The sequence below is a fragment of the Triticum urartu genome, chromosome 1 (genome assembly GCF_003073215.2).
Source record: "Triticum urartu cultivar G1812 chromosome 1, Tu2.1, whole genome shotgun sequence".
In the NCBI taxonomy this organism is placed as follows: domain Eukaryota; kingdom Viridiplantae; phylum Streptophyta; class Magnoliopsida; order Poales; family Poaceae; genus Triticum; species Triticum urartu.
The window spans coordinates 213,448,045-213,520,133 of NC_053022.1; positions in this window are offsets into that span (position 1 = coordinate 213,448,045).

Here is a 72,089-nt window from a genome sequence, read left to right on the forward strand (position 1 = left end):
CCAGGAGGCGAATCCGCGAGCAGTGCCGACAAGGTGCTGGCCCACGACGTGAGTGCTCGCTGCACCGGCGCCGTGCATGGTGCGCACTATGACACTAGGGTCCTCATTACCCGAGAAGCTAGATGCGCGCTGCGCTACGCCACACGCGGAGCAGCGCCAAAGAGAAGCAGCAAGCTGGAAGTAGAAGGAGGCTGCCAGTGGGCCCTGGACCCACGTGTCAGCAGGTGAAACCACTGTTCATTGGGGTGCATCCAATATTTTTAGGGAGTCTGATCTCGAGTGCCCGTAGCCGTGGAGGTAACCCTGTTTTGCCCATATATCCCTTCCCGGGTGTACCAATTATCGGTGCCTCCATCCCGTTTGAATTTGACCAAAGGAGTTGAAAATTAACCCAAGGTTTTCTCCCTAAATGGTTATTCTTTCATGTGTGCTGTAACCCTAGGAATCTCGAGGATGAGATTCTTTTTAAGGGGGGAAGAGTTGTAACAGCCCCAAAATTGGGTTATCAATTTTTGTGCTGTTATTCCTTCCTGGCACTCATCTTCAAAATCTTTCTCCTAAGTTTGTTGGATGACTTTGAGATTTCTTGTCATTTCAACCTTTCAAAACCTTGCTCATGTCTTTTTCAGTGGGCAAGACCTCATTTGCATCATCTCAAACCCTCTCAAACCCTAATTCCAAATTTTTGGAATTTGGATATGCCCTTTGTGCTTACAAAGGAGCCATCATTTTCCTTGATCTGTTGATCATTCCAATTGTTCCCAGAGACCATTCTACCTTTCTGAACCTTGGATATGCAAAAGTATTGCTAAGTCCCATGCAATATTTTTGGAATTGTGATTTATTCCTTTTGTTGCTTTTCTGAGGAATAAAATCCAGAGGCATAGCTAGCCATCTCCTAAATTCATGAGAATTGGTGGAGTTGATACTTATGCCTAATCCAAGCTCTGGCAAATATATTGGCCATAATTAAATAAGGAAAATTGTCTTTTCCTATTTAATGCCAATATTGTATTTCTGCCATTTCCCAAAGGAACTATTATCTTTATAGCAGGGAAAATTCCCACATAAATTGTGGAGCTTGTCCTTGCTATATAATCACTAGTTCCATCCTCATCTCATGTTCCTCAGTTCAAAAAGTTGGCACATGATCCAATGCAAGTTTCTGCCTTCTTTGAAATTTTGCAAAGGAAGTGCTTTATTCCTAATTGCAATGGAGCTGCAATTTGGCAGGGTGATTAACCTTGATAAATAACCCATGGATGCCAAATATGAGCCCAATCCACTCATCCTAGCTCCATGTGCTATTTTTCAAAGTTTCTGACCAGATTGCAACTTTGTGAAGGAAGTACCTTCATAGAGTTTCCAAATGGGACGAAACTTTTCCATCCTCTCAAGTATCTAAAATAATTAGCCTCCACCCAAATTCAGTTCATTTCATTGAACTATGTGATCACATGAGCAATTCTTGGTCAATTTTTCAGTTTGTGAAGCAAGTGTTATCTTACTCCATTATGGCTGAAAATATTCCCAGGCTTTCTCCTATCTATATAGCCTATCTCCACAAGATTTTGGCTCATTTCATCTAGCCATTTACCCTAAGGATTTTTCTGAAGTTTTTGGACAGAAATGAAAGGTGTGAAGGAAGTACCATTTTGGTAAGTCCATTTGGTATGAACTTTTTACAGCATCATGGTATGTCCAAATCATCAGGCTGTGACAAGTTTTAGCTTAATCCCTCACTCCTAGTGAGTGCTCCTTCATGATTTAATTTCTGGGTCAGATATGGCAGTTGTACATCAACTATGCTAAATACTTGACCAAATGACCTCAAAATTACCAGGACCGTAGTCCTTGTTACCCTAAGCCTACGAGACATCCAATTTACCTTTTACCCTCTCTGGTTTAATCTCTGGAGTGTGGCCCAGTTTGCAACAACAAATTTGTGGAGCTTGGTTTACTCAGCTCAGTTTGTCTCTGCCTGTTTCTTTACCGTAGTAACACTCTATCTACGAAGTACTACGCGGTAGACATGGGATTACCTCAGTAAAAACTCCAGAGCATGCTTTGTCCATGGTGACCGCGGGCAATGCCAGCCAAAACGGTGGTCAAGCCACTGTTTGAGTCGCCATCGCTGCTCCGACCGCCTCTGACCTCGCCATTAATGCCCAACAGTTCCCCCTCGCCGTCCTCTTCCCTCTGGACCTCTGCCCCCCTTCGCTTTCTTCTCCGGCGAGCTGTGCCAACGACGGGAATAGTGCGCTCCTATGCATCATCTCCTTCCTCCCCGGTGTCCTCTTCCTCCGTTCACCTCCGAGCGTTGCTCGTCTCTGCGAGGCTCTGGCGCTCGTCCGCTTCCCTCCTCGTCGCCTTCCGGTGCCTCCCCGTGACTGCTGAGCTCGGCAGAGCCGTGGCCGGACTCGCTCGGCGGCCACCGGCTCAGGTGCCTTCGCCCGGCTATAAATAGCCCGTCCGCGACCCTCCCCGAGCAAGCCAGCTCTCTCAAACCCCTTCCCCCTCTCTCCAGAGCACTCCAGTGCCCGAGCCCGACCAAATCCCTCGCCGGAACCCGGCAATTTAGCTGGAGTTCTTCCATGGCCTACACGCCAAACCCCTCTCTCCGGCCGTCCCCTGCCTTGTCCGAGCCCATAGATGGACGTGCCACTATTCCGCGGTCCTCCCTGACTCGCCGCCCGTCCTTTTCCTCCATCGGAGCCACCTAACCACCGACCTCGTCGCCCTCTGTCTCTGGCCGCCGTGCACCTCCACGACCCCGGCGCTATAGGCTGCCCCGAGCCCCTCCAAGGCTACCTACGGGTGCGACATGGAGTGGCGGAGCCGCCGTGCGCGTCGCCTAGCCCTCTCGTGCCGCTCGCCACCGGCTCCGACGGGAGCCGCAGCGCTCCTCTGCCTCGGTGTCGCGATGGAGAAGAAGGACCAGGCGGGGGAGAGAGAAGACGTGATGGGCCCCTCCTGTCATGGTCTCAGTGCTGATGAGGCGGGCCCCGCGCCTTTGTCCCCGACCCCGCCGCAGCTGTGTTGACTGGTCCTGCCAGCGTGGATAAGTGGCGGCGCCCCTGCCGCGAATCCGTTTCCCTGCGTGGAAAGCATATTCGAGGTTAGAACGTTTCCCATTTCAGAAAGCGTATTTTTCCTCTTCTTCGGCCGGAAATACGTTCCCTTCTCTGGAAGATGTATTTTCAGAAAAGACACGTTCTGTTTAAGCTACCAGGGACCTGTTTGTAGAAGTATTTTTACAGACTAGTCCCTGAGCTTTAAACGTCCGTATCTTTTTACCCGTAACTCCGAATGAGGTGATTCCAACGCTCACGTTCTCTGTTCATCGAGCTCTTTTTGTTGGTGTCATTTTCATAATGTTTGCACATTATGAAAATGACCATTTTACCCTTGCCTGTAAACATCCCCCTCCGAGAGAGAACTATTTTCGGCAAATCTTTAGGCGATCGTTCCACACTTCTTCCCGGAGTATTTGTCGACCCCAGGCAAGCCAACCTCTTATCATGAGCCCCAAACTTGCATGTTGACTTTACTTGCACCTTGTGTGTGTGTAGTTGCAATTGTTTCTTATCGTTTTCATTTGTAGTTATTCCGTTATGCTTTTCATGCATGCTTGTGTTTTCATGATATATTTGCCATGCTAATTATAATGTTGTTATTGCCATGTCACTACTCTACTTTATTTGCATGTCATTGTTATAAAATGTTATGAGGATTGTGAAGGAAATATGCCCTAGAGGCAATAATAAAGTTATTATTTATTTCCTTATATCATGATAAATGTTTATTATTCATGCTAGAATTGTATTAACCGGAAACATAATACATGTGTGAATACATAGACAAACAGTATGTCACTAGTATGCCTCTACTTGACTAGCTCGTTGAATCAAAGATGGTTAAGTTTCCTAGCCATAGACATGAGTTGTCATTTGATTAACGGGATCACATCATTAGAGAATAATGTGATTGACTTGACCCATTCCTTTAGCATAGCACTTGATCGTTTAGTTTGTTGCTATTGCTTTCTTCATGACTTATACATGTTCCTATGACTATGAGATTTTGCAACTCCCGTTTACCGGAGGAATACTTTGTGTGCTACCAAACGTCACAACGTAACTGGGTGATTATAAAGGTGCTCTACAGGTGTCTCCGAAGGTACTTGTTGGGTTGGCGTATTTCGAGATTAGGATTTGTCACTCCAATTGTCGGAGAGGTATCTCTGGGCCCACTCGGTAATGCACAACACTATAAGCCTTGCAAGCATTGCAACTAATGAGTTAATTACGCGATGATGTGTTACGGAATGAGTAAAGAGACTTGTCGGTAACGAGATTGAACTAGGTATTGAGATACCGACAATCGAATCTCGGGCAAGTAACATACCGATGACAAAGGGAACAACGTATGTTCTTATGCGGTTTGACCGATAAAGATCTTCGTAGAATATGTAGGAGCCAATATGAGCATCCAGGTTCCGCTATTGGTTATTGATCGGAGACGTGTCTTGGTCATGTCTACATAGTTCTCGAACCCGTAGGGTCCGCACGCTTAAAGTTCGATGACGGTTATATTATGAGTTTATGTGTTTTGATGTACCGAAGGAGTTCGGAGTCCCGGATGAGATCGGGGACATGACGATGAGTCTCGAAATGGTCGAGACATAAAGATCGATATATTGGACGACTATATTCGGACATCGGAAAGGTTCCGAGTGATTCGGGTATTTTCGGGAGTACCGGGGAGTTACGGGAATTCATATTGGGCCTTAATGGGCCATACGGGAAAGGACAGAAAGGCCTCAAAGGGTGTCCGCACCCCTCCCCATGGGCTGGTCCGAATTGGACTAGGGAGGGGGGCACCCCCTTCCTTCCTTCTCCTTTTCCCTTCCCTTTCCTTCCCTCCTACTCCTACTACTTGGAAGGGCTCCTAGTTCTACAAGGAAAGGGGGAATCCTACTCCGGTTGGGAGTAGGACTCCCCTAGGGCGCGCCATAGAGAGGGCCGGCCCTCCCCCTCCTCCACTCCTTTATATACAGGGGCAGGGGGCACCCTAAAGACACAACAATTGATCCCTTGGATCTCTTAGCCGTGTGCGGTGCCCCCCTCCACCATAATCCACCTCGGTCATATCGTAGCGGTGCTTAGGTGAAGCCCTACGTCGGTAGAACATCATCATCGTCACCACGCCGTCGTGCTGACGGAACTCTCCCTCAAAGCTCGGCTGGATCGGAGTTCGAGGGACGTCATCGAGTTGAATGTGTGCAGAAGTCGGAGGTGCCGTGCGTTCGGTACTTGATCGGTCGGATCGTGAAGACGTACGACTATATCAACCGCGTTGTGCTAACCCTTCCGCTTTCGGTCTACGAGGGTACGTGGACAACACTCTCCCCTCTCGTTGCTATGCATCACCATGATCTTGCGTGTGCGTAGGAAATTTTTGAAATTACTACGTTCCCCAACAGTGGCATCCGAGCAAGGTTTTATGCGTTGATGTTATATGCACGAGTAGAACACAAGTGAGTTGTGGGCGATATAAGTCATACTGCTTACCAGCATGTCATACTTTGGTTCGGCGGTATTGTTGGATGAAGCGGCCCGGACCGACATTACGCGTACGCTTACGCGAGACTGGTTCTACCGACGTGCTTTGCACACAGGTGGCTGGCGGGTGTCAGTTTCTCCAACTTTAATTGAACCGAGTGTGGCTACGCCCGGTCCTTGCGAAGGTTAAAACAGCACCAACTTGACAAACTATCGTTGTGGTTTTGATGCATAGGTAAGAACGGTTCTTGCTAAGCCCGTAGCAGCCACGTAAAACTTGCAACAACAAAGTAGAGGACGTCTAACTTGTTTTTGCAGGGCATGTTGTGATGTGATATGGTCAAGACATGATGCTAAATTTTATTGTATGAGATGATCATGTTTTGTAACCGAGTTATCGGCAACTGGCAGGAGCCATATGGTTGTCGCTTTATTGTATGCAATGCAATCGCGATGTAATGCTTTACTTTATTACTAAACGGTAGTGATAGTCGTGGAAGCATAAGATTGGCGAGACGACAACGATGCTACGATGGAGATCAAGGTGTCGCGCCGGTAACGATGGTGATCATGAAGGTGCTTCAGAGATGGAGATCACAAGCACAAGATGATGATGGCCATATCATATCACTTATATTGATTGCATGTGATGTTTATCTTTTATGCATCTTATCTTGCTTTGATTGACGGTAGCATTATAAGATGATCTCTCACTAAATTTCAAGATAAAAGTGTTCTCCCTGAGTATGCACCGTTGCCAAAGTTCGTCGTGCCCAGACACCACGTGATGATCGGGTGTGATAAGCTCTACGTCCATCTACAACGGATGCAAGCCAGTTTTGCACACGCAGAATACTCGGGTTAAACTTGACGAGCCTAGCATATGCAGATATGGCCTCGGAACACTGAGACCGAAAGGTCGAGCGTGAATCATATAGTAGATATGATCAACATAGTGATGTTCACCATTGAAAACTACTCCATTTCACATGATGATCGGTTATGGTTTAGTTGATATGGATCACGTGATCACTTAGAAGATTAGAGGGATGTATGTCTAAGTGGGAGTTCTTAAGTAATATGATTAATTGAACTTTAATTTATCATGAACTTAGTCCTGGTAGTATTAGCATATCTATGTTGTAGATCAATATCTCGCGTTTAGCTCCCCTGTTTTATTTTTGATATGTTCCTAGAGAAAACTAAGTTGAAAGATGTTAGTAGCAATGATGCGGATTGGATCCGTGATCGGAGGTTTATCCTCATTGCTGCACAGAAGAATTATGTCCTTGATGCACCGCTAGGTGACAAACCTATTGCAGGAGCAGATGCAGATGTTATGAACGTTTGGCTAGCTCAATATGATGACTACCTGATAGTTTAGTGCACCATGCTTAAACGGCTTAGAATCGGGACTTCAAAGACGTTTTGAACGTCATGGACCATATGAGATGTTCCAGGAGTTGAAGTTAATATTTCAAGCAAATACCCGAGTTGAGAGATATGAAATCTCCAACAAGTTCTATAGCTAAAAGATGGAGGAGAATAGCTCAAGTAGTGAGCATGTGCTCAGATTGTCTGGGTACTACAATCGCTTGAATCAAGTGGGAGTTAATCTTCCAAATAAAATAGTGATTGACAGAATTCTCTAGTCACCATCACCAAGTTAGTAGAACTTCGTGATGAACTATAATATGCAAGGGATAACGGAAACAATTCCCAAGCTCTTCGTGATGCTAAAATCGACGGAGGTAGAAATCAAGAAAGAGCATCAAGTGTTGATGGTTAACAAGATCACTAGTTTCAAGAAAAGGGCAAAGGGATAGAAGGGGAACTTCAAGAAGAACAGCAAGCAAGTTGCTGCTCAAATGAAGAAGCCCAAGTCTGGACCTAAGCCTGAGACTAAGTGCTTCTACTGTAAAGGGACTGGTCACTAGAAGCGGAAACACCCCAAGTATTTGGCGGATAAGAAGGATGGCAAAGTGAACAAGCTATATTTGATATACATGTTATTGATGTGTACCTTATTAGTGTTTATAGTAGCCCCTGGGTATTTGATACTTGTTCTGTTGCTAAAAATTAGCAACTCGAGACAGGAGTTACAGAATGAACAGAGGCGAGTTAAGGGTAACGATGTGTGTTGGAATTGGTTCCAAGATTGATATGATCATCATTGCACACTCCCTATACTTTCGGGATTAGTATTGAACCTAAATAAGTGTTATTTGGTGTTTGCGTTGAGCATAAATATGATTTGATCATGTTTATTGCAATACGGTTATTCATTTAAGTTAGAGAACAATTGTTGTTATGTTTACATGAATAGAACCTTCTATGTTCATACACACCAACAAAAATGGTTTGTTGGATCTCGATCGTAGTGATACATATATTCATAATATTAAAGCCAAAAAGATGCAAAGTTAATTATGATAGTGCAACTTATTTGTGGCACTGTCGTTTAGGTCATATTAGTGTAAAGCGCATGAAGAAAATCCATGCTGATGGGCTTTTGGAATCACTTGATTATGAATCAGTTGATGCTTGAGAACCATGCCTCATGGGCAAGATGACTAAGACTCCGTTCTCTGGAACAATGGAGCGAGCAACAGATTTGTTGGAAATCATACATACTGATGTATGTGGTCCGATGAATATTGAGGCTCACGGCAAGTATCATTATTTTCTGATCTTCACAGATGATTTGAGCAGATATGAGTATATCTACTTGATGAAACAAAAGTCTGAAATATTTGAAAAGTTCATATAATTTCAGAGTGAAGTGGAAAATCATCGTAACAAGAAAATAAAGTTTCTACGATCTGATCGTGTAGGAGAATATTTGAGTTACGAGTTTGGTCTTCAATTAAAACAATGTGGAATAGTTTCACAAACTCATGCCACCTGGAACACCACAGCGTAATGGTGTGTCCGAACGTCATAACCATACTTTATTGGATATAGTGCAATCTATGATGTCTCTTACCGATTTACCACTATTGTTTTGGGGTTATGCATTAGAGACAGCTGCATTCACATTAAAAAAGGGCACCATCTAAATCCGTTGAGACGACACCGTATGAACTATGGTTTGGCAAGAAACCTAAGTTGTCATTTCTTAAAGTTTGAGGTTGCAATGCTTATGTGAAAAAGTTTCAACCTGATAAGCTCAAACCCAAATCGGAGAAGTGCGTCTTCATAGGATACCCAAAAGAAAATGTTGGGTACACCTTCTGTCACAGATCCGAAGGCAAGATATTCGTTGCTGAGAATGGATCCTTTCTAGAGAAGGAGTTTCTCTCGAAAGAAGTGAGTAGAAGGAAAGTAGAACTTGATGAGGTAACTGTACCTGCTCCCTTATTGGAAAGTAGTTCATCACAGAAATATGTTCCTGTGACTACTACACCAATTAGTGAGGAAGCTAATGATGATGATCATGTAACTTCAGATCAAGTTGCTACCGAACCTCGTAGGTAAACCAGAGTGAGATCCGCACCAGAGTGGTATGGTAATCCTATTCTGGAGGTCATGTTACTTGACCATGACGAGCCTACGAACTATGAGGAAGTGATGATGAGCCCAGATTCAACGAAATGGCTTGAGGCCATGAAATCTGAGATGAGATCCATGTATGAGAACAAAGTATGGACTTTAATTGACTTGCCCATTGATCGGAGAGCCATTGAGATTAAATGGATCTTCAAGAGGAAGACGGACGCTAATAGTAGTGTTACTATCTACAAAGCTAGAATTGTCGCAAAAAGGTTTTCGACAAGTTCAAGGTGTTGACTACGATGGGAGTTTCTCACTCGTATCTATGCTTAAGTCTGTCCGAATCATGTTAGCAATTGCCGCATTTTATGAAATTTGGCAAATGGATAAACAAAACTACATTCCTTAATGGATTTATTAAAGAAGAGTTGTATATGATGCAACCAGAAGGTTTTGTCAATCCTAAAGGTACTAACAAAATATGCAAGCTCCAACGATCCATCTATGGACTGGTGCAAGCATCTTGGAGTTAGAATATACGCTTTGATAAGTTGATCAAAGCATATAGTTTTATACAGACTTGCGGTGAAGCATTTATTTACAAGAAAGTGAGTGGGAGCACTACATCATTTCTGATAAGTATATGTGAATGGCATATTGTTGATCATAGATGATGTAGAATTATTCTGCAAAGCATAAAGGAATGTTCGAAAGGAGTTTTTCAAAGAAAGACCTCGGTGAAGCTGCTTACATATTGAGCATCAAGATCTATAGAGATAGATCAAGATGCTTGATAAGTTTTTCAATGAGTACATACCTTGACAAGATTTTGAAGTAGTTCAAAATGGAACAGTCAAAGAAGGAGTTCTTGCCTGTGTTACAAGGTGTGAAGTTGAGTAAGACTCAAAACCCGAGCACGGCAGAAGATAGAGAGAGAATGAAAGTCATTCCCTATGCCTTAGCCATAGGTTCTATAAAGTATGCCATGCTGTGTACCAGACCTATTGTATACCCTGCCCTGAGTTTGGCAAGGGAGTACAATAGTGATCTAGGAGTAGATCACTGGACGTTGGTCAAAATTATCCTTAGTGGAATAAGGATATGTTTCTCGATTATGGAGGTGACAAAAGGTTTGTCATAAAGGGTTACGTCGATGCAAGTTTTGACACTGATCCAGATGACTCAAATTCTCAATCTGGATACATATTTAAAGTGGGAGCAATTAGCTAGAGTAGCTCCGTGGAGAGCATTGTTGACATAGAAATTTGCAAAATACATACGGATCTGAATGTAGCAGACCCGTTGACTAAACTTCCCTCACAAGCAAAACATGATCACACCTTAGTACTCTTTGGGTATTAATCACATAGCGATGTGAACTAGATTATTGACTCTAGTAAACCATTTGGGTGTTGGTCACATGACGATGTGAACTATGGGTGTTAATCACATGGTGATGTGAACTATTGATGTTAAATCACATGGCGATGTGAACTAGATTATTGACTCTAGTGCAAGTGGGAGACTGAAGGAAATATGCCCTAGAGGCAATAATAAAGTTATTATTTATTTCCTTATATCATGATAAATGTTTATTATTCATGCTAGAATTGTATTAACTTGAAACATAATACATGTGTGAATACATAGACAAACAGTATGTCACTAGTATGCCTCTACTTGACTAGCTCGTTGAATCAAAGATGGTTAAGTTTCCTAGCCATAGACATGAGTTGTCATTTGATTAACAGGATCACATCATTAGAGAATGATGTGATTACTTTGACCCATTCCGTTAGCATAGCACTTGATCGTTTAGTTTGTTGCTATTGCTTTCTTCATGACTTATACATGTTCCTATGACTATGAGATTATGCAACTCCCGTTTACCGGAGGAACACTTTGTGTGCTACCAAACGTCGCAACGTAACTGGGTGATTATAAAGGTGCTCTACAGGTGTCTCCGAAGGTACTTGTTGGGTTGGCGTATTTCGAGATTAGGGTTTGTCACTCCAATTGTCGGAGAGGTATCTCTGGGCCCACTCGGTAATGCACATCACTATAAGCCTTGCAAGCATTGCAACAAATGAGTTAGTTGCGGGATGATGTGTTACGGAACGAGTAAAGAGACTTGCCAGTAACGAGATTGAACTAGGTATTGAGATACCGACAATCGAATCTCGGGCAAGTAACATACCGATGACAAAGGGAACAACGTATGTTCTTATGCGGTTTGACCGATAAAGATCTTCGTAGAATATGTAGGAGCCAATATGAGCATCCAGGTTCCGCTATTGGTTATTGACCAGAGACGTGTCTCGGTCATGTCTACATAGTTCTCGAACCCGTAGGGTCCGCATGCTTAAAGTTTGATGATGGTTATATTATGAGTTTATGTGTTTTTATGTACTGAAGGAGTTCAGAGTCCCGGATGAGATCGGGGACATGACGAGGAGTCTCGAAATGGTCGAGACGTAAAGATCGATATATTGAACGACTATAGTCGGACATCGGAAAGGTTCCGAGTGATTCGGGTATTTTCGGGAGTACCGGGGAGTTACGAGAATTCGTATTGGGCCTTAATGGGCCATACGGGAAAGGAGAGAAAGGCCTCAAAGGGTGGCCGCACCCCTCCCCATGGGCTGGTCCGAATTGGACAAGGGATGGGGGGGGCGCCCCCTTCCTTCCTTCTCCTTTTCCCTTCCCTTTCCTTCCCTCCTACTACTACTTGGAAGGGCTCCTAGTTCTACTAGGAAAGGGGGAATCCTACTCCCGGTGGGAGTAGGACTCCCCTAGGGCGCGCCATAGAGAGGGCCGGCCCTCCCCCTCCTCCACTCCTTTATATACAGGGGCAGGGGGCACCCCAAAGACACAACAATTGATCCCTTGGATCTCTTAGCCGTGTGCGGTGCCCCCCTCCACCATAATCTACCTCGGTCATATCGTAGCGGTGCTTAGGCGAAGCCCTGCGTCGGTAGAACATCATCATCGTCATCACGCCGTCGTGCTGATGGAACTCTCCCTCAAAGCTCGGCTGGATCAGAGTTCAAGGGACGTCATCGAGTTGAACGTGTGCAGAACTCGGAGGTGCCGTGCGTTCGGTACTTGATCGGTCGGATCGTGAAGACGTACGACTACATCAACCGCGTTGTGCTAACGCTTCCGCTTTCGGTCTACGAGGGTACGTGGACAACACTCTCCCCTCTCGTTGCTATGCATCACCATGATCTTGCGTGTGCGTAGGAAATTTTTGAAATTACTACGTTCCCCAACAGATTGTAATGCACCGTTGACATGCTATTACTTGGTATTGTCATGTTCTTTATGCTATAGTTGTGCACTTGAGAAGTTCAATATTTTGTTCATGCATTTGTATGCTTCATGCTCATTGTTGCATTCATGTTCATGATGGAGGAGAAGGAATTACAATGACTTAATAATAACAAACCTCCTCCGTCATCGATGGGATCAAGTCATAGTGCCACCAAATCGAACTTTCTCAGTGCAACCACATTTTCCTTATGGGAAGGCCTTAATGCGATCTATTGTCATGCCTCTCGCTGGTGCCTCCATCTAGGGAAGGTTATGGGCATGCTTACCCTGATCAGGTAGGCAGGCATAACCTTGTGTGCCCGTTGTAGAGATTTTTGGTACCTGTCCCCGTGAGGGACGTTTTGGCCACGACGGTGGTCGTTGTGTCTTTGGTAGACACGGGGCCACCCAGGACTAGCCCAGTTGGAAGTGGGTCGGAGTGGCCGGTAGAGTGTCATGGCAGTAGGTCGGTTTCGTCGGAATGCCGTTGGTCCACCCGAATGGGATGACGAGGCCATGGGTTCCGTGGTGTGGGTATAGTGTGCTACCTTTGCAGAGCGTATATAAAGTCTATCGATAGCAACACAGTTCGTAGTAGGTCCCACTATCAGGTCTTGGTCGAAATGGAGGATAAACCTGAAATAATTAAGTTGGTAAATAAAGATGTGAAAACAAGAATATGGTGACTTGGACTATGAGGTGGTCGTGAGAAGTCATGACAATGTTTTGATATGATCACGAGACGAGGTCTCGATGAGTGTTGGAGACCAAGTGTTGGTCATGGTTGTGATCGCCGAAAAGATCACCGTTGGAGACCAAGTGTTGGTCATAGTTGTGATCGCCGAAAAGATCACCGTTTGAGACCCAGTGTTGGTCATGGTTGTGATCGCCGGAAAGATCATTGTTGGACTGGTTGTGATCGCCGGAAAGATCACGTTTGGTTGCGAGGCAACCTGTTTGTAATAGAGTCCGAGGGACTCAGGGCACAAATTTAGTTGCATTGCATGAGTAATATGTTGCCTTTAAAAACCAAGGCAGAACCAGAGATGGTTGCATAAAGTTAAAATGCTATGTCTGCATTGGATATATTCGGTAGTCTATTTTCAGCATAGTTTCTTGATGCCATGCCATGCTTTGATTGATATGTTAAATTATGCCATGATTGGATGATATGTATGTTTTGCTATTACCCTATTAGAAGCATGTTTTGTTATAACATGATTACTGCCATGTTAGTAGATGCTATGATATTGTTCATGCTTAGTTGATCTTTATCATGCCATGTTTAGTAATTGATATGAGGTAGGCCGTTGCATGCGCTCGGTTCTCGCCTTGTCTTCTGCTTGTTTGGATGCTATGTAATTGGTTGTCTTGCAAGTACATTCAATGTACTGACCTGGCGTGTCATGCCAGTTTTGTAGTTCATACCCGAGTTGTTCGCTTGACCCATCGTGCTAGGCCGTAACCTTACCAGTCCTGTGAGTTGTGGAGCCCAGCCAGAAATGTTATGCTACCAAACCAAGACTTCCGCCGCCATTTTAAATAAGCTTCCACTGCCATTTAAATAGCCGTAGGGCTATGCCAGATGATTGTATTCATCAATGATGTAAGCTTATGCACATGTATTTGATGAATATTATTGTACCTGGAATGCTGTATTATGGACATGTCGTGCGTCAGGTGTTATCCTGGGCTGATGTGCAAAGGCCCCCTGCTCCATGCGGATCGGGGTGCCACAATTCTCTATCATATAAGTTTCCAATCTATTTTATTTTGCAATCTTTACTTTCAATCTATATCATAAAAATACCAAAAATACTTATCTTATTATTATTATCTCTATCAGATCTCACTCTTGCAAGTGGTCATGAAGGGATTGACAACCCCTTTGTCGCGTTGGTTGCGAGGTTCTTATTTGTTTGTGCAGGTACAAGGTGACTTGCACGTGGTCTCCTACTGTATTGATACCTTGGTTCTCAAAAACTGAGGGAAATACTTATGATGCTGTGATGCATCACCCTTTCCTCTTCAAGGGAAAACCAACGCAGTGCTCAAGAGGTAGCAAGAAGGATTTCTGGCGCCGTTGCCGGGGAGATCTATGCCAAGTCAAGACATACGAAGTACCCATCACAACTATTATCCTTCACATTACATTATTTGCCATTTGCCTCTCGTTTTCCTCTCCCCCACTTCACCCTTGCCGTTTTATTCGCCCTCTTTTTTCGTTCCCCTTCTACTTTTCAATTTGCCTCTTTTGCCTGTTTCTTGTTTGCTTGTGTGTTGGATTGCTTGCTTGTCACGATGGCTCAAGATAATACTAAATTGTGTGACTTTGCCAATACCAACAATAATGATTTTATTAGCACTCCAATTGCTCCTCTTACCGATGCTGAATCTTGTGAAATTAATACTGGTTTGCTGAATCTTGTCATGAAAGATCCATTTTCTGGCCTTCCTAGTGAAGATGCCGCTACCCATCTAAACAACTTTGTTGATTTGTGTGATATGCAAAAGAAGAAAGATGTGGATAATGATATTGTTAAACGTAAACTATTTCCGTTTTCGCTTAGAGATCATGCTAAATCTTGGTTTTTGTCTTTGCCTAAAAATAGTATTGATTCATGGAATACGTGCAAAGATGCTTTTATCTCTAAGTATTTTGCTCCCGCTAATATCAACTCTCTTAGAAATGATATTATGAATCTTAAGCAACTTGATCATGAGCATCTTCCACAATCTTGGGAGAGGATGAAATTAATGATACGTAATTGCCCTACACATGGTTTGCATTTATGGATGATTATACAAAAATTTTATGCCAGATTGAATTTTGCTTCTAGAAATCTTTTAGATTCGGCCATGGGAGGCACTTTTATGGAAATCACTTTAGGACAAGCTACCAAACTCCTAGATAATATTATGGTTAATAATTCTCAATGGCACATGGAAAGATCTACTAGTAAAAAAGTGCACGCAATTGAAGAGATTAATGTTTTGAGTGGAAAGATGGATGAACTTATGAAATTTTTTGCTAATAAGAGTGCTCCTACTAATCCTAATGATATGCCTTTGTCTACTTTGATTGAGAATAATAATGAATCTATCGATGTGAATTTTGTTGGTAGGAACAATTTTGGTAACAACGCGTATAGAGGTAATTTTAATTCTAGGCCGTTTCCTAGTAATTCCTCTAATAATTATGGTAATTCCTACAACAATTATTATGGAAATTATAATAATATGCCCTCTGATTTTGAATCTAGTATTAAAGAATTTATTAGTTCGCAAAAGAGTTTCAATGCTTTGATTGAAGAAAAATTGCTTAAGATTGATGAGTTGGCTAGGAACGTGGATAGAATTTCTCTTGATGTTGATTCTTTGAAACTTAGATCTATTCCACCTAAGCATGATATCAATTAGTCTCTCAAAGCCATGAGAATTTCCATTTATGAGTGCAAAGAAAGAACCGCTAGGATGCGTGCTAAAAAAGATTGCTTTGTGAAAACGCGTTCTTCTAGTTTCCATGATAATAATGATGAAGATCTAAAAGTTATTGATGTGTCCCCTATTAAATCCTTGTTTTGCAATATGAATCTTGATAATGATGGGACTGGAGATGAGTCAACTTTAGTTAGAAGGTGTCCCAATGATTCGGAGTTTTTAGATCTTGATGCTAAAATTGTTAAAAGTGGGATTGAAGAGGTCAAAACTTTAGATAGCAACGAACCCACTATCTTGGATTTCAAGGAATTTAATTATGATAATTGCTCTTTGATAGATTGTATTTCCTTGTTTCAATCCGTGCTAAATTATCCTCATGCTAATAGTCAAAATAAAGATTTTACTAAACATATCGTTGATGCTTTGATGCAATCTTATGAAGAAAAACTTGAGTTGGAAGTTTCTATCCCCAGAAAACTTTATGATGAGTGGGAACCTAGAACTAAAATTAAAATTAAAGATCATGAATGCTATGCTTTGTGTGATTTTGGTGCTAGTGTTTCCACGATCCCAGGAATTATGTGCCCGTAGATTTCATTGTTCTTGATATAGATTGCAATCCTTCATGTCCTATTATTCTTGGTAGACCTTTCCTTAGAACGATTGGTGCAATTATTGATATGAAGGAAGGGAATATTAGATTCCAATTTCCGTGAAGGAAAGGCATGAAAAACTTCCCTAGAAAGAAAAATTAAATTACCATATGAATCTATTATGAGAGCCACTTATGGATTGCCTACCAAAGATGGCAATACCTAGATCTATTTTTTCTTTTATGCCTAGCTAGGGGCGTTAAACGATAGCGGTTGTTGGGAGGCAACCCAATTTTATTTTTATTCCTTGCTTTTTTTCTCCTGTTTAGTAATAAATAATTTATCTAGTCTATGTTTTGTTGTGTTTTGTTGTGTTTAATTAGTGTTTGTGCCAAGTAGAACCGTTGGGAAGACTTGGGGAAAGTCTTTTTGATCTTGCTGTAAAAAACAGAAACTTTAGCGCTCATGAGAATTGCTGCCATTTTTTACTGGAGAGTGCTATTTAGTTAATTATTTTTTCAGATGATTAATAGATAAATTCCTCACGTCCAGAAATTTATTTTAGAATTTTTGGGGTTCCAGAAGTTTGCGTTAGTTACATATTACTACAGACTGTTCTGTTTTTGACAGATTCTGTTTTTCGTGTGTTGTCTGCTTATTTAAATGAATCTATGGCTAGTAATAGATTTTATAAACCATAGAGAAGTTGGAATACATTAGGTTTAACACCAATGTAAATAAAGAATGAGGTCATTACAGTATCTTGAAGTGGTGTTTTGTTTTCTTTTGCTAACTTAGCTCACAAGATTTTCTGTTAAGTTTTGTGTTATGAAGTTTTCAAGTTTTGGGTAAAGATTTGATGGATTATGGAACAAGGAGTGGCAAGAGCCTAAGCTTGGGGATTTACAAGGAACCCCAAGGTAAATCCAAGGACACCAAAAAGCCTAAGCTTGGGGATGCCCCGGAAGGCATCCCCTCTTTTGTCTTCGTTCATCGGTAACTTTACTTGGAGCTATATTTTTATTCGCCACATGATATGTGTTTTGCTTGGAGCGTATTGTATGATTTGAGTCTTTGATTTTTAGTTTACCACAATTATCCTTGCTGTACACACCTTTTGAGAGAGACACACATAAATCGGAATTTATTAGAATACTCTATGTGCTTCACTTATATCTTTTGAGCTATATTTTTTTTGCTCTAGTGCTTCACTTATATCTTTTAGAGCACGGTGGTGGTTTTATTTTATAGAAATAATTGATCTCTCATGCTTCACTTATATTATTTTGAGAGTGCTTTAGAACAACATGGCAATTTGCTTTTAGGCATAATAAAAACTTTCATATAAGTGCATTGAATACTAAGAGAAGTTTGATACTTGATGATTGTTTTGAGATATAAAGATGGTGATATTAGAGTCATGCTATTTGAGTAGTTGTGAATTTGAGAAATACTTGTGTTGAAGTTTGTGATTCCCATAGCATGCACGTATGGTGAACCATTATGTGATGAAGTCGGAGCATGATTTATTTATTGATTGCCTTCCTTATGAGTGGCGGTCAGGGACGAGCGATGGTCTTTTTCTACCAATCTATCCCCCTAGGAGCATGCGCGTAGTACTTTGTTTCAATAACTAATAGATTTTTGCAATAAGTATGTGAGTTCTTTATGACTAATGTTGAGTCCATGGATTATACGCACCCTCACCCTTCCACCATTGCTAGCCTCTCTAGTACCGCGAACTTTTGCCGGTACCATAAACCCACCTTATACCTTCCTCAAAACAGCCACCATACCTACCTATTATGGCATTTCCATAGCCATTCCGAGATATATTGCCATGCAACTTTCCACCATTCCATTTGCTATGACACACTTCATCATTGTCATATTGCCATGCATGATCATGTAGTTGACATCGTATTTGTGGCAAAGCCACCGTTCATAATTCTTTCGTACATGTCACTCTTGATTCATTGCATATCTCGGTACACCATCGGAGGCATTCACATAGAGTCATATTTTGTTCTAAGTATTGAGTTGTAACTGTTGAGTTGTAAGTAAAAATAAGTGTGATGATCATCATTATTAGAGCATTGTCCCAGTGAGGAAAGGATGATGGAGACTATGATTCCCCCACAAGTCGGGATGAGACTCCGGACGAAAAAAAAGAGAAAAGAGGCCAAAAAAAGAAATAAGGCCCAAATAAAAAAAGAGAGAAAAAGAGAGAAGGGACAATGTTACTATCCTTTTTCCACACTTGTGCTTCAAAGTAGCACCATGATCTTCAGGATAGAGAGTCTCCTATGTTGTCACTTTCATAAAGTAGTGGGAATTTTACATTATAGAACTTGGCTTGTATATTCCAATGATGGGCTTCCTCTAATTGCCCTAGGTCTTCGTGAGCAAGCAAGTTGGATGCACACCCACTTAGTTTCTTTTGTTGAGCTTTCATACACTTATAGCTCTAGTGCATCCGTTGCATGGCAATCCCTACTCACTCACATTGATATCTATTGATGGGCATCTCCATAGCCCATTGATACGCCTAGTTGATGTGAGACTATCTTCTCTTTTTGTCTTCTCCATGACCACCATTCTATTCCACCGTAGTGCTATATCCATGACTCACGCTCATGTATTGCGTGAAAATTGAAAAAGTTTGAGAACATCAAAAGTATGAAACAATTGCTTGGCTTGTCATCGGAGTTGTGCATGATTTAATATTTTGTGTGATGAATATAGAGCCTAGCCAGACTATATGATTTTGTAGGGATAACTTTCTTTGGCCATGTTATTTTGAGAAGACATGATTGCTTAGTTAGTATGCTTGAAGTATTATTATTTCTATGTCAATATTAAACTTTTATCTTGAATCTTTCGGATCTGAACATTCATGCCACAATAAATAAAAAATACATTAAGAATTATGTTAGGAAGCATTCCACATCAAAAATTCTGTTTTTATCATTTACCTACTCGAGGACGAGCATGAATTAAGCTTGGGGATGCTTGATACGTCTCCAACGTATCTATAATTTTTGATTGTTCCTTGCTATTATATTATTTGTTTTGGATGTTAACGGGCTTTATTTTACACTTTTATATTATTTTTGGGACTAACCTATTAACCGGAGGCCTAGCCCAAATTGTTGTTTTTTTTGCCTATTTTAGTGTTTCACAAAAAAGGAATATCAAATGGAGTCCAAACGGAATGAAACCTTCGGGAGCGTTATTTTTGGAACAAACGTGATCCGGGAGACTTGGAGTGGACGTCAAGAAACAATCGAGGAGGCCACGAGGCAGGGGGTGCTCCCACCCCCCTAGGCGCGCCCTCCACCCTCGTGGGCCCCTCATTGCTCCACCAACCTACTTATTCCTCATATATATTTCCATATACCCCGCAAACATCCAGGAGCACCACGAAACCCTATTTCCACCACCGCAACCTTCTGTACCCAAGAGATCCCACTCGGGGCCTTTTCCGGAGCTCTGCCGGAGGGGGCATTGATCACGGAGGGCCTCTACATCAACTCCATGGCCCCTCTGATGATGTGTGAGTAGTTTACTTCAGACCTTCGGGTCCATAGCTAGTAGCTAGATGGCTTCTTCTCTCTCTTTGGATTTCAATACAAAGTTCTTCTCAATTCTCTTGGAGATCTATTCGATGTAATCTTCTTTTGCGGTGTGTTTGTAGAGATCCAATGAATTGTGGGTTTATGATCAAGTTTATCTATGAAAAATATTTGAATCTTCTCTGAGTTCTTTTATGTATGATTGGTTTATCTTTGCAAGTCTCTTCGAATTATCAGTTTAGTTTGGCCTACTAGATTGATCTTTCTTGCAATGGGAGAAGTGCTTAGCTTTGGGTTCAATCTTGTGGTCCTCGATCCTAGTGACAAAAAGGGAAATGACACATATTGTATTTTTTCCATTGAGGATAAAAAGATGGGGTTTACATCATATTGCATGAGTTTATCCCTCTACATCATGTCATCTTGCTTAAGGCGTTACTCTGTTCTTATGAACTTAATACTCTAGATGCATGCTGTATAGCGGTCGATGTGTGGAGTAATAGTAGTAGATGCAGGCAGGAGTCGGTCTACTTGTCACAGATGTGATGCCTATATACATGATCATACCTAGATATTCTCATAATTATTCTCTTTTCTATCAATTGCTCGACAGTAATTTGTTCACCCACCGTAATACTTATGCTATCTTGAGAGAAGCCACTAGTGAAACCTATGGCCCCCGGGTCTATTCTCTATCATATAAGTTTCCAATCTATTTTATTTTGCAATTTTTACTTTCAATCTATATCATAAAAATACCAAAAATATTTATCTTATTATTATTATCTCTATCAGATCTCACTCTTGCAAGTGGCCGTGAAGGGATTGACAACCCCTTTATCGCGTTGGTTGCGAGGTTCTTATTTGTTTGTGTAGGTACGAGGTGACTTGCGCGTGATCTCCTACTGGATTGATACCTTGGTTCTCAAAAACTAAGGGAAATACTTACGTTGCTTTACTGCATCACCCTTTCCACTTCAAGGGAAAAACAACGCAGTGCTCAAGAGGTAGCAGGGTGCATGCTTAGGTCCCATGCAAGAAATGGGAATGAATTTGAAACACCGGGGCACCGTTGATTGTCGGCAAAACATTGAGATGCCTGGTTTTTAAATTCTACTAAATCCAAAACTTGTCTGAAATTCATGAAACTTGGCATGCTATCATGGAGCGGCATCAACATGTCGTGGTACAAATTTTGTCCCATTTGGGGCAGGTTTGGGTATATGCTTCTCACAAACCGGAGCTTCTCACAACAAGCATGATGGTTTTCGGTAGGGAACGTCCCACCTTTGTGGACGAAACGATATCCGTTGCCTCTTATTGCTTTCAATTTTTTTTCTCGTGTCAATATAGAACAACGGGAGTGTTGTGTGAATTTTTGTGATTTTTCGGGGTTCGTTTGGACATTTTTATGCATTAACTGAGTTTGCAATGCATTTATGTGCATAATTCAAATTTGAACTACATGCACATGCTCCAGTGCATATAAATTGGTTGACAAATCAAATATGTGTCCTTGGGTGCATGCTTAGGTCCCATGCAAGAAATAGGAATGAATTTCAAACACCAGGGCACCGTTGATTGCCGGCAAAACATTGAGATGCATGGTTTTTAAATTCTAGTAAATCCAAAACTCGTCTGAAATTCATGAAACCCGACATGCTATCATGGAGTGGCATCAACATGCCGTGGTACAAATTTTGTCCCATTTGGGTCAGGTTTGGGTATGTGCTTCTCACAAACCGGAGCTTCTCACAACAAGCATGATGGTTTTCGGTAGGGAACGTCCCACCTTAGTGGACGAAACGATATCCATTGCCTCTTATTGCTTTCAAATTTTTTTCTCGTGTCAACATAGAACAACAGGAGTGTTGTGTGATTTTTTGTGATTTTTCGGGGTTCGTTTGGACATTTTTATGCATTAACTGAGTTTTCAATGTATTTTGTGCATAATTCAAATTTCAAGTACATGCACATGCTCCGGTGCATATAAATTGGTTGAAAAATCAAATATGTGTCCTTGGGTGGATGCTTAGGTCGCATGCAAGAAATGGGAATGAATTTCAAACACCAGGGCAACGTTGATTGCCGGCAAAACATTGAGATGCCTGGTTTTTAAATTCTAGTAAATCCAAAATTCTGTTAACCATTCACGTGACGCCAAGTGTCGTTTTAATGGCTGTAGGAGGTGTCGTGCGGACGGCTGCTTGACCTTGACTGAACGGGAGGCGTGCGAGCGCCGTCTGGTGCGCAGGCTGACCGAGAGGCGTGCAAGCTGTCCTTGAGTGCGCAGGCTCACCGGGAAGCGTGCGAGTTGTACGCTGCGCAGGCTCACGGGGAAGCGAGCCCTTTGACTTCCATGGCTGCCCGCCTTGCTCGCATCCTCTCCATTAATGGCGCCCAATCCGCAGTTTAATTCGCTTTTTAAATATAAAACACTCATCGCAAAGGTTTTAGTTAGAACACCCGTAGGCAAACCGACAACTTCCCCAGGAAGCCAAGAGAAAATGTGCCGAGCAGGATTTCTGCAGCTCTTGATTGCAAACGTTTTAGATAGAACACCAGTATGCAAAGTGAGAGCAGCGTAGGATTTGTGCATCCCATCAACGCAAACGGTTGTTTTGGATGACCCGTGTGGAACCACGTACAAACAATTTGGTAAGGTTTGTATTTGAACATAGTTTCCAATTATATAATTTTTAAAACATGCATTAACATTTTGTTGGTTAAATTTGAGGGCAAAGTATGGCACGGAATATAAAGAGACTATAGACTAGACGGAGGTGGTACCACATGCCGCTCTCTAGCAGCGACGTAGCTGTCGGCCGGCTTGTAGGCGACCATTTGCTGCGTGTTCAACTGCTCCATGCGTGTGGTTGCTTGCGGTTCAGGCGGCCGCGGCGCGCTCTACTTGCGTCCCGCCGCGCGCGCTCCGCTCTCGCATCCCTCCGGGTGCTCTTCCCTCGTCCCTCCACGCGCACTGCCAGTGTTTTGGGCCAGCGCATGATCATGCACGTTCGTGTGAAGCGGTTGCGCTAGGCGCGGCGCGATGATGCAGTTACCCACTGCAAAAACTTCCATGCGGATGCGCCGAGAATCCACGCCGCCCGGCCCCCTTTTATTCCTGTGGCCATTTATCTTCATCTCTCATCTCACACGTCACAATAAGCACACCCACGAGGACACATACAAAGAGGACATCCAGCGGCTCCAATGGCGCTCCCCGTGGCTCCAATGGCGCTCCCAGCGGCCGACGACGACAACGGCGGGCAGTTCACCACGCATCACGTAGTGGACACCCACGTGAGGGGGAAGGCCCTCTCGGTGGTGTACACGAACGATCCAGTCTCATTCGAGAGCTCCATCCAAACTATGGAGCAGTTCCTTGCCGAGGACAAGTACCGAGTGGTCGGCTTCGACCTCGAGTACACCATCGGTCGTGCCAGGCACGATCAGAAGGTTGCCGTCGCCCAGTTGTGCATGCGACATGACTTCCTCTTCTACCACTTCCACCTTGCCACAAGGCCTTGCGAGCGTTTGTCCAGGTTTATCAAGAGCTCCAACTACAGTTTCGCTACGGTGGACACCACCAACGATCTAAAAGTGCTCAAGGTTTTGGACTTGAAATGCCCGAATCTTGTCAACATCCAGCACCACTACAAGGTCTAGGGCACCGAAAAAAGCAAACTGAACTCCCTGGTTGACCTTGCCTCGGCCATCATTGACCCCTACTATGCGAAGATGAAGCAAGAGAGCAATAAGGACAAGAACGTGTGGCACAGTGTGTGGCATAAGAGACTGGATGAACAACATGTCAAGTACGCGGTCATGGACGCGTACACAAGCTACGAGATGTACAGACGGATCGTTGACATGAGGAACTATCTTCTTCCTGACCCAGACGAGGGATTGAGCCACATAGCAGTGGCGGGAGCATCACAAGAAGTAGATGACTAGACGATCGTTTCTCCTACTTTAGAATGCGTGCAATTGTTTATTGAGGTGTGTGCGAATGATCTGTATAGTCACTTGTGTAATTGGATGTTTATTTCAGTTATATATATATACACACATGTTATTCTACTATAGATAGAGCAATTCACACGGCTTATTAGCAGCAATCGTCTGTGTTATTATTGGTCTTCGCACACATTTGAGATTACGGACCTGTTTGCCGCGTATCACACACATCTTGTTCAGTTGAACCGTTTCCATTGTGTTGCCTAATCACACATAGTTCATCCTAGTGAACTGTATGTTGTATATCGCACACGCCTTCATCTGGCTGCCCGTTTCTTTTGTGCCTCCTCATCACAAACAGTTCATTGAGCTGAACCGTATGCCGTGCATCACACACGCAACTAAATTCTGAACCGTGTTTGATGCATCTATCATCGCAAATGTTTTGCACCTTTTTTGACGGTTTTTACACCACCGTTTGCGATTATGGCATCACACACAGTTTCGTTAAAGGGTCTTTGATTCGACTGTCGCATTTGGACCATCCTACAGTAGTGTAATGCTATGTTTGTCAATCTCTAATAAAATTTTCTACTTATACTTTTCCTTATGTGGTGTCATCACCTACCATAAGATTAGTATATGATCTTTTTCATTTATTTCCTTTCCTTTCATTTATTTATCTCCTTTCTCTTTTTCTTTTATTTGCAACATGAAAGTAAAGAAAGCAAAACCTCAAACTAAACTTTATTATATATCTTGCACACGATTACAAGGATAGATCACTAAGCAAACTCTCAAAAAGAAAGGATCGAACTAAACTTTTATTCATCTAAAGCAAAAGATCGAACTAAAATAAGTAAAGGCAAAAGATAGTGGGATGATACGATACCGGGGCACCTCCCCCAAGCTTGGCAGAAGCCAAGGGGAGTGCCCTTACCCGATACTCAATTCTCTTTTGGTGGTGAAGATGATGGTGGTGGTGATGAAGTGATCCTATCCTTAAGGATCAAGAGATTCTCCAATCGACGGATGACGCTCCGGAGGTGGATGATATGCTCTTTATGCAGAATATTTTCACGAGTGAGATACTTATTATGTATGCGAACTATTTCAATGATGTGAAAGGCTCCAATCTCAGCAGGAGTAAGGTGAGAAAGGTAAGGTTTAAGGTTATCTTCATCTTCCTCCTCGACCGACAGTGCTTGTTCGAAGACCGGAGGCTGATCTACGGTAACCTCCTTGCTCTCATCTCACCCGACGGCTTCTGCGGGCTCTTCTCTCTTCAGCACGATCTTCATCAACCAAGCATCATCTTCCACGTTGTTGGCGGAAGAAGAAGACATGATGCATGACTCAATAGCTCTGATAGAAAACAGCAAGAAAAGAGAACAGAAGATTTCTCCATGATACGGTGGTCAACAGGCTCGGGGAGTATATATAGATTTTTTTATCTTTGGGAACAAGCAAACGGAAGAAAAACGGAGTCCGGAAGGTGTCCCGGGTGGGCACAACCCACCTGCGCCCTGGTGTCTTGTGCCCACCAGGATACGCTTCCTGGAAGTTTCCTATTTTCCTATTTTTCTAAATATTCCAAACCTGACAAAAAATATTTTTGCGGATTTTTCGGAGTCCGTTTACTTACCGTATCACGTACCTCCTTATTTTCACGATTCTGGAGTGTTCCGGAAGGACTCTTTTATGTGTTCTTTCGGTGTCAAAGTTTGGATAATATTACTTTCAACATTAATGGGCGTACCTGAGATATAATGTTTTATTCGTTGCCCATTGACAACCTTCGAGTTAGTACCTTCGGCATTATTTATTTTGATGGCTCCAGACCGATAAACCTCCTCGATAACGTAGGGGCCTTCCCATTTTTAGAGGAGTTTTCCTGCAAAGAATCTGAAACGAGAGTTGTACAAAAGAACATATTCTCCGACTTTAAACTCACACTTTTGGATTGTTTTGTCATGCCATCTTTTAACTTTTTCTTTGAATAATATTCCATTTTCATAAGCTTGGGTTCTCCATTCATCTAATGAGCTAATATCGAATAACCTCTTCTCACCAGCATGTTTAAAATCATGGTTGAGCTCTTTGATGGCCTAATATGCTTTATGTTCTAACTCAAGAGGCAAATGACAAGCTTTTCCATAAACCATTTTATAAGGAGACATACCCATAGGATTTTTATATGTTGTTCTATAAGCCCAAAGTGCGTCATCTAATTTCTTAGACCAATTCTTCCTGGACATATTGACAGTCTTTTGCAAAATTAATTTTATTTCTCTATTGATAAGTTCAACTTGACCACTAGACTGAGGATGATAAGGTGATGCAATTCTATGGTTAACATCATACTTGGCAAGCATTTTGTGGAAAGCACCATGAATAAAGTGTGAACCACCATCAGTCATTAAATATCTAGGGACTCCAAACCTTGGGAAAATAACTTCCTTAAGCATTTTAATAGAGGTGTTGTGATCAACACTATTGGTTGGATTAGGTTCTACCCATTTAGTAACATAATCAACAACAACCAAAATATGTGTATACCCATTATAGGAAGGAAAATGTCCCATGTAATCAAATCCACAAACATCAAATGGTTCAACAACAAGTGAATAGTTCATAGGAATTTCTTGACGCATGCCGATATTACCTATTCTTTGACATTCATCACAAGATAAGACGAACTTACGGGCATCCTTGAAGAGAGTACGCCAATAAAATCCAAATTTCAATACCTTGTGAGCAGTTCTATCTCCAGCATGATGCCCTCCATAAGCTTCGGAGTGACATTTCCGTAGGATTTGTCCCTGTTCATGCTCAGGTACACAACGACTAATAATACCATCTACTCCTTCTTTATAAAGATGTGGGTTGTCCCAAAAGTAGTGTCTTAAATCATAGAAGAATTTTTTCTTTTGTTGGTATGTAAAGCTAGGTGGTAAATATTTAGCAACAATGTAATTAGCATAATCATCATACCAAGGAGTATTATGAGCAACATTTATTGCATCTAACTTCTCATCAGGAAAACTATCATCAATAGGTAGTGGGTCATCAAGCAAATTTTCAAGCCTAGATAAATTATCAGCTATAGGGTTCTCAGCTCGTTTTCTATCAATGATATGTAAATCAAATTCTTGTAACAAGAGAACCCATCGAATAAGTCTAGGTTTAGCATCTTTCTTTTCCATAAGATATTTAATAGCAGCATGATCGGTGTGAACAATTACTTTGGAATCAACAATATAAGGTATAAATTTATCACAAGCAAACACCACTGCTAAGAATTCTTTTTCAGTAGTAGCATAGTTCCATTGAGCATAGTCTAGAATTTTACTAGAATAATGAATAACATTCAGTTTCTTATCAACTCTTTGTCCTAGAACATCACCAATAGCATAATCACTAGCATCACACATAATTTCAAAAGGCAAGTTCCAATCAGGTGGTTGAACAATAGGTGCAGAAATTAAGGCTTTCTTGAGTGTTTCAAAGGCTTCTAAACAATCATCATCAAAAACAAAAGGAATATCCTTTTGCAAAAGACTCATAAGAGGCCTAGAAATTTTAGAAAAGTCTTTGATAAATCTCCTATAGAAACCAGCATGACCTAGGAAACTACGAATACCTTTGATATCTTTAGGACATGGCATATTCTCAATTCCATCAACCTTTGCTTTGTCCACTTCAATACCTCTTTCAGAAATTTTATGACCCAAGACAATGCCTTCATTAACCATAAAGTGGAACTTCTCCCAATTCAAGACAAGATTTGTTTGTTCACATCTCTGCAAAACTCGATCAAGATTGCTTAAACAATCATCAAAAGACTTCCCATAAAAAGAGAAGTCATCCATGAAAACCTCAACAATCTTTTCACAAAAGTCAGAGAATATAGCAGTCATACATCTTTTAAAAGTAGTAGGTGCATTACATAAACCAAAAGGCATGCCTCTATAAGCATAGGTTCCAAAGGGACAAGTAAAAGTGGTTTTTTGTTGATCAGGTTCAGAAACAGGTATTTGTGAAAAACCAGAAAATCCATCAAGGAAGCAAAAATGTGTGTGCTTAGACAATCTTTCAAGCATTTGATCAATAAAAGGCAGAGGGTAATGATCTTTTCTAGTTGCTTTGTTTAATTTTCTAAAATCAATTACCATTCTATAGCCTGTAACAATTCTTTGTGGATTAAGTTCATTCTTATCATTAGGAACAACAATTGTCGGTGTCAAAACCGGCAGATCTCGGGTAGGGGGTCCCGAACTATGCGTCTAAGGATCGATGGTAATAGGAGACAGGGGACACGATGTTTACCCAGGTTCGGGCCCTCTTGATGGAGGTAATACTCTACTTCCTGCTTGATTGACTTTGATGAGTATAGGGGTTACAAGAGTTGATCTACCTCGAGATCGTATGTTGTGGTCTAAACCCTACAGGTATGATGAGTAATGTCATAATAATCTATTGACTAGCCTGGCCTCGGCTTATATAACATACCAGAGGCTTAGGATAACAAGAGTCCTAGTCGAATACGCCGGTGGAGAGGAGTCCTTGTCTTGACCACCAAGTCTTGTGGAATCTTCCTTATATGCGGCAGCTGTCTGAACTGGCCCATGAGTATATGGCCATGGGGGTCCTCGGCCCAATCTAACTGACCGGGAGAAGGCGTGGTGAGTACCCCCTAGTCCAGGACACCGTCAGTAGCCCCCCTGAACCGGTCTTCAAGTTGGGGACGCTCCTCGATTCTTCTGAACTGTTCTTCATTTTCGGTCGTCGGCCTTGAAAATTGGTTCAACAAATCTTCTTCCATCTTGAGGATCACCAACATGCATCCGAAGAGTTTATACGTCGGGTATCCGAGGAGCCCCTTTAAGTTTTCAGCCTTTATCAATGCCTTGTTATTTTTATGCCACGCATCGGGTTTGAAGTTTTTCCCGGGCGGCAGCGCCCTCTTGCGTCCGAGCTCCAACGCCGGACTGCATTCGAGGTATCTTTTGTAGACGAGCACCAACGCCGGACCGCTTCCGAGCTCCAACGCCAAAATGTATCCGAGCTCCAACGCCAGACTATGTCCAAGCTCCAACGCTGGACTGTATCCGAGCTCCAACGTCGGACTATATCTGAGGTGTCATAAATCACCTTGGTTCAAAAAGGTTGAAGGAGTTTAGCCGAGCTTAATGCCAGAAATGCCCTCCATGGAGCCAGCGACTAGTGCCCGAGCTTTATGCCGGACTGCTTCCGAGGTGGTGCACCACCCGACTATGGGCCGATTTTTTGTCAATATTTTTTATTGGTGCAATTTATTCTCTGCCGAGATATATAGCCAGTAGCCCTCAAGGTGTGTATCGGTCTAAAACCCGAGATGCACCTGAAGGATGACGTAAGACCGCTGAGACTCAGGTTGATTTGCAAAATCGGCCTGAGGATCAAGTCCTAGCTCGGCAGAATACTTCGGGACACAAAAAGCGGCGTGCTCAGTCCTCGAGACTCAGATTGGGTGCGGCCGACCAACCTGAGGATCAAAATCTCCTCAGAAACTGTATTGCACTTAAAAATTTCTGCACTGGACAGGCAATGCAGTAGCCCCCGAGACACTGGTCAAGTGGCAACACCAGATCAGGGGATCGATGCACCCCTTTAATATTTGTAAATAATAAGCCCGAAGCCCAGTAGCCCTCGAGCCTTAATGCGGGCATGGGTGGCCGAACTAAGGATCGATATCCATAGTAAAATCACAAATTATGTGTAATGACACTATGTATCCAAGTACTTTACGTCATTAATGCTCGGATCCGCATTGTACAAAACTTTGTTGACCGACCATCGGCTTCCACCTCCTCGGCCAATAGCCGAGGAGTGTTTGTCCTACGTTATAAAGCCTTTATGAGGGCAAAGATTTATGACAAACAAGGCAATCTGGCCATACGGTTTTATAAACAAAGGTACGCAGAGAGATATGTTATATTACTGTTTAACATAAGAAATGTCTTCCAAAGAAAATAGTCTCGTATCGGTTCCTTTCTTTGGGTTGTCATGCTAAGCATGATCATGAAACCTCAGCTCTAATGTAAGAGCAAAATATTGAGGATTTAGTTTGGGAGGCCAGTTACTAGCCCCCGGTAGTGTTCGGCGACAGTCGAGGTCAACCCGTAAACACTTTGGCCAATGTTATGAATGGCCCGTCATTTAACACAGTCATCGGATCACTGACCAGTTTACGCTTATTGTGACGGTCAGTTTTCAGTTTTCTCCACTGAGGTGCTTAACCATGTGAGCTGGAAGCACAATCGCAGTGGTTCTCCCTTTGCACACCTAGCCGAACAAAGCGGAATGTACGAGGCAAGCGCAGGAGCCAGGCAACCCAACTATTGACCGAAGACACAATTCGAAACTGATGCATATATAGCAATATCCCAAAATGTTTTTGCCGAATCTCTAAAGGTGTCCGGCATTGCACTGCGAGACTTGTGCTGAAAACACACAAATAGTTTGAAAGTGCCATAAGCTTGGAAAACCAAAAAACGTCAGTAAAAACTTGATGTCCGAACAAGATCAAGTGTCCGGTGCCAATCCGAAAATTGGAAAAAAATGTGCTTCTGTCGTGCTTTAACATGACACATCCGATCTCAAGACTTCACGCGGGTCAGCCTACAGCTTGAAGCTCCTTATCCCAAAGGCGGAGTACTTCTCCGAGGTCAGTTTAGCAAACTAAACTCAAGCGGCTTTCAGAGAGAAGACAGGCTATCCAACTATTGACCATAAACTCGAGTCGAAAAAGGAGTGGTAGAAAAATACTTTGCAACGACCAAGAAGAAAACACATTTACTATAAAATAGCTCATATAAATTTTAAGAGCCCCCAAGTGACTTGGGTAAAAGAATTTTATGTATAATGATTGTATCTACCGAAGTACTTATATCATATCTGTGTTCACCCGAACTTTAAACGCGTCTTAACGGACCGTCGGCTCCTCCCTCTTCGGCCAAGGGCCGAAAAGTGTCATGTACTCCACCTGTCGAGAGTATCGACGGTTTTTCTGATGACTAGGCAATCAGGCCATAAGGCTATAACGGACAAAGCGCGCTCAGGGAACTTATGCTATATTACTGACGAAGTGTAAGAAGCATCTTCGAAGAAAATAGTACCCCCACCGATACCTTTCTTCGGTGCTCATTATTACTATGAGACTAGTGCAATAGATTTTTTGTACTCATGAGTTCTGTTGTGTGCTGACCATGATTGAAAACAATAAGAGCGCTAGCTTTTGGCTTCACCCAGTCTGAGGTCAGAGCTCGGATGATCCGGTCATGACAATCATAGAGGTGCTCCCTTTACTCCCTAGCCGAACAATTGGGAACGTAAGGGTAAGCATAGGAGCCAGGCAACCCAGCTTGCGGAACACTTAAGTCAATATGGTGCATATTGTGGCGTAATACACGAACAAGGAACGAAGCCGTACAAGTATAATCATATGCAAGAGGAAAAGCTTCATGAAGGAAGCCCCCAAGTAAATGAGGTATTTGAATTTTCTTGCAACAAACAATGCTTTGACAAAGAATTTTGTCACAAACAACTTTTTGCCAAAAAGTATAATGCTTGGTCGAACCGAAAAAAATTTAAAACTGAAAGTTTTTGAGCATGAAAGCGACTTAGCTGGTTAATGTGCTCGATGTTGATGACGCAGGCCGAGATTGTGGCGGGACGAGATCGCAGCCCCCAAGCTAGTCTCGAGATGTCCGAGTAAAGAGCTCGGCTTGATTAAGTGGTGACGCAGCATAGTCAATGGGCGAGGTGAAAACCCCAGTCCTACCGCGACGACGGAGCAGGCTAGCAGTGTGACGCCGAAGCCCCCAACATGTGTTAATGAAGTGATGACGAAGCCCCTGGTCAGCCGAGGTGACGTGGTACGTCAGTACGCCGAGGTGACAGTGCTGCCCGGCCCGGATTATCTACATGTGCACAGAAAATAGTGCAAGCCGGAGATAATAGGAATAATAATAAAAAAATCTTGCATAATCAATAATTTACGCAAAGTGAGTAATAAAAGAAATATGGCCTGTGCACCGAACAATCGATGAGGTAGAGCTCTCTCGGCGATGCCGAAGTCCCCGAGGCAACCGAACACGTCGGTATGGCAACACGACGAACATGGTGATCACATGAGCCGATTTACGCCGATTGGGACGACGGCGTCGGCTTGCCGAAGAGACCACGTGACGCAGTCGAAGTCGATCACCTACACACATAAAATAGTGCGGTCCAAAAAAGGATAATTGCTTTTCGCAAAAAATAATTTATTGAAAGAGATGTGGCCTGGCGCCGAAGTCATGTCGGTGCAGGGCGTCGGCGTGACGCGGTGAAGGCGTGGCCAAGCCCGAATTCGCAGGCCGGTGTGAGTTCCGGATGCGGCATTCGCTGAACTGTATACAGAAACTAACCAAAGCGCTACGCCACCGTTGTTTAATGCGGCCACCATTTGATAGACCTGTGTATAGATGATGAAACAAACCGGAGTAATAATTCCTTGGGAAAAATAAACCTAGGCAAGAAAAAAAATACTAGGATTAATAGCACCTGATTTGTCTGTTGTAGCAATCTGAAGAAAGGTTACTCCCAAAGATGGGACTCGATTCGCACACCCATTGCCTAATGGGTGATGAAGCAGTGGCATGGCGATGCTGGCAAAGGTTGGCTCGCCGAGGAAAAGCCTGTGGTCCAGCTAATGTGATGAAGCTGGTCCGGTGGTGACGCCGAGGTTTCCGAAGTAAGTTGATGAAGAGATGATGAAGCCCTCGGTCTAGCCGAGGAGATGGAGCAGGTCGGTAAGGAGACGTTGCAGCTGCTGTGTCAGCTGAGGTGTTGAAGTAGTTTGGTGTGATGGACATCGGCTTGAAGAAGAAACAGTGCGGCCATGCCGACACAGGTCGTAACTTGTGACGCGGTCAATGCCGGTTTGATGAAGTGACCATGCGGCGATGCCTGTGTGCCTGCTCCGTATAATCCGTGGGGCGGCGATGTTGGTGATGATTTATCCTCGTTGATTCTGAACTCTTGTTCACTCGCCGAGATGATAATCCGAAGAAGCTGAACTCGGCTCAAAAGGCCACGACGTGTCTAGCGCAGGTCGGCAACCGTGGAGCAATATTACCGGACTGGTTTGACACCAGCATGATAGTGAAGATTACCTGAGAGGAGGCTTAAAATTTTATGGGCACGTGTTTAAAAAAATGCACAATACCATAGGAGAAAATTCCTTTAAGAAGGTTGTCCCATATCACATTCATAAAGAAACATGAATTCGGGCCGGATTCGTATTCGCGCAGGAAACAGACCCGAAAAGTGATGCACTAATCGGAAGGTTACCGGAATTTGGACGGTCGGATCGAGCTTAAATTTTGAGGGGTGTTAGATATAGGAATTCCGCAGCCGATCAAGGGTTGGATCTTCCAAAGGATGTCCAAGCTAGGTGCTGCAGACCACGCCCTAAACTCGTCCAGATTCCCGTCCAGATTTGACAGGGCTCCGGTATATTGTAGATTGTCGGAGATTCCTCCATCGGAACTCGACGAAATTTTGCATGGTTGTCGTATACTCATTTCCGCACAATTCCATCGAAGGGATCATGAAAGCGATGCTCGAAGAGGTGGTGGCAGCGAATACAAGTTCGCTGTTCAGAAAAACAGCATGGTTGCCCGAGGGCAATGTTGATGTTGAGCCCCCGAGCTCCATGGATGATTCCTCCATGATCTTGATAGAGATCAGAGTTGATGTTGATGAAGGCCCTCGTCCGAACATGACAATCGGAGATGGAGCGCGGTCCTCGGTCGAGCCAAGGTGACCAGTCAAGCCGGCGACGAAGATGCCGGCATCGCAGTTGATCTGCGGGCGAGCCATTGATCCTTTGTCGATCACACAGCGGAACTCTCAATGAAAGCACCATTGTTGGTGTCAAAACCGGCAGATCTCAGGTAGGGGGTCCTGAACTATGCGTCCAATGATCGATGGTAACAGGAGACAGGGGACACGATATTTACCCAGGTTCAGGCCCTCTTGATGGAGGTAATACCCTACTTCCTGCTTGATTGACTTTGATGAGTATAGGGGTTACAAGAGTTGATCTACCTCGAGATCGTATGTTGTGGTCTAAACCCTACAGGTATGATGAGTAATGTCATAATAATCTATTGACTAGCCTGGCCTCGGCTTATATAACATACCAGAGGCTTAGGATAACAAGAGTCCTAGTCGAATATACCGGTGGAGAGGAGTCCTTGTCTTGACCAAGTCTTGTGGAATCTTCCTTGTATGCGGTAGCTGTCCGAACTGGCCCATGAGTATACGGCCATGGGGGTCCTCGGCCCAATCTAATTGACCGGGAGACGACGTGGTGAGTACCCCCTAGTCCAGGACACCGTCAACAATTATACCTTCTTTCTTAGGGACACAATGAACAGGACTCACCCATCTACTATCATCTATAGGATAGATTATACCTGCTTCCAGAAGTTTTAAGATTTCCGTTCTTACCACTTCCTTCATTTTTGGATTTAACCGACGTTGGTGATCAACAACGGGTTTAGCATCAGGTTCCATATTAATTTTTTGCTGACATAGAGTGGGACTAATGCCCTTTAAATCATCAAGAGTATATCCAATAGCATCTCGGTGCTTTCTTAGAACTTTCAATAATCTTTTTTCTTCATGTTCTGAAAGGTTAGCACTGATAATAACATGATATATCTTCTTTTCATCAAGATAAGCATATTTCAAAGTGTCTGGCAATTGTTCTAATTCAAACACAGGATCACCTTTAGGTGGAGGAGGACCTCCTAGAGTATCAATAGGCAAAATGTGTTTAAGCAGAGGACGTTGTTCAAAGAAAATCTTATCTATTTCATTTCTTTCATGCATATGTAAATCATTTTCATGGTCTAGCAAATATTGTTCTAGTGGATCAGTAGGTGGTGCAGCAATAGAAGCAAGACCAATTATTTCATCCTCACTAAGAAATTCTTTTTCACGAAGCTTTCTACTAAACTTGGAAATATTAAACTCATGAGACTCATCACCAAAACTAACACCGATAGTTTGTTTCTTACAATCTATTTTAGCATTAACGGTGTTCAAGAATGGTCTACCAAAAATAATGGGACAAAAGTCATCTTTTGGGGAACCAAGCACAAGAAAATCAGTAGGGTATTTTATTTTCCCACACAAGACTTCAACATCTCTAACAATCCCAATTGGTGAGATAGTGTTGACACACGAACACGTCACGTGTACCCTCGACGTCGGGGGTGATGCACCGCAGCTCACGTCGAAGGAGACCCGACCGACAGCGCGATACGCAAGACAGTCGACGGGCGCTTTTGCAGACCCGAAAACCCCACACCCTTGGGAGGGACCCCGTCAGGGAGTGCGGCAGCTATGGGATGCCCTAGGTCGATTCGCTCGCCCCTAGAGACTCGGGATTCGCAGCTCTCAAACATGAAGAACAGCGAAGAACGAGATAGAAAAACAATGGAGAGATAAAACGTAGATGAAAAAGTAGTATATTGATTTGTTCGATTGTGTGTTGTTCAATCGGCCATCACCCCCAACATATATAAGAGGCGGCTGGACTTCCCGTACAAGCAAAGGATTCATCTAGGCTTTCCTTACAAAAATTTACATCAATTCACGTCCTAGAGTCCTAGTTCTATTCCAACTCAGATTCAGTCTGAATCTGGCCCAACTTCTGTCTTCCTCGTTGCGCGGGCCGCCGAGCTTGCATATGACCTCTTATAAAGACGGCCCAAATATGAAACTTGTGCGCCTCGACGAGGCGAACAATCCTTATGTTGAACACTTTTCCAAATAAGACCATCTGGAATATTCTACGAAGCCATCTTTAATATCCAGTCGGACTCGGTCATGTAACGGACTGGATTGTCCGAGTCTCGTAGTGAACTTACATGCCGTATAATATCTCATATGATAATGACTCCAAAACCAAAGTTCACCGTTTTGACGATGCGCACAACTTCCGTGTTGATCACTTTTCCATCCGAGGTCATCTGGATTACCTTTTGGGCACATCTTCAGTTTCACTCGGATTCGAGCTCATCCACTCGGATATTAGAGTTTTTCGTCCGACTAGACCTTTTCACTCGGATGTTAGAGTCTTTCACTCGGGAGACAATCTTTCACTCGGATGACTATAATTTCACTCGGATGACTATATTTCGCTCGGAAGGCAATATCTTACTCGAACGTCAAGTTTTCATTCCGATGGTAATCTTTTCACTCGGAATAACTTCACTCGGATGATAATTTCACTCGGATTACTCTATTTTCACTCGGAAGCCAATATTTTACTCGATCGATAAGTTTTTCACTCGACCTTTTACTCGATCGGTAGGTTTTCACTCGGATGGTAAACTTTTCACTCGGATTTCCCGACTGAAAACACAGCCTGATCTTGATTTGCCTCTCCAGATTGCATACGACCTCGGATTGAGACAAATTTTATATGAAAAACGATCGGCTCGACGAGACAAAACTTTTTCGTGTTGAAGATTTTTCAATTCAAGGCCGTCTTTATGGCCAAATTACTTGCGCAACCTATCATACAAGTGTCTGGCACCTCACGCCATATTTCCGTTGAGGTTCGGTCTGCAGTGTATTGCCTCTAACTTTTGCATATGAACTCGGATTGAGATGATTTATATATCAAAATCGATTGCCTCGACGAGACGAAGACAATTACTTAATTGTGCTCCTTCATACGAGGTCATCTTGAAGATGTGATTGGCCAAAAACCACTCGGAATATTGAATTATGCCACTCGGAGTATAGTTTCGGTCCGTAAGATAAAGTCGAATGAATATAACCGAAACATCGAAGTGGTTCCACTCGGCGACGTGAATCTTTTCATGCTGAAAACTCGTTCACTCGAGACCATCTTCATTGCAATCTGTATCTTGCCAAAATCAGGTGTCAACACATGCCCCCCCTGTTTTTCGGCAAAGCTTGCACGCCGAAAAATAATATGCATAGTGTTTGTTCTAAGGACGATATCAACACTCCATCGGCCATTTATTTTTCTCAGGGCGATAATTATGTATCGGCCATGTTTGTGCTGAGGGCGATAATCGTATATCGGCCATTTCCTACTTAGGCTTCCTGCCACACACTCGGGTGGTACTTCTTCAAATATTTGCCATTGAGAGCTCGAGGTAACAATGCCCCTTGTATTGATTCCACCAAATATGAATTTCTGGGAACAACTCTTGTTATTCTAAAAGGACCTTCCCAACTTGGAGACCACTTCCTGAATTTTCTATCTCTTGAACCAATCGGCAGAATCACTTTCCAGACGAGATCACCAACTTGAAAATTCTTCAACTTAACTTTCTTATTGTAATCTCTTGCAACCCTCAACTTGTTTCTCTCTATGGACTTCAAAGCAACCAAACGTTTATCGGCAACCTCATCAATATTGTCCATTATCAAGTTATAAAAGTCTACTGCTGATAAATCGTTTTGTTTGGCTATTCTCAAAGCATTCAAATTTACTTCCACTGGTAAAACGGCCTCTTGACCATATACTAGCTCATATGGGGTCACCTTCGTAGCACCATGCCTTGAAATTCTATGTGCCCACAAAGCTTCAGACAACAACTCATGCCATCTCCTTGGATTATCTTCAATCTTTTTCTTGATGAGTTTGATTAAAATTTTATTGCTAGACTCAGCTTGTCCATTAGCTTGGGCATAATATGGAGAGGAATTGAGCAACTTTATGTTATAAGATCCGGCAAACTCTCTGACTTGGTGTGACATGAAAGATGAACCCTGATCTGTTGCTAACGAATCTATGAATAATGTGCTCGGTTATGAATTGAATTACCTCTATATGTGTCATGTTCTTGAGAGGTACTGCTTCAGACCATTTAGTGAAATAATCAGTTGCCACCAATACGAACCGATGCCCCTTTGAGGAAGATGGATGAATTTGCCCAATAAAGTCTAAACCCCATCCTCTGAAAGGCCACGGCTTGATAATAGGATGCAACATAGCAGCAGGAGCCAATTGAATATCACCAAATTTTTGACAAGCTTCGCACCCTTTATAATATCTGAAGCAATCATTAATCATAGTCGGCCAATAAAACCTAGCACGTCGCAATAACCATTTCATCTTGGGAGCCGGCTGGTGAGTGCCACAAATGCCTCCATGTACCTCTCCCATAGCAACTCTTGTCTGGTCCTCATCCAAACACTTTAGAAGAACATCATCGACTGTTCGGCGATAAAGACCATCATCTCTCATTATATACTTGAAAGCCATACGCCGAACAGCCCTGTCCACCCTTTCACTCGGATTGCACAAGTAATCAACAATGGGCTTCCTCCAGTCGGGATTGTCACCTGCACTAGACTTTTTGTTAATGGCCGAATCAGTGGGTTCAGGTTCGGCCTCTCCCATATTGGCAAGACAAGACATCGGTCTTTGAGAGATATGAAACATGCCATGATCAACATGATATCCGGATGCTTGTTGTGCCAATTTATTTGCTTTCCAATTGTCATGTCTAGATATATGAGCAATGCTAAAGCAATCCAAAGTAGAAATTATATCTAGACATTTATCAAGATAAACATTAAGTGATTCGTCCAAACACTAAAAGACTTTGGATATTTGCTGCACCACTAGTAACGAATCACCATAAGCCTCAATATGTGTAACACCTATAGCAAGTAACATCTCTAGGCCGAATAATAATGCTTCATATTCGGCTTGGTTGTTTGTACAAAAATATTCTAAGCGGCATGAGGCTTCAAAAACAGCACCATGAGGAGATATGTAAACAATACCAACACCTTGGCCATTGGTACAAACTGAACCATCAAAATATAATCTCCATGGTACTATTGAGACAAGGTTTATATCAACATCATGCTTGTCATCAATCCGATGTTCAACAATAAAATTAGCAACGATTTGGCCTTTCATGGATTTTAGAGATTCATAGGCCAAATCATATTCAATCAAAGCATAAGCCCACTTGCCAATTCTACCACTAAGAATTGGTCTATGCAACATGTATTTAGTGACATCAGTCTGACAAGCTACTATGCAAGCACTCGGTACTAAATAATGTCTCAATTTTGTGCAAGCATAATATAAACATAGACATAATTTTTCAATAAATGTATACCTTGTCTCTGCGTCCAATAGGCGGCGGCTCAAATAAGTGATGGCATGCTCTTTTTCTTCAGTCTCTTGAGTTAGAACAACACCAATAACTCCTTCCTCTACTGCAATATAAAGTCTGAAGGGTTCCCTATGCTTGGGTGCTTTCATCACCGGAGGAGTGCACAAATAATTCTTGATCATATCAAATGCTTCTTGCTGTTTTGCCCCCCAAGTGAAATCAGCATCATTCTTTAACTGAAGGATAGGAGTAAATGCATCAACTTTCCCTGATAGATTAGCTATGAACCTTCTCAAATAATTGACCTTGCCAAGAAACTTTTGCATATCTCTCTTACATGTTGGAGCCTCCACTTTATGTATGGCCTCTATCTTTTTGGGATCAATCTCTATGCCATCTTCATGAATAATAAAACCCAAAAACTTGCCAGCTGATACACCGAATGCACACTTTAAAGGATTCATCTTCAGTCCATACTTTTTCATTCTTTAGAAAGCTAAACGCAAATCGGCCAAGTGAGATTCAAAAGCATCCAATTTGACAACAATATCATCAATGTAAACTTCAAGTATGACACCGAGTAAATCATGAAAAATTAAATTCATAGCCCTTTGATACGTGGCTCCAGCATTTTTTAATCCGAATGTCATCACTGTCCACTCGAATAAACCAAGGAAACCAGGACATCGGAAAGCCGTTTTGTACATGTCCTCTTCGGCAATAAAAATTTGATTGTATCCGGCATTACCATCTAGAAAGCTAATAACTTTATGTCCAGAAGCATCATTAATAAGCATCTCGGCTATTGGCGTAGGATACTCATCTTTGGGTGTAGCCCTATTCAAATCTCTGAAATCAATGCACACCCTCAACTTGCTAGATCCTTTCTTCTCTACTGGGACAATGTTAGAAATCCACTCGGCATACCTGCAAGGTCGAATGAAATTAGCTTCAAGCAGTCGACCGATCTCTTCCTTGATCCGGTCATATGTTTTCGGATTAAATTTTTTGGACGACTGTTTATAAGGATTAAAACCAGCCTTTATAGGCAACCGATGTTCCACTAGCTCTCGGCTTAACCCCGGCATCTCATGATATTCCCATGCAAAGCAATAAACATATTCTTTCAATAGCTCGATTAACTTAGCCTTACAATCGGCTTTCAAATTTTTGTTTATAAATGTAAGTCGAGTGACTGAACCATCTCCAATATCTACCTCTTCTAACGGATCGGCTGATGTAAAACCTTGTCCAAGTTTATCCATGTCATCCAACTCCTCTATAGACTCATACATATCGTTGGAGCTAATGCTATAGACTCCAATGGATTGGCTGATTAGACTACTTGACCAAATAAAAACTTAACCTTTTCCCAATTTTAGTTCTTGGCAGATTTTAGCTATTTTAGGACAAGTCAAGCAATCATCACACAATTCAAGCAAGCATGCAAAGAGTATATTGGCAGCGGAAAGTAAAGCATGCAACTTGCAAGAATGTAAAGGGAAGGGTTTGGAGAATTCAAACGCAATTGGAGACACGGATGTTTTTCCCGTGGTTCGGATAGGTGGTGCTATCCTACATCCACGTTGATGGAGACTTCAACCCACAAAGGGTAACGGTTGCGCGAGTCCACAAAGGGCTCCACCCACAAAGGGTAACGGTTGCGCGAGTCCACAAAGGGCTCCACCCACGAAGGGTCCACGAAGAAGCAACCACCCATAAAGGGTCCACGAAGAAGCAACCTTGTCTATCCCACCATGGCCATCGCCCACACAGGACTTGCCTCACTAGCGGTAGATCTTCAAGAAGTAGGCGATCTCCTTGCCCTTACAAACTCCTTGGTTCAACTCCACAATCTTGTCGGAGGCTCCCAAGTGACACCTAGCCAATCTAGGAGACACCACTCTCCAAGAAGTAACAAATGGTGTGTAGGTAATGAACTCCTTGCTCTTGTGCTTCAAATGATAGTCTCCCCAACACTCAACTCTCTCTCATAGGATTTGGATTTTGTGGAAAGAAGATTTGAGTGGAAAGCAACTTGGGGAAGGCTAGAGATCAAGATTCATATGGTAGGAATGGAATATCTTGGTCTCAACACATGAGTAGGTGGTTCTCTCTCAGAACATATGAGTTGGAATTGTGTATGTGTTCTGATGGCTCTCTCAACGAATGAAGAGGAGGTGGAGGGGTATATATAGCCTCCACACAAAATCCAACCGTTACACACAGTTTTCCAATCTCGGTGGGACCGAATCAACAAACTCGGTCGGACCGAAAATGTAAACCTAGTGACCGTTAAAGATTTTCGGTGGGACTGACATGCAATTCGGTGGGACCGATATGGTTAGGGTTTGGGCATAACGTAATCTCGGTGAGATCGATTACACAAACTCGGTGAGACCGAATTTGGTAATTAGCTAACCAGAGAGTTGGTCAGGCAAACTCGGTGGGACCGATTTGCTCTTTCGGTGAGACCGAAAAGTTACAAAAAGGAAACACTGAATTTACATTGCAATCTCGGTGGGACCGATCCGCTCTTTTCGGTGAGACCGAAAAGTTATGAAAAGGAAACAGAGAGTTTGCAATCCCATCTCGGTGAGACCGAGATCCCTATCGGTAGAACCGAATTGCTAGGGTTTGGCAGTGGCTTATGACAAGTGAAAATCGGTGGCGCCGGATAGGAAGAATCGGTAGGACCGAGTTTGGCTTAGGGTTTAGGTCATATGTGGATATGGGAAAGTAGCTGAGGGTTTTGGAGCATATCATTAAGCACATGAAGCAAGAGGCTCATTAAGCAACACCTCATCCCTCCTTGATAGTATTGGATTTTCCTAAAGACTCAATGTGATCTTGGATCACTAAAATATAAAATGAAGAGTCTTGAGCTTTTGAGCTTGAGCCAATCCTTTGTCCTTAGCATTTTGAGGGTTCCACTTTCACATCCATGCCATGCCAATCATTGAGCTTTCCTGAAATAATCATCTTGGAATAGCATTAGCTCAATGAGCTATATGTTGTTATGAATTACCAAAACCACCTAGGGATAGTTGCACTTTCAATATCGTTCTCATTTGATCGATACTTTACACGACGTTTTCGTAACCACTTGGAATTAGGATCCATTTAAACATATCATACCTTGGAGCCGATTGCATTCACTCGGCTTTAAAGAGACGGGCACAAAACCATTCTTGGTCGCGCTGAGAAAATCAAATTCTAATAAGTCACGTCCCGTCAAGCAAGTAGCATTGGGATGTTGCCAATCCACCGATGCATCGGCCAAAGCAACACAGGCTGAGTTATCCGCATGAATAACTTCCACTTCATCATCAACCCACTGAATCAAAAACTGGTGCATAGTGGATGGCACGCACTGGTTTGCATGAGCCCAATCACGGCCTAGTATGACGTTGTAGTTACCTTGCCCCTCAGCGACAAAGAATGCAGTAGCCAAAGTTTTGCTTCCGACTGTAAGCTCCACATACATCACACCTTTGGCTTCAGTTTTCTCTTTGCCTTCAAATCCGTTGAGCACCATATTAGTCTTGATCAATTCTTCATCAGGCGAACCCAATTTCCTGAAGACCGAATAGGGCATAAGATTTACCACAACACCACCATCAACAAGCATCCTAGTGAGCGGCAACCCATTGATATGACCTCTGAGATATAATGATTTAAGATGCATTACTAGTTCTTTTGGCTTCTCGAATATTGCGTTTTTAAGGCCAAAATCCAGCTGAGCCACCTCCCCTTCTTCATCTACAGCACGAAACTCAGCAGGTAAGTAATACACCATATTGATATCCATACCTTCATGAACCGGCGTAGACTCATAGACCAACATATCAGCCTCCTCCTTGAGTGCATCCACAATTCTGAAATTTGTCCGAGTGAAGGAGAAGTAAGAAGTGTCGCAGACGATGTCATATATGTTGCATCGTCCTCCTTTGGTGATGTAGGTATTGCTGTGGTAGATGTAGAAGTTGCTGTATCTTGTATTTGTTTAGGCCCCCACACTTGTTTTTGTGGAACCATGGGTCGAGTGTCATTGAACAACTTATCCCTTTGTTTCTCGGCCTCCTGTTCTGCCATCTCTTGACTCCTTAACCTCTGTAGTTTCCTCTTTTGTGTCTTTGTTAGCCCTGGAGGACACCACTTTGGCTGAGTGTATTTAGGATCTCTCATTTTTACCTGGCTGGTGCTTGCCTCATGGTCATTAGCTGAGTGCTTTGGCGCGATAGCAAGTATCGGCTCAGTCGGATTGCTATGCACAATCGGCTGCTGTATGGCGAATGTTTTGGTGCCCAAGATAAGTGAGTCGACATCCATTTTCTCCTTGCCTTTTCCCGACTCAACTGCTACAACACTTGGTGATTTAACATGCCATTCTTTTCGACTTTCCAGATGCATGAAATTTCCACTCGGGCGCACCTTTTTACTCTGATGGAATCCACTCGGATGGATATCACTCGGATGGAATTCAGTTGGATGGAATCTACTCGGCCACATTTTTTCGCTCGGATAGCTTCCACCTGGGTGCATTCTTACACTCAGATAATTTCCATCCGGTCGCATGTTTTGACCAGCCGACCGATAGTTACCGATGTTCAGTCGGCCATTATATGAGTATTCAAGTCGACCCCAAACAGTTTGCCTTTGCTCTTCTGGAAACAACGCCTTTGGTCCACTCAGTTTCATATACTGACTGAACATATCATCTGATGGTGACCTTGGTCGCTTCAAGTATGATGGTCGGTTAGAGCTGGGACCAGCCGACTGATTAGCATATTTGGATAGCAACATATCAAAATTTGGTTTGATCCGCTTGCGTTGCACTTTAGCTTCATTCCTCTTCCACTTGCCAACTTCTGGACTCTTGGGTTTGACAAATTTAACTCGAGTATTTTCTTGCACTTGCGGTTGCCCCCCGAGTGTAGGATTCTTGATGGTGATTTTGATTACTTCCTTGCCATCGGGCTGCTTATCAAGCACAACATGTCTCCCCAAGACCGTGCTGCCTTCCTTGTCTTTCCTGGGCTCACCAATAATGATATTCGCTTTATTAGCAGATTCAGCTACCTCAGGCCGAATGAGTAGCTTCTTCCCCTCCAAATCCATGGTATTCATTGGAAAAAGGTTGTTTATCAACTTGCATCTCAGAAAAGTTCAATCGTCCGTCATTAATGGCCGATTGTATCTGTCGTCGAAAAACATTGCAATCGTTAGTAGCATGAGAAAAAGAATTATGATACTTGCAATAAGCACGCCGTTTTAGCTCTTCAAACAGCGGTAAAGTATGAGATATTCTAATGATCTGTAACGACCAAACCTCGAAGGATTTGAGTCTCTGTGCTTACCGTGCTAGTCCCTGGATCGAACTCGCTAGCACACACAGTATAGATGAATACCAGAATAGCAAGTGCATCATTTATTACATCGTATGATCCAGAGTATATAAAATAAAACAATCTGCATATCACTTGGCTAGCTTTATTCAATCAAACAGCGGAAAGTAGCAGAAAATAATGATGAGTCCCATCATAGCCCACTGGCGATGCTGAGTGCAGACTCGCGACCCTAACGGTACCTTACTCTTCGTCAGAATATCCTGCAACATGAGACGTTGCAGCCATATAGGTCAATACTTGGAATGTATTGGCAAGTTACACAGGAGTAATAATAAAGCAGACCTACATGTATATGCATAGTACAACAAAGGAAGGCTTGGGGGTTTATTTTGCAGAAAGCTGATTTTATCCTAATAACTACCTAATAGTCAAATTTTTATTTAGTTCTTTTATTACTATAATTAAATGCACAAGGTTGAGTTGGCAAAATCAACTCCAACCTACCATTTATTAAGTTGCCCAACAAATTTATTGAGTGCCACATCTGTCAAGATCATCCAACAACTGTAATGGCATAGTGGCTCAAATTTACCCAGAACCGGGGCACGGCTAATCATGATTAGTTTTAATACTCTGCAGAGTTTAGTACGCTTTACCCACTGGACAGAAGAGGTTCCCTTGACCACCTGACGGCCACATCCCACCTACATATGCTACATCTGTCGACACTATTTGGGCAAGGGTTCCAACAACTGATCAACTAAGCCAGAGCCCATATAGCCAGTGGCCACACATGGAAGCTACTAGTCACTAAGTCTGTCTGATCTTTTTGAGCCTGGGCGGCATCCCACTTAGGGTGCACTCTCATGAGCGCATGGCCTTAGAAAAGGTGCAAGACCCCATGATGCCTTCCCTCAACACCAAGCAATACCACTTCTGCCCAGAGGTGAGTTAAATCCTGAGTTACTACTCAATTTGTTAAATATATATAATCCTCACATAAACTCAATGAATACACGAACCACCCCCGTCTACAAAGCATAGCAAGCTACCACTACCACGATTTGCAAAGACGGGAAGATAGCTCATCAGCATAGAAAAAATAATATAGTATTCCTATACATGCATATATTCATAGTGTGATATAACTACATGCATAAAAAACAATAGGTAAAGGATGATCAACATGTAACTTGCCTTGGTTCTGGTTCAGAAAGTCACACTCCTGACAATAGCTCGCGTCGCACTCCGGACAATCTACACGTTTCACACAATTCAACAAATCAATCACCGGAACACGAAAAGAACCAAAACAAAACCAACAGCAAGAAAATCATTTTTAAAACTCAAGAACAGAATCTTAACATCACCTAAGTTGCACTATGGTCACCATGCAAAAAGAATCACTCGATTCCGATAAACGGTTTGAGAGTTATGGCCTCCGAAAGGTTTAATTCAAATTCAAACAAATTCAAATTTGAACATAGCAAACATGTGCAAAGTTGGTACTGTGATATTGTGCTGATTTTTGTGAGATCATAGGAAAAAGAATTACCTAATTTGGACATATAGGTTAAAAGATATAGCTAGTTGAAGTTAGAGGAAGGATCTGAAAAAAATAAAACAGCAACAAAAAACTCCTGAGCGCTGTAGCGAACTCCTGTGCGTGTCCTGTAGCAAGGTGCCAAGTGGCGGCGTCCGATTGGCTGGGCGCGTGTGCTCACCCAAAACAGAGGAAAACGATGGCGGTCTCGGGCGTTGGCGGCGGTGCTCCTCCGGTGGGTCTCCGGCGAAGACGAGGTGACGGACGGGTGCGACGGTGAGTGGCGAAGGCGGCGGTGGTGCTCAACGGCGGTGGGGCGTCCTCGAGCGGCGGTGGTGAAGATGTGAACTCCGGCGAACTCAGGTGAAGTCGGCCGGCTTGTTCCTCTCCCTCTGCTGCGTTTTCGGCAACACAGAGACGTCAGGCGAGAGAGGCTTCGAGAGGGGATTCGAATGGTGACAAGTGGATCGGCCGGGGCGTCCTTACGGCGGCGGAAACATCGGCGAACAGCGGTGGTCGGCGGACCTCCTCTGCGAGATCCAAAATGCCCGACAGGCGCGTGTGGACGTGGGGCGATGGGGAACGGGCTTCGGAAGGTTTCCCCTAGGGCTTTTCCTCGCGTGCGGTGTCCCTGGGGAGCACGGGGTCGGACAGAGGCGCAGATCGACTCGGCTCGGGCGCGGCTGCGCGCGTGGTGTGGCACAGCGGTCTCCGGCTCAGGGAAGAGGACAAACAGGCGCGGGGTCCACCCGTCAGCGAGTGAGGCGACTAGCGGATCGGGTACGGGCGAGCGATGCGGTTGGGGCTGCGTGTACCGCTTCGGCAGCAGCTAGGTGGGTTGCGGCGGCGTTGGCGCTGCTGGGCCGGCTGGCTGGCTGGCTCGCTGCCTTTCTCTTTTTTTAAACACAACAGTAGAAAACAAAATAAATAAAATAACCTACACAAAATAAAATCTAAATAAAAATACCTAGACACACAGTAAAATCTATACTGCTAATATAAACTACAGGAACACTAGTTCCAACACTAATGCAATTTTGTAAATTGATGCAATAGGCCACTCAAACAGCAATAAAACAATCAAATAAAATATTTTGAAGATTGGAAAAATTACCAAAACATATCAGATGAACTGGAAATAATATTCTGCACATTATGAACATTTTTAAAATAGGGGAGAAGTCACGTTATCTCCACTCCAAATAAATTGCCTTTTGTTGCATAATGATTTGAATATTCTGAAAAAGAAAATAATGCAACAAAAAAAAATATGATATGCATATGAATGATCTATTAACATCCTAATTTAGGAAAATTGGGATGTTACATAATCTTAGCCTGCAGCAAAGCATCAAATATTCTATCACACTTAGCAATGTTAAAAGTAAACTTCATCTCTTCATCACGATTCTTATGAATCGGTTTCAGATCATTGCAAGTAAAGGGTTTGGCCTTAGATGGCCAAACAACTTCAGTAGCAAAAACATCACCCTCATCGTCCGAGTGATCACTATCATATTCCACCATATTCATCTTTGGACGATCGACTTTGTATCTATGCACTTCTTTGAGATCTTTGCTTTGGCTTTCTTGAGCCAAAGCCCTTTGTAAGACTTGGTTGATATTTAAGAACTCATAACCTTCTAGCTTTTCTCTAATGGGAGTTCTCAAACCACTCAGCACTAGGTCTGCCAAGTCTCTCTCGGTTATCACCAAACTAAAACACCGGTTTTTTGTTTCTCTGAATCTCTTGACGTAATCGGAGACCGATTCATGATGCTTCTGTTTAACCGATGTTAGATGTGATAACTTGAGTTCATTGTCGCCGCTATAAAAGTGATCATGAAATTTCTGCTCTAGCTGCGACCAAACCCGAATGGAACCATGTGGTAAAGAAGAAAACCATGAAAATGCAGTACCAGTTAAAGATAAAGGAAACAAACGCACTTTCAACTCATTTAGTGAGCCCGCTTCACCTAGTTGTGCTAAGTATTGACTAACATGCTCCCATGTGGTTTTTGTGCCCTCTCCATTGAACTTAACAAAATCTGGAATCTTATATCCCGGAGGGCACTGGATGGCATCAAAGTACTCGGGGTACGGCTTTTGGTAAATCCGATTCTGAGGTAACTCAACTCTAAAATTCTCTCTAAGCATCTTAGACATCTCCTCTCTAAGATTAGCTAGACCATCATCCGTAGTGGATGATGAAGCTTGTGGCAGTGACATAGGAAGAGTATGGTTACTAGCTGTAGGTAGGAATTGTGGCATGTATGTCGACCCATAATTTGGTAGTGGTCGAGTGGTTGTAGCTGTAGGTAGAGTTTGATTCGGCGTTGCCACCGAACCTGTCATGCTCATAATAGGATTAATGGGTGTAGCCACAATCTGATTTGTTTGGGTAGGATAATAAGTCAATGGCACGGGAGGCGCCGATGCAATAGGTAAAGCCAGATTAGGGTTTTGCACACTAGCAACTACACCATTATTACCACTAGACGATTGAGATATATTCTTCTGAGCATTAGTATTTTCTATAAAAGTTTGATAGACTAGATTGTTACCATCAGCAATACGACTTTCAATCTCAGCCCACTGCTCAGGAGAAAAGGCAGTACTTACAGAGGGTTTAACCAGTTCAGTTTGAAGAGGAGGGAACTTGATTTCTTCAATCGGAGTGATGTTGCCTTGGCGATCTTTCTTGAATTTTGCAAGGAACTCTTGCAGGTCCTTCTCCTCACGCGCCTTCTTGTACTCCTCATAGACTTGGCGATGATCGGCCGATATCTCATCAAGACTGGGCTTAATGATGTTATCGGCGTCTACCTCAGATGGCTTGGGAAGATCGGACATGGTGGATGATGATGATTGATCTTCGATCCCCAGCGGAGTCACCAAAAAGTGTGTTGACACACGAACACATCACGTGTACCCTCGAAGCCGGGGGTGATGCACCGCAGCTCACGTCGAAGGAGATCCGACCGACAACGCGATACGCAAGACAGTCGACGGGCGCTTTTGCAGACCCGAAAACCCCACACCCGGGAGGGACCCCGTCAGGGAGTGCGGCGGCTATGGGCTGCCCTAGGTCAATTCGCTCGCCCCTAGAGCCTTGGGATTCGCATCTCTCAAACACGAAGAACAGCGAAGAACGAGATAGAAAAACGGTGGAGAGATAAAACGTAGATGAAAAAGTAGTATATTGATTTGTTCGATTGTGTGTTGTTCAATCGGCCATCACCCCCAACATATATAAGAGGCGGCTGGACTTCCCGTACAAGCAAAGGATTCATCTAGGCTTTCCTTACAAAAAATTACATCAATTCACGTCCTAGAGTCCTAGTTCTATTCCAACTCAGATTCAGTATGAATCTGGCCCAACTTCTGTCTTCCTCCTTGCGCGGGCCGCCGAGTTTGCATATGACCTCTGATCAAGACGGCCCAAATATGAAACTTGTGCGCCTCGACGAGGCGAACAATTCTTATGTTGAACACTTTTCCAAATAAGACCATCTGGAATATTCTATGAAGCCATCTTTAATATCCAGTCGGACTCGGTCATGTAACGGACTGAATTGTCCGAGTCTCGTAGTGAACTTACAGGCCGTATACTATCTCATATGATAATGACTCCAAAACCAAAGTTCACCGTTTTGATGATGCGCACAACTTCCGTGTTGATCACTTTTCCATTCGAGGTCATCTGGATTACCTTTCGGGCACATCTTCAGTTTCACTCGGATCCGAGCTCATCCACTCGGATATTAGAGTTTTTCGTCCGACCGGACCTTTTCAATCGGATGTTAGAGTCTTTCACTCGGAAGACAATCTTTCACTCGGATGACTATAATTTCACTCGGAAGACAATCTTTCACTCGGATGACTATATTTCGCTCGGAAGGCAATATCTTACTTGAACGTCAAGTTTTCATTCCGATGGTAATCTTTTCACTCGAAATAACTTCACTCAGATGATAATTTCACTCGGATTACTATATTTTCACTCGGAAGCCAATATTTTACTCGATCGATAAGTTTTTCACTCGACCATTTACTCGATCGGTAGGTTTTCACTCGGATGGTAAACTTTTCACTCGGATTTCCCGACTGAAAACATAGCCTGATCTTGATTTGCCTCTCCAGGTTGCATACAACCTCGGATTGAGACAAATTTTATATGAAAAACGATCGGCTCGACGAGACAAAACTTTTTCGTGTTGAAAGTTTTTCGATTCAAGGCCGTCTTGATGGCCGAATTACTTGAGCAACCTATCAAACAAGTGTCTGGCACCTCGCGCCATATTTCCGTTGAGGTTCGGTCTGCAATGTATTGCCTCTAACCTTTGCATATGAACTCGGATTGAGATGATTTATATATCAAAATCGATTGCCTCGACGAGACGAAGACAATTACTCAATAGTTCTCCTTCATCCGAGGTCATCTTGAAGACGTGATTGGCCAAAAACCACTCGGAACATTGAATTATGCCACTCGGAGTATAGTTTCGGTCCGTAAGATATAGTCGAATGAATATAACCGAAACATCAAAGTGGTTCCACTCGGCGACGTGAATCTTTTCATGCTGAAAACCCGTTCACTCAAGACCATCTTCATTGCAATCTGTATCTTGCCAAAATCAGGTGTCAACAGATAGTGTCTCTATTTGCAAGTTTAATAGTAACATCTATGTCTTCTATCTCTGCGGGTGCTATGTCATTCATAATTTCTTGATATAAGGTGTAAGGAATAGCAATCACACTAGCACTTATGTCACATAAACCATGATAACAGCGATCTCCTATTTTAACTAAAACAACGAGCTTACCAGCAACAGGTCTATGTTTATCTTTTTTATCAGGTTTGGCAATTCTAGCAGCTTCTTCACAGAAGTAAATAACATGCCCATCTACATTTTCTTCCAAGAGATCTTTAACCATATAAATACTAGGTTCCACTTTAATTTGTTCATCAGGTTTGGGTGTTCTAATATAGCTTTTGTTAACCACAGTTGAAACTTTAGCGTGTTCCTTTATCCTAACAGGGAAAGGTGGTTTCTCAATATAAGCAGAAGGAACAACTGGATCAACATTATAAAGTATAGTTTCTTATTTATGTGGGTGATATTTAAACCAATTCTATTTAGGGAGATCAACATGAGTAGCAAATGATTCACAAAAGGAGGCTACTATGTCAGAGTCGAGTCCATATTTAGTGCAAAACTTTTGGAAAGCATCGGTATCCATAAAAGATTAACACAATCATACTTAAGTTTAATACCTGACTCTTTACCTTCGTCGAGTTCCCAATCTTCAGAGTTGTGTTTAATTCTTTCCAAAAGATCCCACCGGAATTCAATAGTCTTCTTCATAAAAGAACCAACATAAGAGGTATCGAGCATGGTTTGATCATTACGAGAAAGCCGGGCATAAAAGTTCTGGATAATAATTTCTCTTGAGAGCTCATGATTGGGGCATGAATGTAACATTGACTTAAGCCTCCCCCGAGCTAGAGCGATACTTTCTCCTTCACGAGGCCAAAAATTATATATATATATAATTCCGATCACGATGAACTAGATGCATAGGATAATTTTTTTGATGGAACTCCAATTTCAAAGGATTCCAATTCCAAGATCCAATATCATCGCATAGCCTATACGATGCCAATGCTTTTCCCTTTAAAGATAAAGGGAAAAACTTTTTCATAACTTCATCTCTGGGCAAACCTGCAAGCTTGAACAATCCACAAATTTGTTCTACATATATCAAGTGCATATCAGGATGTTCGGTTCTGTCTCCTGCATAAGGATTAGCTAGCAGTTGTTTTATCATACCCGAAGGAATTTCATATTCAATATTTTAAGTAGGTGGAGTAGGTTTCATATTCAAAATACCCAGAACAAACCCCTCAAAGGATTGTTTTCCATAGTAACAAGTGACAATAAATTTCAGCACAGTATATAAATGTTTCCTTACTAAATTCCACTTACCAAAGGCGCTTCACTCCCCGGCAACGGCGCTAGAAAATAGCCTTGATGACCCACAAGTATAGGGATCAATTGTAGATCTTTTCGATAAGTAAGAGTGTCGGACCCAATAAGGAGCAGAAGGAAATGACAAGTGGTTTTCAGCAAGGTAATGTGTGCAAGTGCTGAAATTGTAAGTAACGGAGTAGTTTGATAGCAAGATAATTTGTAACGATTAAGTAACGATAGTAGTGACAAAAGTGCAGCAAGATATCCCAATCATTTTGAGGCAAAGGACAGGAAAAAACGGTCTCTTATGATAAGCAAAGCATTCTTGAGGGTACACGGGAATTTCATCTAGTCACTTTCACCATGTTGGTTCGATGTGTATTCGCTACTTTGATAATTTGATATGTGGGTGGACCGGTGCTTAGGTGCTGTTCTTACTTGAACAAACCTCCTACTTATGATTAACCCTCCCACAAGCATCCGCAACCATGAGAAACGTATTAAGAATAAATTCTAACCATAGCATTAAACTTTTGGATCCAATCGGTCCCTTACGGAATAACGCATAAACTGGGGTTTAAGCTTCTGTCACTCGCAACCCATCATCTAATTGCTACTCCATAATGCATTCCCTTAGGCCCAAATATGGTGAAGTGTCATGTAGTCGTTGTTCACATGACACCACTCAGGGAATTACAACATACATACTATCAAAATATCTAACACATATCAAGTTCACATGATTAGTTGCAACATGATTTCTCTCGTGACCTCAAGAACAAAAGTAACTACTCACAAATGATAATCATGCTCAAGATCAGAGGGGTATTAAATAGCATATTGGATCTGAACATATAATCTTCCATCAAATAAACCATATAGTAATCAACTATAAGATGTAATCAACACTACTAGTCACCCACAAGCACCAATCTATAGTTCCGGTAACGAGATTGAACACAAGAGATGAATTAGGGTTTGAGATGAGATGGTGCTATTGAATATGTTGATGGAGATTATCCTCCCCAAGATGGGAGAGTTGTTGGTGATGATGACGACGATGATTTTCCCCTCCGGGAGGGAAGTTCCCCCGACGGAATCGCTCTGCCAAAGGGAAAAAGTGCTCCTGCCCAAGTTCCGCCTCGAGATGGCAGCGCTCCGTCCCAAAATTCCTCTCCTTATTTTTTTTCTATGTCAAAATGACTTATATACCAGAAGATGGGCACTGGAGGTGGGCCTGGGTGAGCACAACCACCAGGGCGCGCCTAGGCTCCCTAGTGCTCCCAGGTGGGTTGTGCCCACCTGGTGGTCCCCCCTATGGTAGTTATTTGCTCCAATATTCATCATATATTTGATAAAAAATCTCCGTGAAGTTTTAGCTAGTTTGGAGTTGTGCAGAATAGGTGGCCTGGCGTAGCTTTTCCAGGTCCAGACTTCCAGCTGCCAGGATTCTACCTCTTTGTGTATACCTTGCATATTATGAGAGAAAAGGCATTAGAATTACCCCAAAAAGCATTATTATGGATAAAAACATCATAAATCACAGTAAGAAAACATGATGCAAAATGGACGTATCACATACCTAGAGGGTTAAATCTTTCGGAAAGCCATGCCCGCGATTATGTGCCGACTTGGAAATTTGTAATATCCGGTTGTAGAGAACTTGACACTAAACCCAAATTTAATACACCAACCATGTGAGTAACCGTGATAATCTCTTTTCGACGGAGTTCGGAAAGAGAACTCGGTGGGGTTACGTATGGCTCGTAAGTAGGTGTTCAACATGACATCTTGATAATTACTAGTTCATGTCCATTATGCGTAGTTTACTCTTCTTATTCTTGTACTCATAAGTTAGCCAGATACAAATGCTTAGTGCCTGTTGCAACCTCACCACCTAACCATTCCTCACCCATTAATATTTGTTAGTTTCGATACCCATGGTAATGAGATTGCCGAGTCCCATAAAGGCCCACAAATTACTACAACATGTGCATGTACAGGTAAGGCGATTCTTTAACGTGAGAGCAATGCTTGTTCTATTTGGAGTACTTCTTCTTCTTCTTCTTTGAGATGATAGGATGGGTTCCCGGTTGGCAGCTTGGGATTAGCAGGGGATGTCATTCGTCTTTTGTTTGATTTCATCCGTAGTCGGATCCCGCTCTTCTGTAAGATGATTGCTATGTATTGATGTATTGAGTTATTCATGATGTAGCTTGTGGCGAGTGTAAGCCTTTATTTGATATTCTCATCTAGTCAGTACATGGTATGTTGTAATGATATCCACCTTGCAAAGCGTTTCCGATATGCGCTTCTATCCTTAGAGGGACTTCTAAGTTCCTTGAGGATAGGACCGCATATTGGGCGTTACAGTAATCAAACATTTTACTGGCACCACTGTTGGGGAGGCTTTGTGTGCTCTTTATGTTTAGAGTTTTTGTTTCAGTTTTAGTTTTTCTTTTGTTGCAATTCTTTTCAGTGGAAATCCCAAAAAGATTACCATGGCTCGTAATATTGGAATTTTTGCTACTCCTAGAAATAACTTTATGAGTGAACCAGTAACACAACCTGATATTGCTGCAGTTGAGTATGAGATAAAACCAAACCATGTCTCTATTGTTCAACAAGACCAATTTGGAGGCTCTTCTTCTGAAGATGTCTGTATACACTTGCATAATTTTACTGAATTGTTCAACATGACATGCATTAGAGATTATGATCCTAATGCTTTGAAGTTGCGTCTATTTCCTTTCTCCTTGAGAGGAAAATCAAAATAATGGCTTCTAGCTTTACCTAGAGGCAATATAACTTCTTGGGTTGATTGTTGCAGTAAGTTTTTATCCAAGTTGTGCCCACCTGCAAAAATTATGCAACTTCGTTCGCAGATAACAAGTTTTAAGCAAGAAGATCATGAGCCACTAGCGTTTGCGTGGTATCGCCTGAAGGAAGCTATAAGAAATTTTCCTGACCATGGAATGGAAGAATGGTTAATCCTTCATATGTTTTAAATCCTATGTGAAAAACGATGCTAGATACTACTACAGGAGGAACTATTATGGGTAAGCCCATAAATGATGTTAAAAAGTTGCTTGATGAGATGCAAGAGAACCATGCCCAATGGCATGTTGAAAGAACAATCACTAAGAGGGTCGTTGCAGTTAAAGAAAAGAATACGTCGTTGACTACTAAGCTTGATGAACTCAACTCCATCATGAAAGGTAAAGAAGAGGTAAATATAAATGCTATCACCGATGAAGAATTTAATGATGTGAATTTCAGTGCTTGTAATAGCTATAATCCATACTGGAAGAATAATGGGTATGCTCCTACATTACCTTATCCAAATAATGCTGGAGCACCTATTTTTTTTAATGGATCTAGCAATAGCAATAGAAATACTCTCGAAGAGACTCTGAATTTTTTTTATTGCTAGTCAAAGTGAGCAGAATGACACCTTTCAAAATATCTTGAAGACTCATGATAACTTACTTGGTTAGTTGACTGATAAGATTGTTGGACTCACTAGTGATGTGCGTATTCTTGATGGCAGAACTAAGAACATGGAAGCACAAGTGGCCAACATTGTAGAGAGACAAATTTTAATCCTAGCCAAGTTTGCAGGTAAACCAGAACCTAACCCGGTTGAAGATGTCAAGATGACGAGAAGTAACGAAGAAAATGCATAAGATCTCAAATGATGAGGCATATAATATCTTTGTTGATCATGTTGCAACCAAGGTATTTTAGTGATGCGGAGCATCCCATGTTCATCCCCATGTACACTCCGACTACTCTCCAAACCCCAAGAGGACATACGACGAGACCTTGAACATACGCCATCGGACACAACATGAACTCGCTCCTCTCCGAACCATCACTTTCCACATGTGAGACATGACTACTACCTCAAACATGTGTGCTATGCATGACCAGGAACCAAGAGGAAGATAATGGACAAGACGACAAGGACACCAAGCGCGAGGAACAAGAGAAGGAGCTGCCCGGAGGCTATATCCGCCGGACGACCGGTCCTTACCGGATGTCCGACCCCCCTCCAGCGACCGGACGTCCGAACGGCTCCGGAAATCCGGAGCCTGAAGCCCGAGACAAACGAGCGGACGTCCGACGCCACCGGACGACCGGCCACTTCCGGAAATCCGGTAGTTCAGCGACCGAGTCAGAATCTACGGAAGTCCGAGGATCCCCGGACGTCCGGACCTCCACAAGCCGGCAGACGACCGACACCTTACGGACGTCCGACCCCTGGCTGTGTCCAATTGTGGGCTGAGGCCCATGTACCCCTTCACTTTACCCCTCTTTTGTACTACGACTATAAATAGACCGCTCCCTCCTCCTAGATAGGATTAGCAAAGTAGTAGCTCATTTAGAGATAGAGCTTTGCTCATCCATATCGGATCTACTCCTTAAGAGAGACCGCGGCCCCTCTTCGAAGAAGATCCACTTGGATTCAAGACCTCCTCATAGAGAAGGCCATCAAGACCTCCTCACGGAGAAGACCGGTTACCATTTGTATGGTCCCTTGTTGATCGTGGATCTTGTATCTCCTCTCGTGTTTCGAGGATCTAGCACATGTGTGACTTAATCTTGTTGGTTTGAGTGTTTCTCTTTGTGCCCCTTTGTGATTTCCCCTCATGTTTCCCCTTGTGTTCTTCGTGTTCATCACGGGATCCGCTCCTTTCGTGAAAGATCGGCCATCTAGGGTTCCACCCTATATCATTTTGGTATCATGAGCCACGTTGATCACGATTTTGGAGCCTCCCCGTTGTGTTTTCTAGCCTAATTTTGTTGTGTTCTTCCCTAAATTCGAAATCCCCACCAAAAATAGCCCCAATTTTTTTTGTGATTTGTTGGTTTGACAAAGTTTTGTTGGATTTGATCCATGGATTTGCTTGGTTTCAAGTGGATCTAGCATCTCCCCAAGTTTCCCCATCTTTCATCCACGAAATCTCATCAATTTTGACCCCAAAATCCCCATTTTCCGCCCAAAATCGCGCCCCGGATCTCGCATCCCGCGTTGACCCCGACCCACCAGACGACCGACGTTTTACGGACGTCCGGAGCCCAGGAAAGACCGGACGTCCGCAACCTTCTGGACGACCGGAAACCCCTAACCCGAGCCAAATTTACGGATTTCTGAGCACTTCAGACGTCCGGCCCCGGACATCCGTCCTTTTACGGACGTCCGTAACCTGTAGTTTCAGACTTCGGCTGATTCTTGTTTCGGCCGTAACTAATTCATCTGAACTCCGATTTTGACATTCTTTAGCTCATTTTGAAGCTCTTGACGTCCCCCTTCCCACAAAAATACCACCAACATCATTTTACTCCATCAAATTTTGACAATTTTGGCATCTTTGCCTAGGGCTTCCACCACATCATTCGCTACACTACCACCGACTTTCGCAACCTAACCCTTTGTGATCCCCATAGCATTAGTGGTTGTTTGAGTAGTGATTAGAGTCTCCTAAGGTGTTTTGGCTACTTAGGGACGATTGCTTCCTCATCAACCACCACCATAACTTCCAAATAGGCCTAACCACTATACACCTCCGCCACTCGACTTAACCCAATTTTGTTTGTGGTGTGAGTTGTGTCTCCTAAGGTGTTTCGGCTACTTAGGGACCATGCTTCCAACTCCGATACCATGTATAGTCCACCACCTTACCCTCCATCTCCGCATTGCCTACTTGCAAAACCCATCATTGCATTTCCGCAATCCCATTGAGCTTCCGCAACCACCACCGCATTCCTGCTACCACCATTTGACATTTGAGATTTTGAGTTCGCGGTTTTTCCGTTTCCTAAGGTGTTTCGGCTACTTAGGGATGAGTCTCCATCATCTTGGTATCTACATCAAGAACACCGCCACTCATCATCGCCAAGGACGGTAACCTCCATATCATCTCGGTATCGTGGTATCCCTCCATTGTATATTCCCTTGCCATTGCATTGTGAACACCTAGCCCATTTTGCGTCACTTGCCTATCGGGACTAGCCATTTGAGTATTGCTGGTAACATTAGTTGTGCACATTAGTGATCATCGAGCTACACCTTCCATTGCATACATACCGTACCATATCGGTATCATCTTGGTATCATATCATCTCGTGTGCCACAAGTTTGTTCCTGTATATACCCAATTGGTATCTTGGTTTGTGCATTTCACATTGTGGCCATAAAAAACATAAGATTTTAAGCAAAAGAGAAAGAGCAAAGAAGCTTGTAAGCAATAGCCATAGCATCATACCACATTGCATATAAGATTGTCATATCCGATCATCTTGGATCATACCACTGGAACAACATCCATAGCATACTTGGAATAGAAAGTTGATACATTTGTCATATCATAGGTTGTGCACAAGTGTCGTATCCGCCTATAGAGCAATCGTGCTAGCGTCTCTCTTGAGTTGTGAAACACGAGTGTTTTCTGTGGATTCCACATTTGAGCTCATTCCTTGGTTGCGCGACCCCATTTATCTATCTGTGTGTGTGTTTCTGTGTGCCACATATTGCTATTGGTCTACTTGTTTCACTTGCAAAATTGTGAATCTCTTTCAACATTATTGACTCTTGCTAACATTTTGCATCAAATTTTTGTGCCACTATCCTCACCGAGCTCCACCATAAGCCTTATTTGTGTAGGTGTGAGAAACCGACAAGAATTGGTACCACTTGTGCTATTTCCTTGTTACATCATTGAGTGATCATTGATCCATCTTCAACATTGGTCAATGTACATTTGGTATAGTTCTTCTCCTTTCTCCACTCATATTTTCTCGAGTATTGTGATGGATAGGCAAGGCATTTCATCTCCGGTGTTCCACAACAACGACAGCATGAACAACTACATCACCAAAGCGTCAATCTTTGATCTACAACAACAAATGCAAGGCGCACAATCAAGATTGAGAAAGCGCATCGAGAACCTCTCCATCGACATTCGTCACTCCGGAGCAAGGAAAATGGACTACATCGATAACAAGCTTTCTGCACAAAAGGAGGAGCAAGATGCAAGGATGGAGGATATTTGGACCTTGTTGATCAACCGTTCTTCCCCTTCATGATCCTCAAGGCGGCGACGTTCAAGTCACAAGTCTTCGGAGCGCAAAAATAACGCAAGCGCAAGTCATCCACGTCCACATCTCCATGGTGACCAACATCACGTTCCTGATTCACATCGTCATGAAGGGCAAGTCACCTCCAAGCATCATGTGCATGATGATGACGAACGCCATCGAGCTCAAGCACGACAACGACACCATCATCATGAAGATGCTCGGCAAGCGCAAATGCACAAGTCCCAACAAGCCCTACTTCACGCCAAGGCCAACCTTCATGAGTATAAGAGAAGACCGCGAGATGAGCACCACCAAGACGGAGCTACGGCTGCAACAACCACTTCGACATCTTCGCCAAGTGCTATCAAGGCATCTTCACCTTTGGACGTACGACATCTTTGCCTACTTCCCGTGAGTTCGCCTACATCGACATCATCAAGTACAAGGCGACCACCTACGAGCGAGGGCGACACTTCCATCTTTGGAAGCCCCCCAAGGAAGATGGCCGAGCATGGGACATTCCCCTCGGTCATGGAGATGAGTTACGAGGTGCCACATCATATGGACTTCCTACAACAAGACGGCGACAAGAAGATTGAGCAAGGGCCATCCCCTTCGACCACGGCGACGAGCACGAACCTCTTCAACAACATGAAGACGGCGCCCATAATGGACTCATACTCCGAGTCAAGCTATGAGACCGCACATGAGACCTTATCTTTGGTCTTAGAGGAGAGTGATGATGTGCCATCTTTGGCCTTCATCCACGGCTATGACTACGACATGATTGAGCATGGAGACGTTTGCACCTACATCTCCCCGACACCCACATATCATGAGATGACCCAATTGCCATGTGAGGAGAGCCACCACCCCATGAGTGAGATGAGTGACTTCACCATATATGACATTGAGTGCATTTCCTATGAGAGGATGAGTGTGACCACCACTAGCCCCACACATGAGAGCATGCCACACATCCTATGTGAGGTTGAGAGCCATTTGAGTGACTCCACCAACCATATGAGTGCGAGCATCCAAGAGGAAGTGAGTGAGCCACAACACATAGTGAGTGAGGTAGTTGACACGGCATGTGAGGCCACTATGATTTCTAACGACCTAACTTCTACTCTGAGTGTGTTTTATTCTTTGGTGCTAGGTCTCCTACATGATGACACGCCTATCCTCGACGAGTCCATACCTCCAATGGAGATGACGATGGCCATGGTGGACGATGATGCACCCCCACATGGTTCCATCGAGATGAAGATGATCACGCCTTGGTCTTTGACACCTCACCTAGAACACATGAGCGATGCTCTAAAGGTAATATAAGTGATGGTGCTTCTCTTGTCCCACTAGTGGACTATCTCACCAATGATTGCTTACATGATGTCGATCCACCTACTCCCATGCTTCATGCTAGTGCGACTTCTTCATGTCATGACTTACCTATTTATGATGAATATGATGATGAGAATGTTGATTTGCCTAGTTGTGATGCTATGCTCCATAGGATATCATGTGAAAATTCTATCGGTCACATCATGTTTGACAATCCTTTGAACTTGTCATATGCTATGAGTGAGATCTCCCATATTGCATCATTTCAATCTCAACATAGTAGCTATGCATGCCCCATTAACATAAATCCCATTTGCACTTATGGCATAGATGACGAGATGTCGGTGTACAAAAGTTGGGGCTCCCCTTTTTGACCCCTTTACTTGTGCACGGGCAGTCAGAGCCACGCCCGCGGCCACACTTAACAAGGCGAGGAGGGAAGCCGGAGGGAAACCAAAGCATAAGACAAACAAAGCAACGCCAAGGCCAGAAACACTCAAGAACAAAGGAGGCAAGGTGGACTCCCCCGACAAGACCCTTGCCGGGGCGACCTCCGCGGCCCCGGCAAGAGCCTTGCCGGGGCAACTTGCACAACACCAGCAGAGCGAGCCACCCTTGAGCCCAGGGGTTCCAAACACCGCCAACGACTACATTGGAACCAAGGCTCAGGAGGCACCTCCGTGGTGACATGCCGATCTTTGTCAAGATTATGAACACGCAAGATCAGATGAGGACTAGAAGACGACGACCCCCGGCGAGATCCTTGCCGGGGACGACCACGACGCCATAGGAAGACCCTTGCCGAGGGCCCAGCAAGACCCTTGCCGAGGACACCAGTAAGGCCGCAGCCAGGCCCGCGTCTGCCAAAGCTCCACCGCCGTCCCCAAGCAGCTGCTAGCTCAACCAGCTGGGTGGACACCTGCGTGGTGACAAGCAGCCTCTACACCGATCCAGCAAGCACCTGCGTGGTGGCATGCAAGTCTTCCTGAAGGCTCCACCACCGCGCCAGCTCAGCAGCCAGCCAACATGGCGCCACAACACCTCGTCAGCTCAGACGCGTGTCGAAGCAAGGCGTGGTGGCGACAGCTGGGACGTGCTTCCTTGTCGTCCCCGATAAAGTGAGAGCGGCACGTCGGCAACGCATTAAATGTGTTTGTCCAACGGTGCCAGAGGATAGACTCATCCACTGTACATATTTCCACCTTCTGTGTGCCACTGTGGCAACCCCTTTTTCTTATAAAAGGAGGCCCGAGGCGACCAGGAGGAGGATTCAGATCTTTTGGGCAAAGTTGCACCCCTTAGCTAGCTCAAGAACACAAGAACATTCTCAATACATCCACCAAAGTAGGACTAGGGTTTTATGCATCCTCGCGGCCAGAACCTGGGTAAACGATCCGTGTGCTTCCTGTCAGACCCGCTCTTTCCACAAACCTGCATCCGCCAACCGTAGAAGGGATCCCAGTGATCCCATAGGTGTCGATTTCCCCCCACATCTTCGGCGCGCCAGGCAGGGGGTGCGCAGTTGTGAAAATCTGGTCTAACAGTCAGCCTAGAAGTTCTTCATCATCATGGCTCCCAAGAAGAAGGCGGTCATAGTGATCGGTTTGTCGGGAGCCGGACGGCCCGTACCGGTGCGGGCGAGCAGCGGGCCAATCACGGACAGAACCAGAGGCGCGGCCCGCGAGCACCAACATCGCTCTGGCAGCCAGAGCCTAGTGAGCGGCGGCGTTCATGCGCGAAACGATGAGCCGCACGCTGCCAAATTCAAAGACGGATCTGAGCCCCTCGCAGGCGGCGCGGGGCCCTCCAAGGGCGACGCCTTGCCACCTACAGGCGACGTGGCGACCTCCAAGTCGCCTACGCCGGCGCCCACGACGCACTCTTCTTAGGATGCACGCGACGAGCCGTGCCACCATGCTGGGGACCCCGGGCGCCGCCATGGGAAGTCCCGTGCATCACTCGCGGGACGGAGGAAGCCAGCATGCCCGCCGTAGTGCTGGCGAAAAGGGCACACAGCCGCTGGCCCGTGATAGAGCTCCTTCTAACGTGGTTAGAAGTCGGAGCGCACCACGGTCCATGCAGCTTTCGCCGCCACCCACACCAGCAGAAGCTTTGGCGCGCGCACAGCTGCTCCTCGACTTCCCTCCTGCCACAGAAAAGCTCGATGAGTGGAGAGCCACCATCCGGAGCCTCGTCGGCGTCGCCAACAAAGACGAGCCACAGCCAGCGGGGCCCTCGGGCCGGCGCTCCATCGAAGCACCGCACACTAGCGATGGGGGGGGGGGCGGAGGTGCTGCGGCCATGGTACACTCTCCTCCTCCATGCCAGCCGCTGCGGGTGTCGATCCGTCGTGATGACGCCTGTGATAACATTTCCATAGCATCGTCCGATCCACGGACCCACCGTGACTAGCACCAAGTTCTTCAGGAGCAAGCCCACGAAGACGCTTGAACCACCATCGAGCGCCGGCGCGATACGTGCCACCAGTCAGACAGGCGGGCGGGGCCCGCTATGGACCACCCAACACCGGGAGGCTCTGGTGGCCTACCTTATGAGGTGGGTTGTCCAGCCTTCACCCATGAGCTGCGGCAGTTCCAGTGGTCGTCCCACCGCACGTTCAAGCCCGACGTCGGCGAGAAGTACAATGGCAAGACCCATCCGTCAGAGTTCCTCAGCATCTACACCATGACGATGCAAGCCGCTGGAGCTCGTGACGACAAGGTACTTGCCAACTACTTCCCGTTGGCCCTGAAAACTAATGTCATGTATGGGTTGATGCACTTGCCGGTGGATTCCATTTCTTCTTGGTTGGATCTATGTCATGAGTTCGTTGGGGCCTTCACTGGAGGCCACCAAGCTCATGGCCAGGCGAGTGATTTGCATATCATTCCCCAGAAGGAAGGCGAAAACCTACGCAAGTACATACAGAGGTTCAGCCGAGTGCAATACAACATCCCGGATGTTCATCCAGCCGCCGTGATCAGTGCATTCCATCAGAATGTGCGTAACCGCAAGATGCGTGAAGAGCTGGCAATGAACAAGGTTAAGGACATGGCCGAACTATACGTTCTGGCCGATAGATGCGCCCGGGCTGAAGAGGGAAGGAAGTACCCCGGCGAAGACGCTAGCGCGGAAACCGACTCTACCGACGAAGGCACTGCCGCCCCGACGAAGAAGGGTCGGCGTCGCAACATGAAACGCAAGGGCAAGGCCGTGCTTTCCGTCGAGGGATCCGGCGCCACCAAGAAGGCCAAGGCAGACGACCCCGGCAAGGAGATTGCCGGGTGCGCCGCTTGCCAGGCCTTGGCGGCTGCCGACAAGCAGTATTGCAAGATCCACCGCACCAAGGGCCACGACCTCTAGAACTGCCGACAAGTTGATGATGCGGAGCATCCCACGTTCATCCCCATGTACACTCCGACTACTCTCCAAGCCCCAAGGATACATAAGATGAGACCTCGACTATACACCATTGGACACAAGGTGAACTCGCTCCTCTTCGAACCATCACTTTCCACATATGAGACATGGATACTACCTCAAATATATTTGCTATGCATGACCAGGAACAAAGAGGAAGACCATGGACAAGACGGCGAGGACACCAAGCACACGGAACAAGAGGAAGAGCTGCCATGAAGCTGTTGGAAATATGCCCTAGAGGCAATAATAAAATGGTTATTATTATATTTCCTTGTTCATGATAATTGTCTATTGTTCATGCTATAATTGTGTTATCCAGAAATCGTAATACATGTGTGAATACATAGACCACAATATGTCCCTAGTGAGCCTCTAGTTGACTAGCTCGTTGATCAATAGATGGTTACGGTTTCCTGACCATGGACATTGGATGTCATTGATAACGAGATCACATCATTAGGAGAATGATGTGATGGACAAGACCCAATCCTAAGCATAGCACAAGATCGTGTAGTTCGTCTGCTAGAGATTTTCTAATGTCAAGTATCTTTTCCTTCGACCATGAGATTGTGCAACTCCCGGATACTGTAGGAATACTTTGGGTGTGCCAAACATCACAATGTAACTGGGTGACTATAAAGGTGCACTACGGGTATCTCTTAAAGGGTCTGTTCGGTTGGCACGAATCGAGACTGGGATTTGTCACTCCGTATGACGGAGAGGTATCTCTGGGCCCACTCGGTAAGACATCATCATAATGAGCTCAATGTGACTAAGGGTTGGTCACGGGATGATGTGTTACGCAATGAGTAAAGTGACTTGCCGGTAACGATATTGAACGAGGTATTGGTATACCGACGATGGAATATCGGGCAAGTAACGTACCGCTTGACAAAGGGAATTGTATACGGGATTGCTTGAATCGTCAACATCGTGGTTCATCCGATGAGATCATCATGGAAGATGTGGGAGCCAACATGGGTATCCAGATCCCGCTATTGGTTATTAGCCGGAGAGTTGTCTCGGTCATGTCTGCATGGTTCCTGAACCCGTAGGGTCTACACACTTAAGGTTCCATGACGCTAGGGTTATTAGAAAGATTTTTATGTGATTACCGAATGTTGTTCGGAGTCCCAGATGAGATCCCCGACGTCACGAGGACTTCCGGAATAGTCCAGAGGTGAAGATTTATATATGGGAAGTCATCATACGGTCACCGGAAATATTCAGGGGTATACCGGTATTGTACCGGGACCACCGGAGGGGTTCCGGGGGTCCACCGGGAGGGCCCACCTGCCCCGGAGGGCCTTATGAGCTGTAGGTGGAAGGGAACCAGCCCCTAGTGGGCTGGGTGCCATCCCCCCTAGGGCCCATGCGCCTAGGGTTTGGGGGAACCCTAAAGGGGGGCGCCCCCTTGCTTGGGGGGCAAGCCCCCTCCCCCTTGGCCGCCGCCCCCCTCTAGATCTAATCTAGAGGGGCCGGCCCCCTTCCCCCTTCTCCTTATAAATAGAGGGGTGAGGGGAGGGCTGCAGCACCACATCCAAGGTGCAGCCCCTCCCCTCCCCAACACCTCTCCTCCTTCGCGTGAGCTTGGCGAAGTCCTGCCGGAGAACCGCCACTCCATCACCACCACGTCGTTGTGCTGCTGTTGGAGCCTTCTTCCTCAACCTCTCCCTCCTCCTTGCTGGATCAAGGCGCGGGAGACGTCACCGGGCTGCACGTGTGTTGAATGCGGAGGCACCGTTGTTCGGTGCTCAGATCGGATTCGGCCGCGATCTGAATCGCTACGTGTACGACTCCTCCAACCGCGTTCTTGCAATGCTTCTGACTCGCGATCTTCAAGGGTATGAAGATGCACTCCCCTCTCGTTTCTAGTTACTCCATAGATTGATCTTGGTGATGCATAGAAATTTTTTAATTTCTGCAATGATCCCCAACAGTGGCATCAGAGCTAGGTCTATGCGTAGTTTCTATGCACGAGTAGAACACAAGTTGTTGTGGGCGTCGATTTTGTCAATTTACTTGCCGTTACTAGTCTTACTTGATTCGGCGGCATCGTGGGATAAAGCGGCCTGGGCCGACCTTACACGTACGCTTACGTGAGACTGGTTCCACCGACTGACATGCACTAGTTGCATAAGGTGGTTAGCGGGTGTCTGTCTCTCCCACTTTAGTCGGATCCGATTCGATGAAAAGGGTCCTTATGAAGGGTAAATAGAAATTGGCATATCACGTTGTGGTTTTGGCACAAGTAAGAAACGTTCTTGCTAGAAACCTATAGCAGCCACGTAAAAACTTGCAACAACAATTAGAGGACGTCTAACTTGTTTTTGCAGCATATGCCGTGTGATGTGATATGGCCAAAAGGATGTGATGAATGATATATGTGATGTATGAGATTGATCATGTTCTTGTAATAGGAATCACGACTTGCATGTCGATGAGTATGACAACCGGCAGGAGCCATAGGAGTTGTCTTAATTTATTTATGACTTGCGTGTCAACATAAACATCATGTAATTACTTTACTTTATTGCTAACCGTTAACCATAGTAGTAGAAGTAATAGTTGGTGAGACAACTTCATGAAGACACGATGATGGAGATTATGATGATGGAGGTCATGGTGTCATGCCGGTGAGAATGATGATCATGGCGCCCCGAAGATGGAGCTCAAAAGGAGCAAAATGATATTGGCCATATCATGTCACTATTTGATTGCATGTGATGTTTATCATGTTTTACATCTTATTTGCTTAGAACGACGGTAGCATAAATAAGATGATCCCTCGCAATAATTTCTAGAAAGTGTTCCCCTTAACTGTGCACCGTTGCTAAGGTTCGTTGTTACAAAGCACCACGTGATGATCCGGTGTGATAGGTTCTAACATTCGCATACAACGGGTGCAAGCCAGATTTACACATGCAATACACTTAGGTTGACTTGACGAGCCTAGCATGTACAGACATGGCCTCGGAACACGGAAGACCGAAAGGTCGAACATGAGTCATATAGAAGATACGATCAACATGAAGATGTTCACCGATGATGACTAGTCCGTCTCACGTGATGATCGGACACGGCCTAGTTGAATCGGATCATGTATCACTTAGATGACTAGAGGGATGTCTATATGAGTGGGAGTTCATTAAATAATTTGATTAGATGAACTTAATTATCATGAACATAGTCTAAAATTCTTTGCAATATGTCTTGTAGATCAAATGGCCCACGCTAATGTTGCCCTCAACTTCAACGCGTTCCTAGAGAAAACCAAGCTGAAAGACGATGGCAGCAACTACACGGACTGGGTCCGTAACCTGAGGATTATCCTCATAGCTGCCAGGAAAGCATATGTCCTTGATGCACCGCTAGGTGAAGCACCTGTTTTCCCAGCAGAACAAGACGTTATGAACGCTTGGCAGACACATAGTGATGATTACTCCCTGTTTCAGTGCGGCATGCATTACAGCTTAGAACCGGGGCTCCAAAAGCGTTTTGAGCAACACGGAGCATATGAGATGTTCCAAGAGCTAAAAATGGTTTTCCAAGCTCATGCCCGGGTCGAGAGATATGAAGTCTCCGACAAGTTCTACAGTAGTAAGATGGAGGAGAATAGTTCCGTCGGCGAGCACATACTCAAAATGTCTGGGTTGCACAACCGCTTGTCTCAGCTAGGAGTTAATCTCCCGGATGATGCGGTTGTTGACAGAATCCTTCAGTCGCTCCCACCTAGCTACAAGAGCTTTGTGATAAACTTCAATATGCAGGGGAAGGAAAAGACCATTCCTGAGGTATATTCAATGCTGAAATCAGCGGAGGTGGAAATCAAAAAGGAACATCAAGTGTTGATGGTGAATAAAACCACTAAGTTCAAGAAAGGCAAGGGTAAAAAGAACTTCAAGAAGGATGGCAAGGGAGTTGCCGCGCCCGGTAAGCAAGCTGCCGGGAAGAAGCCAAAGAATTGACCCAAGCCTGAGACTGAGTGCTTTTAATGCAAGGGAAACGGTCACTGGAAGCGGAACTGCCCCAAGTACTTAGCGGATAAGAAGGCCAGCAATGCCAAAGGTATATGTGATATACATGTTATTGATGTGTACCTAACCAGCGCTCGTAGTAGCTCCTGGGTATTTGATACCGGTGCAGTTGCTCATATTTGTAACTCAAAACAGGAACTGCAGAATAAAGGGAGACTGGCGAAGGACGAGGTGACGATGCGCGTCAGGAATGGTTCCAAGGTCGATGTGATCGCCGTTGGCACGCTACCTCTACATTTACCTACAGGATTAGTTTTAAACCTCAATAATTCTTATTTAGTACCTGCTTTGAGCATGAACATTGTATCTGGATCTTGTTTAATGCGAGATGGCTACTCATTTGAATCTGAGAATAATGGTTCTTCTATTTATATGAGAGACATGTTTTATGGTCATGCCCCACTGGTCAATGGTTTATTCTTATTTAATCTCGAACGTGATGTTACACATATTCATAGTGTGAATGCTAAAAGATGTAAGGTTGATAATGATAGTCCCACATACTTGTGGCACTGCCGCCTTGGTCACATTGGTGTCAAACGCATGAAGAAACTCCATGCAGATGGACTTTTGGAGTCTCTTGATTATGAATCATTTGACACATGCGAACCATGCCTCATGGGCAAAATGACCAAGACTCCGTTCTCTGGAACAATGGAGCGAGCAACCAACTTATTGGAAATCATACATACTGATGTGTGCAGTCCAATGAGTGTTGAGGCTCACGGTGGCTATCGTTATGTTCTCACCCTCACTGATCACTTGAGTAGATATGGGTATGTCTACTTAATGAAACACAAGTCTGAGACCTTTGAAAAGTTCAAGGAAATTCAGAGTGACGTTGAGAATCAACATGACAGGAAAATCAATTTCTTACAATCAGATCGTGGGGGAGAGTATTTGAGTCACGAATTTGGCACGCACTTAAGGAAATGCGGAATTGTTTCACAACTCACGCCGCCTGGAACACCTCAGTGTAATGGTGTGTCCGAACGTCGTAATCACACTCTATTGGATATGCTATGATCTATGATGTCTCTTACCGATCTACCGCTGTCATTTTGGGGTTATGCTATAGAGACTGCCGCATTCAATTTAAATAGGGCTCCGTCGAAATCCGTTGAGACGACACCGTATGAATTGTGGTTTTGTAAGAAACCTAAGCTGTCGTTTCTGAAAGTTTGGGGATGTGATGCTTATGTCAAGAAACTTCAACCTGAAAAGCTCGAACCCAAATCAGAAAAATGTGTCTTCATAGGATGCCCTAAAGAAACTATTGGGTATACCTTCTACCTCAGATCCGAAGGCAAGATCTTTGTTGCCAAGAATGGATCCTTTCTAGAGAAAGAGTTTCTCTCGAAAGAAGTAAGTGGGAGGGAAGTAGAACTTGATGAAGTATTGCCTCTTGAACCGGAGAGTGGCACAGCTCAAGAAAATGTTCCTGAGGTGCCTCACCGACTAGAGAGGAAGTTAATGATGATGATCATGAAACTTCAGATCAAGTTGCTACTGAACTTCGTAGGTCCACAAGGACACGCTCCGCACCAGAGTGGTACGGCAACCCTGTCCTAGAAATCATGTTGTTAGAGAATGGTGAACCTTTGAACTATGAAGAAGCGATGGCGGGCCCAGATTCCGACAAATGGCTGGAAGCCATGAAATCCGAGATAGGATCCATGTATGAAAATGAAGTATGGACTTTGATTGACTTGCCCGATGATCGGCGAGCCATAGAAAATAAAATGGATATTTAAGAAGAAGACAGACGCAGATGGTAATGTGACCATCTATAAGGCCTGCCATGTCGCTAAGGGTTATCGACAAGTTCAAGGGGTTGACTACAATGAGACTTTCTCACCCGTAGCGAAGCTGAAGTCCGTCCGAATCATGTTAGCAATTGCCGCATTCTATGATTATGAGATATGGCAAATGGACGTCAAAACGGCATTCCTTAATGGTTTCCTTAAGGAAGAATTGTATATGATGCAGCCGGAAGGTTTTGTCGATCCTAAGATGATGAGGACATCAATACCATTGTTACACCCACAACCCCTGCTGCTATACATACTAGACCAATTACTAGAGCTCGCGCACGCCAATTGAATTATCAGGTACTTTCGTTTCTTGGTAAAGATTCTAATGTTCATAAGAATATGATGCTGCCTAAATTGGATACATTTGTTTTGCTTACAAATGAAGGGCCTAGCTTGGACAAGAAAGATGAACCTTGGAGCAAGTTCAAGCATGGAAATGATGGCATGCGCAAGGGGAACAAGAACAGAGTTACAAGTGATGATTCCAGGACTTTGAAGCCACCATAATGAGTGCATGAAGCATGGGACGAAATATACAAGATGCCACTTCATAAATTTCGTCCAGAGGCTATTCTAGGTGCTGCGTCACCTTATTATTGGGCCAGGCCCATGTATTTTTGAAGTACTTAAGTATAGGCTGTTTTTAGAGTCCGTATGTGTGGGGAAACAAGAGTTAGGGTTGGTTTCGGACCCCTCCACCAAGGGCCACAAAATTCTCCCCCTCTCCTCCATATATACAGCCCTTAGGGCATCGTTTAGACTTTGGTGTTTTGTTTAGACTAAAAGTTCGCCATAGCTGCAACTTCGCGTCCTTCGTTTGTGTCCAACGACCAGACCAAGACGTCACAGAACCCCACCTTCATTAGTAAAGCTTTCCTCTTTTATTCGCAATATCCAGATTGCAATCTCAGTTTCTTGCTTGTTCTTCGTTTGCTCGCAGGAAATAGACCCTCATGGTCAGGTTGATCGTGCTCCGGCGTGGTCAATAACCCTCGAAAGTTGGTTTAGCGATTGCTAAGGCGCGATGTCTTCGCACGTTCGTAGTCGGATCGTCAAAGTCGACTCCCACAGAAAAAGATATCTATCTCATCGAAACATCGGGACACCTTTGCCTCTATCAAGTGGTATCAGATTTCCAGGTTGCTCGGTGAGATTTTACAGTTTTTCGTAGTTTAGATCGAGTCTGTTCTTCATACCTATAGTCCACGAAAAAGCCAAAAAATAGGGTTAGTTCATCCTATTCGAACCAATCTGAGCCTTTGCATAATCTTTTCTGTATTTGCTTTGTTGAATTTGCGGTTGCATCGTCGTGTCAAGTTGCTGGTCTTAGTGTCTAGTCCTTTAGGGTTTTGAGTTCTGTTCACAGGTTGTCACGTCGCCGCTGGCATATATCACCACCGCATCATCATCATCGCTGCTACCATATACCACCACCACACCAACTTCATCGTCGCCGCCATATTCACCACCACATATTCACCATCAATCCGAGTCCATATACACCACCACATATCCGCCGCCATCACGCCAATCTGAGTCCACCTGCAACATATGTCCGCCACCAGTCCGATTTCCACCAAATTCATCGCTGCCACCAGTCCGAGATTCCACCAGATTCATCTCCACCACCAGTCCTAGTCCGAGTCCAGTAATTGTTGCATTGTTTTCGATTTCCGGATCACGCGATACTTCAAGTCGTGACAGAATAGGACTCCCGAGATTTCGTGCTTCCCGCAGAAGAAAAATAGTTCCAAACTAAAAAAAACTAAGTCTGGAAAATTCTGGCTAGGCAGTTTTTAGATCATTTGTAGACTTTTTCGAAAAAAATGTTGCAAAGCAAAAAAAAGAGGAAAAAAGTGAAAAAAAAAGAAAAAAAATTCTGAGCGTGCTCCTCCCTTGGTTACGTGCAGCGCCGTGATTTTGTTAGTGTTCTAGGCTCGCGTCTCTAGCACGGTCTAGCCTAGGACCAGCACAGTACCGTCGTTGAGCATTTATTCAACATTGCATCTCTGAATTGATTATTGCTGACCCTTTTTGCTACCATATTATAAGCCTTCCCAGCTCCACATACATCTACGTCGTGCGTTTGACTCTCCCTAGTAATCGCTCTATCCAAGCTTTGAGAGTTTTGACTACGACGGTTGCTGATCACCGCCTGCTGCTGGGTAAGAACTGGTTAGAATATGAGATTTGCTTGACGGATTTGTGACATCCACCACCACCTCTTGTTAGTAGTCTGTAGGATCATATTGTTGTGTGTTTCTATTGCTGCTAACCATGGTAGGATCACAAGCCGATGAGACTGACTGGGAGAACATGACGAATAAGGAGTTGCATGATAAATTTCAGCAAATGATGAGTGGACAG